General features: G+C 46.5%; 3 protein-coding genes and 1 long non-coding RNA gene across 4 annotated transcripts; 1 reads left to right on the forward strand and 3 right to left on the reverse strand.

Moving 5' to 3' along the window:
- Positions 1-9,044: 9,044 nt before the first annotated feature.
- LOC127334878 (protein EI24 homolog) lies at positions 9,045-14,627 on the forward strand. The gene is made up of 11 exons (XM_051361422.1): positions 9,045-9,230; positions 9,407-9,472; positions 10,009-10,159; positions 10,929-10,981; positions 11,801-11,926; positions 12,005-12,068; positions 12,229-12,314; positions 12,421-12,503; positions 13,020-13,096; positions 13,609-13,721; positions 14,318-14,627. Exons 1-11 carry the CDS (start codon positions 9,055-9,057, stop codon positions 14,361-14,363), a joined length of 1,041 nt encoding a protein of 346 aa, XP_051217382.1. The 5' UTR covers positions 9,045-9,054; the 3' UTR covers positions 14,364-14,627.
- Positions 14,628-16,208: 1,581 nt separating this feature from the next.
- On the reverse strand, positions 16,209-17,267 carry LOC127334879 (uncharacterized). Its single transcript, XR_007872508.2, has 2 exons — positions 16,633-17,267; positions 16,209-16,543 (listed from the first exon to the last, which is right to left on the reverse strand). It is a non-coding gene; the product is annotated as an uncharacterized lncRNA (long non-coding RNA).
- A 299-nt stretch (positions 17,268-17,566) lies between these two features.
- LOC127334880 (G-type lectin S-receptor-like serine/threonine-protein kinase At2g19130) lies at positions 17,567-20,432 on the reverse strand. Its single transcript, XM_051361423.2, has one exon. It carries the CDS (start codon positions 20,305-20,307, stop codon positions 17,773-17,775), a length of 2,535 nt encoding a protein of 844 aa, XP_051217383.1. The 5' UTR covers positions 20,308-20,432; the 3' UTR covers positions 17,567-17,772.
- A 13,900-nt stretch (positions 20,433-34,332) lies between these two features.
- LOC139835731 (uncharacterized) lies at positions 34,333-35,160 on the reverse strand. The gene has a single exon (XM_071825595.1). The coding sequence runs from the start codon at positions 35,158-35,160 to the stop codon at positions 34,333-34,335; it is 828 nt and encodes a 275-aa protein (XP_071681696.1).
- Positions 35,161-72,089: the final 36,929 nt, after the last annotated feature.

Below are 72,089 nucleotides of genomic sequence, written 5' to 3' on the forward strand. Positions count from 1 at the left end.
TAAGGGGTCTGTTAGACATGCTCCTACAGGACCATCTTTCCTACTCAAATCAGCATATTTTGCTTTATATTTAGGAGTTTCGACATAACACCTAGCCGCACGTGCTCATCAACAATGAATTGTAGATGTCGCTGCACCAGACATATAATAACTTATATCTAGTAGAATACTTAGCAAGTTTCTCACTATTTAATGAGCCTTTGTTCATAGGAAAAAATGTTGCTATCAGTATACTGAGCATACTTATTTTCATTGCAGTAGAATTTCTTGTTTTCTAATGTGCTATTTTTCTTCTTCTTTCTCAGATTTTCGGAAAATACCGGTTTATGAAAAAAAAGGTGAGTTATAATGTTGACTTCCTTCAGCTGAAAAGATTACTCCTTTAATCGGTTTGACCACTTTTGGAGGCTCTCGTTGAATTGCGGAAAATTAATACACATGTAGCTTTGTCAATGCCGCGAAATAGTGCAATGGTATTTTTGCTTATTGGCATAAATCTAGGAGGGCAAACTGATATTCATGTGCGGAATTGCTCATCTGCATTGTTGTTTTCTCTCCAATGCGTTGAACTTGCTTTCTTCAGTGAGCAGTTCTGTTTCAGATCCTAACACTAGGCAACCGGTATATGAAATATACCTTAATTTTTGTAAAACCTTATCACTTCCATAAAACTTTATTCAAAAACATCACCAACGCTAACCCATCTTCCAGCCATTATTCCAGCTTTACTAAAAAACAAAACTAAACCTAGACTTGAGTTCTTTGACTACATGTTTGTCTGCTGCCATGCGCGATCTTCAGTTAGGATTCAAGCTAGAAAGATATACACCATATGACTGCAAATAAAAATTTTATATCTTCCAGTTTGCATATTTGAGGGCATCCATAAATGTTGGGACAATGCCTGGGAGGCCTTGACAAGGCCCTTCCTATACCTAGAAATGAAGTGTTCGTGAGTGAGGCCTGGACAAAGCATTTCCCACACCTAGATACAATACCTGCACGTATTTTGGCACCCTGAAGATATATGTCCACGAGAGTGCATTCGCTACCCGCATGGGTAGCTACACACCCATGCAGTATACCAATATGCAAGCCATATTAACTTGTTTTAGCTCGGTTTTCTAGTAGAACGTGGAATTCTAGTGTACAAAAGTGATTTCCGAATTTTGATATGAATATTTTTTGATCAAAGTCAACTCACCAACGTATTTTGCATTGACTTTTTGAATATTGAGTTGACTTTGACAAAAAAAAGTTCAAATCAAAATTCGGAAACCACTTTTATACACTAGAATTCCACGTTCTACTAGGAAACCGAGCTAAAACAAGTTAATATGGCTTGCATATTGGTATACTGCATGGGTGTGTAGCTACCCATGCGGGTAGCAAGCTTCATCCCATATGTCCACTTCGCCACAAACCTTTATTTTATTGGAGATTAATCTACGGCTTCATGCCAGCCTTTGGTGATTATGCTTTTTTCGAACTACACCATTTTAGGAAACATTTTGACAAATAGAGACACACACTCAGTATTTTGCGCATACAGAAACCGTTTACAATTCTTAGGATGTGAGGCCATAAGAGTTATTTAGACAACTGTTTTATTTTGAAAGATCTACTATTTAAGCAAGCTGCATGGTATATTATCTCTGCTTGTATTGTAAATTGGTGAAGAAGTGGGCTTGTATTTTACTTTGATTTTCTAAGAAATCATACAATCTAAAATTATCAAGCATTTCATCTATTTTAGCTTATTTATCAAAACCTTGGAATTCATTTTCTGACCGGTTTGCAGTGTCAACATTGTTTGCTTAGAGTTTGTGGCATTTTATCAAAGGCTTTCTTACTATTATGTTTATGTGCCAAGGAGGCAAGGGTTGTGGATATTTTATTATTTTCATGAATAAACAAGTATATGACCAATGAAGAATACATTTATTTTCTTATGTAGTTCCGGTATATATGTTTTGTAGCATTGGAGCACGATTGATCTGCAGTGTGATATTAGAAGCTTTTGTACAGTTTTTCTTGGTAGTATTTCTGTTTTATTTATCTCTGGAAGTATTTTCAAATATGTTGCTATCTCTTCGTGAGTCGAGGTGCTTGAGAGTACACAAAAATGTACCGCGTCAGTTGTGCTTGAGTTTTAGCAATAAGGTATTTATTTAAACCATGTAAAATTCGAAATAGTTTTTGAAGTTGGAGTCGCATGATCATGGTTAGTTTTAGTTAACCAAACCTAATATGATTGTTACTGGTTCTTGACCGTAGTGCCGATACCCGACAAAATAGCGTCTAATCCTCGTCCTTTCCAGAAACACCTTGCCTGGTTCTCTCCTCCATGTGGCCGGGTCAGACCGGAGCCGCTCTTGCCGGCGATGCTAGCTTGAGTTGGCGAAGGAAGGGTGTCGGAAGTAGTAGTAGGTATAGTTTTTTCTGTAGGATTACCCTCTGTGGAGTATGGGAGTAGGTCGCGGTATCCAATCGGCCGGATCTGGTGCGTCGTGTGCCTCCTCTTCCTCGCGACATGGCTCTGGTGGCAGGAGCTGCGTTGTGGGAGGAGGAAGAAGCTAGGCATCTCCGGTAATAAGGCTGTCTTCCCCATCTTCTGGAGGCGGTCGCCGGTGATGCCAAGCGCTAGGCTTCCGAGGTGGAAGCGGATTGGTGGCCTTCTCTGCTGTTGGAGCTCGCTGGTGCTGCTCTCCCTTCTGGCCAGCGGTGGAGGCAAGTAGAAAGGCGGGCTAGCGGAGGCATTCTACATCGACGGAGAAGGCTGGGGAGTTTGTGATACCGCGCTTGCTCGGAGTTCATGCTCGGTGGCCTGTGCTTGGCCACCGACTCTTGATGCTGGCGGGTAGTAACTCCAGGCCTGACGCCGGCGTTGCGTCAGGTTATCTTCAACCTCCCATGGAGGCCATGTGTAGGACTCGCGGCGGAGCAACCTCTCTCCACTGCACCAAGTGGTCTTGTCCCCAGTGCTGGTGGCGATAATCGTCGCTTGAGGCATAAGTTCATCGGCGGTGATGGAGGACCCGATTGCTTTTCTTATTTCTTTTTAGGGTCTGCTCATAGGTACACCTAAAACTCTAACAACCGACTCAACATTGACTGGGATTTTGCCCCTTTCTCCAAAATCCAGACAACATTTTACAGGATCAAAACAAGCCATTAGGAAGCGGCAGAGCTCTGGTACAAGCTTGGAACACTTCATCTCAACAATGTCAGCAAAATCTGATGTAGAAATCAAATACAGCTGTTTTGGTGTCATGCCCTTACAAACCCGAACAATTTTCATAGGTGATGAACGATTGAACACAGAACTCTAACAAAAACAGCAAAGAAGGAGTGAACCCTATCAGACCTATGACTAAATTACAAATTTTCAATCCAACATATTCAGAGAGAAGCAAAGCATTATGGATGGATCAATACCTGGTTTTTCTTCTTAGTAACGACCATCCCCTCTTGATCATTATCCCCATCAACATGTTTATCATCCACAACAGCATCAACAACTATATCTTCTAGCCCTACTGGACGTCTCCAACAACATCTGTCTTTTGTCTCACCCCTGTTTCATCACCGAGATCACCCTGTACAATTGCTTTTAACTGCAATTTGTTCCTCATCGTGCCATACTTTGACTTCTCACGTTTTGAATTTTTTGGGGTACGTACATGTTTCTACAAAAAAAAGAAAATATAGCTGTTTGGTCATCTGGGTCAATTGTGATAGGAAAAAAATACATCATAGAGTGAAAGCACATATGATATGATAGGAAAAAAGTCATAGCATGATTGGTAAAAATGATTGGAAATGAGAACACCTGCAAAAACATTAAAAAAGTAAGAAAATACACTATATAGTGCCATATACATTTTGAACACACTGGATATAAAAAATACATCATAAGCATCAAAAGATATACAAAAACAATGTATATAGTTATTATTGTTTACATCCTAAAAGTTAAAAAGCAAAGCAATATGTCAAAAAATATACATCCAAAAACATTAGGGAAAAATACTAACTCCATACACGATTAATCCCTAAACCAAACAAACATTATACAACACATTTGCATGGACATGAACATGAACATTGTACAGGATGTATATATCAACAAATTTATACACCCCTGTGACTGCCATCATACTACAAGTTATGGTTTCAAAAAAAGAATACATCATATGGTACAAATGTTACATGCAATTCAAATAATTTGCAATAATTACTACATCCTGTAGAAAATATGAAGAACCAAAAATCATCTATGAGCCCATATATGAGATATCAACCTCAACAAAAATGTCACATGGTGTGTATTGAAAAATACATCCAACAAGCATACATACAGTACTGCTTATACACCCATGATGTATAAACTACCATAGGGAAGCAAAAAACAACTAGATCCACCTCCTCTGTGCCTAAACAGAGGATATCATGGAAAATCGAACTACATCACACCAAAACGCCAACCCTAAACGCAACATTGGAATGTAGAAAACATATGCAGGATCGAAGAACTAACCAGCAACCCTTGGACGACAAGTGAAACTCCAGTGAATCGTCGAATTGGCAGCGATGGCACGTACGCAACTCCGATTGACTCCTAAATGGAGGAGAACAAGGGTAATAGAACTACAAAACGAGCGAACGCCAACCCAAAATCAACATGAGCGCGCAGGAATGGAGGACTCACCAGCAACACGACGGGGATGCTCTCCTTCAACGATATATTCCAGGGACCGGTCGGATTTGCGGCCCCGCACCGCCGCGCCGCCGAACGAAACCTCCAAGCGCCGTGCCGCACCCGAACGCCTCGATCTGCTTCTCCGCGCTGACCAAGATTCTACACGGCTGCTACAACCGACCACAGATGCTCCTACACGAATTCGGTCGGACAGCTCGCCGCCGACGAGCGTGATTCGGCGGTGGAGATCAGGAGCAGATTTGACGGGGGGAGAGACGAGAAACGACGAGAATGGGGAAGAACTCCTCTCTCGCGGTAATGAAATGGCCAAAGCGAAACAAAAATAGAAAAGAAAAAAGAAAAGAAGCTCCAAAATTTTGGCTGTTAGCACCGGTGAATCTGGGACGCACGATTTCGATCCAACGGAGCGGACGAGGGAGCACCGTGGAAGACTACAAAGTGCTCTAGCATCTAAGGGCATCTCTAGCGCTGCGACCCAAATGGACGGGTGATACGCGTACAACACGCGTCCGTTGGGAACCCCAAGAGGAAGGTGTGATGCGTACAGCGGCAAGTTTTCCCTCAGTATGAAACCAAGGTTTATCGAACCAGTAGGAGCCAAGAAGCACGTTGAAGGTTGATGGCGGCGAGATGTAGTGCGGCGCAACACCAGGGATTCGGCGCCAACGTGGAACCTGCACAACACAAACCAAGTACTTTGCCCCAACGAAACAGCGAGGTTGTCAATCTCACCGGCTTGCTGTAACAAAGGATTAGATGTATAGTGTGGATGATGATTGTTTGCAGAAAAACAGTAGAACAATATTGCAGTAGATTGTATTTCAGTAAAGAGAATTGGACCGGGGTCCACAGTTCACTAGAGGTGTCTCTCCCATAAGATAAACAGCATGTTGGGTGAATAAATTACAGTTGGGCAATTGACAAATAAAGAGGGCATGACCATGCACATACATATTATGATGAGTATTGTGAGATTTAATTGGGCATTACGACAAAGTACATAGACCGCTATCCAGCATGCATCTATGCCTAAAAAGTCCACCTTCAGGTTATCATCCGAACCCCCTCCAGTATTAAGTTGATAACAACAGACAATTGCATTAAGTATTGCGCGTAATGTAATCAGTAACTACATCCTCGAACATAGCACCAATGTTTTATCCCTAGTGGCAACAGCACATCCATAATCTTAGAGATTTCTGTCACTTCCCCAGATTCACGGAGACATGAACCCACTATCGAGCATAAATACTCCCTCTTGGAGTTACAAGTATCTACTTGGCCAGAGCATCTACTAGTAACGGAGAGCATGCAAGATCATAAACAACACATAGATATAAATTGATAATCAACATAACATGGTATTCTCTATTCATCGGATCCCAACAAACACAACATATAGAATTACAGATAGATGATCTTGATCATGTTCGGCAGCTCACAAGACCCGACAATTAAGCACAATGGGGAGAAGACAACCATCTAGCTACTACTATGGACCCATAGTCCAGGGGTAGACTACTCACACATCACTCCGGAGGCGACCATGGCGGCGTAGAGTCCTCCGGGAGATGATTCCCCTCTCCGGCAGGGTGCCGGAGGCGATCTCCTGAATCCCCCGAGATGGGATTGGCGGCGGCGGCGTCTCTGGAAGGTTTTCCGTATCGTGGCTCTCGGTACTGGGGGTTTCGCGACGAAGGCTATTTGTAGGCGGAAGGGCAGGTCAAGGGGCGTCACGAGGGGCCCACACCCTAGGTCGGCGCGGCCAGGGCTTGGGCCGCGCCGCCCTATGGTGTCGCCACCTCGTGGCCCCACTTCGTCTCCTCTTCGGTCTTCTGGAAGCTTCGTGGCAAAATAGGACCCTGGGATTTGATTTCGTCCAATTCCGAGAATATTTCCTTACTAGGATTTCTGAAACCAAAAACAGCAGAAAACAGCAACTGACACTTCGGCATCTTGTTAATAGGTTAGTTCCAGAAAATGCACGAATATGACATAAAGTGTGCATAAAACATGTAGATATCATCAATAATGTGGCATGGAACATAAGAAATTATCGATACGTCGGAGACGTATCAACGGGTTGGGCCATCCGTTTTGGGCTATTTGGGTGGCCGCGCGGACACGCGGATAGCGCCCCGCGTCCGCGTATCTGTTTGGGTCGCACGATGCGCCCAACGCGGCCAGATTTGGGTCGCGGCCATAGAAGTTGGTATTTGTCTTTGAATTCAATATAAATGCATAAAAAATCATAAAAATATATATAAATAAGTTTTAAATGCTCAAGATTTATTACATAAGATTATTTTCCACGTATTCAATGACAAAGTATTATTCAAATAAAAATGTAAAATGATACAAATAGCCTAGGCATTGTTTTCTTCGGGATTTTCTTTATTGTTGTTGTTTGCAACATTGTTGCCAACATGCACCCACATGTGCTCAACCAAATCAGCCTGGAGCTGGTTGTGAACAATTTGATCCCGAATTTCATGGTGCACATGGAGGATATCCTGGAATGATGCCGGACCACCTTGAAGAGCAACCAACTCTCCCTGGCCATCCCACTCATTATCAAACAGTGAATCATCCCGCTCTATCTAAAAAATCATGTTATGCATGATTACATAAGCGGTCATCACCTCCCACAAAGTTTGCACACTCCATCCTCTAGAAGGGTGTCTGACGATAGCCCAACGAGCTTGGAGGATGCCAAACGCCCGCTCGCATCTTTCCGGGCTGCCTCTTGCTCTTTGGCAAACCTTGCCTCCTGCTCTGAGTTGGGACGCCGGATTTTCTTCACGAGTGTAGCCCAAGGTGGATAGATACCATCAGCAAGGTAGTACCCCTTGGTGTAGTGGTGGCCATTGATCTCAAAATCCACATCAGGGGACTGACCGTGCGCTAGCCTATCAAACACCGGAGAGTGCTGCAACACATTGATGTCACTGTGCGAGCAGGCATTCCGAAGAATGAGTGCCAAATCCATGTGTTATGTGAAGCAACAGCTTCAAGAATCACTGTGCACCCCTCAGAATGGCCGCTGTACGCCCCTACCAACCAAATGGGCAGTTCTTCCACTCCCAGCGCATGCAGTCTATGCTGCCAAGCATCCCAGGAAACCCGCTAGAAGCGTTAATTGACAACAGACGGACTGCGTCCTCTGCATTAGGTTGCCGCAGATATTGTTCTTCGAACACACCGATCACTGCTCTGCAGAACCTGTACATCGCTTCCAAGCAGCTCGACTCGCTCATGTGCATGTACTCATCTACGAAATCACCGGCAACACCATATGCGAGCATCCTAATCACTACCGTGCATTTCTGATACGAAGAGAGGCCTACCTTGCCAATTGCATCCACTTTGGCGACAAAGTAGTCGTCGTAGATCTTGATGCCTTCCATTATCCGGGTGAACAACGGTCTGGACATCCGAAAACGATGGCGAAACATGACCGGCGTGAACAATGCCTTGCGGTAGAAGTAGTCGTTGAAGAGCATGTCGTGACCGCGTTCTCTTTTACGGTCCAAGGCCGCCGCGTGCCCCTGCAAGGACCCCCGGTACACGGGGATCTGCGCGACATTGTGCTCCTGGATGATCAACGCAGCCTCCATGAGAAAGTCGTCGTCGGACTCCTCGTCTGAGGACGTGTCGATGAAGTTCTTGAAGAAGAACTCGTCGTCGCTATCCGCCATGATCTACAGATGAAATTGGACACATTTTAGTTCGCCCATTTCATCGAACACCTCGCAGGCGGAGGCAATACAATACCTCCGTAGGGACCTACAGGCAATAGCTGTCCCGGCCAACTTGCGGCGTGGAAGCCGGGTGCATGACAACTCACCTCTGGCGCCAACGACGAAGCTGCTGACGGCGGGAGGTCTCGCGACGGTGAGAGGACAACAGCGTCGGCGACGGCGTCCTCCGACGCTGCTACGAGGCTGCGAAAGCACAACACGAAAGCGCGGGGCCGTGTCCTATGCTTCCGCACCGCTTGTCGGCGTCTCGACGTCGGTGGCCGACATCGACAGCGATCGCAAATCTTCGGTCCTGGGGTGGCGGCGCAGCGGGAGGGGGGAGGCCAGCCCCCGGTGTCGCGGCCATGCAAACGAGATCCAAATCTGGGTCGGCTTTGGATCGTCACGGATGGCGCGGCCATCCATTTTAGGGATGAGTCCGCACACTAGGCCGGGTTGTTGTCCGTTTTGACCCACCCAGTCGCAGCTTGGAGATGTCCTAATAGAAATTGGGTAAAATATTTCAGACGAGGGATATTTCTCCCATGCGTAAAGGGAGCAATATTCGGGCCGAAGACGGCTTCTCCCCTGATGAAAGAAACATCCTCTCCAACTCTCCAAGCACAAAAAGGAAAAAGGTCGAAAGAGTCTCTCCCCCGTTCTCTCATGGAGTCGCTTGCCTCGCAAGCGAAGCCGGCCGCCGTTCTCTGGCTCGCCGGGTTCCTCCAAGCCGCGCGCCTCCACCGCGTCATCTCCTTCTGCGCCAGGTCCTCTCGATTACCCCCGCCCCCCTTAACCCCTCTTCCCCAATCCCCTCCCTCCCGATTTCCGGGTGTTATTTTTGTATCGGGGGTGCGATTTCCGCCAGCTTCCTCTAAATCCAGTACGAAGCATCGATTCTTCCCTCCCTTAGTAACCTTGTTGTGCGTTTGGTCGGATGCAGCTCGAGGCCTCTGTCTGTCAGAATCGCACAGTGCTTCCTGCTCAACGGGTTCATCTTCCTGGGAAGGTACAGTACAGTTGTTCGTACTAATTTAGATACTTCTGTCTCGCCCAAATTTGTGCTATTTTGCAAATAGTGCTGCCAGAGGGACGCCCAAATGCACTCGGAGCTGGCGACAAAGCTACAGGGCTAGCAAATTTGCTATTCCCGGGAGGCATTTAGCATGTATTTTAGTAGATTCCCGGATGAAATAGCCTAATGAATTCAACGGGGGCTTGGAATGTAGTGCACAATGGGCATTACCTTTTATTATTTCTCTACTATGTTTTTTTTTTTCACTTTAGTTACTCCAGTTTACTTTGTGTTTGGATATTTGTTCAGTTGTTATTGCAAATTATAGTGGAATCTTGCCACAGGGAGGTGATATGGACTCCTTTTTTACTACTTCGTCTACTTATTCAGTGAATTATATTCTGAAATTCTGATTATGTCAGCATCAGTCTCATGATCTCTTGTTACGAATGTTTCTGCCTTTCTCTTATTGTATTAGTGTATCACATAAGATGAATATCTCTTTTAAAGTAGTTTTTGGTATTTTATAGCTTGCTAACCTTGAAATCGGTGGTCATTCCAATTATTTTGTGGATACTTCCTGAGCAATGCGATCGGTTGTGGAGGCAAAATCTATGTGATCACACAGCAGCACTTGCGATCTATTCATTCTTACGATCGGGGCTTGTCCAGATTTTCTATGTAAGTGCTCTTTGTTGGCATTAGCAATCTTCCGGGTGTTTCCCTCTGTAGAAGCATGTAATAATATTTCAAGCTTCGCTCACCAATTTCGAGCTCTTTCCTTCCAATACAAGTTATTAGAATTTGTTTTGAATACTAGGCACTGCCACACTAGCATTGGAATTATTTGTAGCTGGTAGTTATCTTTTCAGTGATGTACTTAAATTTAATAGAACTTGAAGTACTGGTTGTAAAGTTCGTGATGTTGCAATAGTGGTTTAAATATGAAATGCTACATCTCTTCAAGCCTCTTATACATTTCCCCAGTGACACACTTGTTGTTACTAGCAATGGCACACATGCAAAGGCATGTCTTGAGTAACATAAAAAATAACATTGTTTGGAAATTTTACATGCCACATCTTTTTTTGTTCATAAAGAAGTATTATGCAAAACAAAATATTTAAGAGCTATAATTATAGGAGTGATTAGAGGACAGACACATTGGTTCGCAACCCTTCAATGGAGAATTATTGGATTGGATTAAACATTTTGGCCAACTTAGACAGAAATCATCCCATTTAACTCGTCCATTTTCTATCGTCATAGATAAATTCCGATATGGAAAACGCCAAATTAGTTGTTTGTATGATTCTGTTATTATGTCCTTTAGTACTCTATTTTGTGGAGTACCCTAGAGTATGCTCTCTTATTACATTCTCTTTCTTTTTTCCAAAGTACCGTCCATACTATTATATATTTGTTTCTTATAACTGAAACACTCTTTCAGGTATTTTGGTTTTATCCGCTTTACATCTTCAGCTTCATAATAAGTACACTTTGGTATGCTGAGTCCCTCTCAATACCTGATGGCTTACTTCCCTTATTTGTCATACCACTGGTTTCTTTTCCTTTAGAGAGCACACCCTTGTTCATGTTTATAAGGGAATCATATATCAGTAGCAGTTATTGTGTTATCCATTTGCGCAAGTTAATTCCAAGATAAATGTGTCATAGTACGAGCGTTAGTGTATATATAGTATCTTACCTCAAGATATCGCTGAAATTGTAGTTGAGCTGAAATGGTTCTGGTTCAGTTTTTGGTTTCATATATTGGCAAATTTGATATATGCTCCAGCAATTCTGTTCAAACTCAAATACGTCAGCAAGCTACTCTAGATCCTTTTTACACCCACTTCCAAATTGTTACATTTTAGTGCACCATGCTACGAGTTCTGGAACAAATTATTTTGTCGCCTGATTGATCGTTTTATGGCTAGTTTCATTTGAAAAAACGTTCATAAGTTTGTTATTTGATCTGGGGGTTGTAGCTAAATATTGAGATGGGGTGTGATTTTGCATTAGGCAAGATGGAACTGCTCAATTTAGGCTATTTTTTTAAATCTTCATATTGCATATGATGCACTCAATTTTGGGGTTTCCACACCACAAAGTAAACTGAAAAGAAGTTGAGCTTGCTTTTAGTCGAGGAGGTTTGCTTAGAATTCTAACTATGGAAAATTCAGTTCTCGATTTTTATGCTATCTTTTGTTGTTACAGGTACGAACCCTTGTTTTACTGTCCTCGAGATGAACGTTTTTCAGATACTAAACAAGCGAGCATCCCATTATCCCTTTTGTGATGTTGACCATCTTACGCCAGGTATGGTGACATTGCTAAGCATTCTTTGGCTGTTGTGAAAAGTAAGAAGCTGGATGCAAGTCAAGCATTAGATTCTGAGACTCACAAGACATCTGTATCAGAAGATAGGCCTGAAGGATTTGATGGGTTAGTGTATTTTTCACATTAAAACTTGTTGGTAGCTGGTTGGATTACATGCTCCATGTGCTGACACTTCTTTGTCAGTGTTGCGATTGGCGTTGGAGAACAGGTCTATTCGATACTTCTTTTGACTATTTTCTTTGCTGAGGTATGGGTTCTGTACTCATGTTCGCTTATTCCTCATGTTTTACTGGATAGTTGATTTATTGACCATGTTATTTGCATTTTGTGTCACCTGCATGTTTGAGCATATATGGTGATATTTTTCATACTATCTGCATTTCACTTGCATTCGATATGTCGTGCAGGTTACAATGATTGGTTACATACCTTACCTTGGTAAGGTAATGAACTTCTTGTTACTGTCTTTGATGTATGCCTACTACTGCTTCGAGTATGTACATCTGAGTGCCTTCTAGTATCTTTTCAATCTTTTTCTCAGGTGTTTACATTTGCCTGTTTACTTATATTGCCTCAAAGTTTGCCAACCTTTTTGTCAGGTACAAATGGAACTTCTTTGCAGTGAGTCTGAACCACCGGCTTGATTTCTTTGAGTCAAATTGGGCTTTCTTTGCTGGATTCGGTATGTGCATATTTTTTCATCATATGGCGCAAAATATGTGCTTTCATCTTCTTACTACCGTAGGAAAATCTAGCTGTGTAAAATGGAAGTTATTTTTTTTGCTTTCTTCTTAGTAGCTACTGGTGTGAAAACCATTTTGCATCTGTATCATGGTTAAATTAGCGCATGCTTAACACGATTGGTAAGCATCTCATGCTTCCATACTTCCACGTTCACATACAGAGTTTTGGTAGTCAGGGAATCTTATCCAAACTTAAGATGGTCATGCACATCTTTGATAGACCCCCTGCAATTCACAAGACTCGTAATGTGAACTTCAAGAATTTGCATCCTATGCGAGTTCCACATGAGATGTTTGATGAACACCTCTCATAACTGAGCATTGCTGTTTTGTTTTAGCTTACCTTTTAGATTTCTGTCATGTTGTTTCATTATATTATTTATTAAGAGCTTATATGCTGCTAGCTGGTATTTTCATAACTCTGACATGATCTTTGGTGCTGTACTGCTTCACAGGTAGTCCATGTGTACTTCCGATTTTCTTCTTCTCTCCCCTTACAAGTTATGGTGTGATGGCAATACTTTACCCATTGGTATGGACAAGAACTTTCTCCTAGCAGTCCTTGCTCTTGTCATTTGATGTTCTAAGACTTGCAATACTTGAATATTTTTCCGTTTTAAACAAAAGAATGTTTACACTCTACGTATTTGTTCTTTCTTGGTACAGTGGATATAATAAAAGCTAGGGATGAAATTCAGTGTCATGGTAGCCATTTTCACCTGGCATGAATTAGTGCATGTCTCAATGAAAAATGGTGACACGCTCATATCATTTGCTGTAATTGTACCCCATGTTTTTGGCAGTTCCTATTTTTCGCACATCCCTTGAACATGATTTCTTAGATACATGATTTTTTTTCTTCTTCAATTGTTATATTTTCTCAAGTATTCATATTATGGACTCTATGGATGACCTTGGCACTGCGCTATTCCATTCCTGTCATGACGTTATAACAATTTGTGTGCCTGCTTATTTTGTTTTTCATGATCTAACATCCCCGCAGCAAAATCTGAAGTCCAACTTTACAACATTATTTTTTTACAGTTTGTCATGACAGCTGCTGGTACAGAAGAAGAGCAAGCAATTGATGAACTGGAACCTACACATGGAGGAAAACTGAAAAGAATACCTTTGTTCTTTGTTGCAAAACGACTTACGTAAGCACCAATTTCATACTTGATGGAGAGAAATAGCCGCTGGTGCTACCTTTTTCTTGTGTTTTGCTAATGTTGCTAGTTCTGTAGAATATATGCCTTTAGAAATTCCATGGGCTGGCTAGAAACCAACTATGATATAGTGTAGCAGGAATAGTATTTAAAGATATGTAAGTAACAAGTGTGTCACCTTGCTGGTGATAATGAATACTCCCTCCATTTCCGAATATGTTTTTAGCTTTGCAGTGTCCAATACACAACTTTGACCATTATATCTCCTATGAGTATGTAAGTAGAAGATTACAGAAAAAATATATTCTTCATTGCAAAGGTGATGTTATCATTTGTTTCTGACCAGCGTAAATGTCTTATTTAATTAGTTGCCAAAGATACAAAGGTTTGACAGTCCACTTTATACACTAGGCTTCAATTTGCTTATTGATTTGATGACAATCTTAATCTGAAGTCTGAACTACAATTTGGTACAGTATAGCGGCTATCACGTATTCAGAATCTGAGATCATTTTTTTTTAGGTATCATTGTTATTTCCATTTGTACTTACTAGGTTGTTTCATCGTATTTGAAACATTATATGCAGGACCCAAGTTCTGCAGTTGTTCCCAGAGGCACAAAAGGAACAATGAATGATCCACGTGGCACAAAAAGAAACCAGATAGGTTGCTGTGCTTATGTCAGTGTTGTTCCTGTAGTTGCGTCCAAAGGGTGCATAGTTCGCCGGAAATGCAACTCCTCATCAGGGCACCACCTCAATGTAAATATTCTGTACCACTGCCAGTTTGTACATACAGGGCCAATAACAGAAATATATGGTTCTCCGTGAGAAAAAAAAAACAGTTCATATCAGTGTTCATTGTGAGTGCAAACAAGATGGGTGTTGCTTCTGACCATTTTCTACTGTCTCGAACGTATTACCAGCATTATTTGCTCTCTGTGTTTGTACTACTCCCTCTGTCCCGTAATATAAGATGTTAGCTGTTAGATGCTTGTTTCTTAATGTATTTGAGGCTTAAGTTAAGGAAAGGGAGAAGTGTCTGCGTCATTTATCGCAGGCCACGTTGAAGAATGAAGAGATGGTGATTCCTTATCTGCCTTGTGACTTAAATTCTTCTTTTCATGTTAGCATTTGGTGCTCAATTAAGCTATACTATTGTTTGTACGTAACTACTCTTTGTTTAACGCTAGATGTCTAGGTGATATATGATCCATCTCTATCCTGTGGTCTCAAAATGCTAGCCGCCCTGACGGGTTCCATGATGTCAGTATGGTTTGCCAGAAAAGAATCTTCAATGCAAAGTACTCGAGTCTCTGGCATTAGTTGTGGCCTTGTGGGCCGCATGCATTTTTTTTCTTCCTTACAATCATTTTATCATTATAGCAATATTGATCTACGATTTATTTTTTTGAGAAACACAGTACAAACGCAGACGCTCACATACACGCGCATACACTCACCCCTATGAACGCACACACGCACACCCTACCCCTATGAGCACCTCCGGAAGACTGAGCCGGCGGATTGGATCTTGAAATTGACGAAGTCACCACAGGCGCCTCGCTGTCGACGGATTTATTTTTGAAGATGAAACACGTTGATATTTAGAGGATTAACAGCAACCATTTGCTTACAGAAGAACAAAAATAGTGGCAGCTGGATTCCTATCGATCAGCAGCTGACACAAATAAAATGCATTTGTTCTCCGTTTAGTTAATGAAAGCCTTGACAGAGGATGTCATGTTGAGGAGTCTTTGTTTCCAAGGGGTGTCTGCCGATGGCTGGTCTATTGAAGGGCTAGCGCCCGGAATCAATCAATTGTACCAAATTATTCTCATGTGGGCTGCACAGTTCTCATCTCGCGCATCAACACTGAACTTAAACATAATTGCTTGAAGCTGGTGTCGCCACCTAACCCACTTAGCAAAAAAGAAATCAATCGATGAACAGAAGCTTCGCATTTTTCCACTGCTCTCCAGTTCCTCAATAACGACGGAAGAAGAACCTGTGTGCTCTCCAGTTCCCAATACATGCACCGCAATACAATATGGAGGAAAAAAAAATCCCTGTTGGAGAATGATATGTTTTCAGAAGAATTTGTTTTCCTTTTCCTAGCAAAAAAAGAAGTTTTGCATTATTCTTGATAGTACTGAAGAAGACCCTGTCCCGGCAATACAATATGGATGAACATTACATCAACATCAGTGAGAAAATAAACTTTGGTATGGGAAACTCAATCTGGAAACGGATGAGCAGAACACATCAAACTGATCACCGTGATGTGGAATGAGACCACACGCATTGGAATTAACAGCCCATTGAGCAACAGATGTACCAAGTGCAACACCTCGCGGTCTGCCCAGATTAAATTATTCTCACCTCATCTGAATGTTAACACAGGAGCCTTAGAACCCATAGAATAGAATAGGTTGCCTGTTCTACATTGGCAGACTAAGAAAAATGGCATCAGGCAGAATTTAAATATACCAGGCGATCATATAACTTATGTAGTCACTTGACTAGGGACATTTCGAAAACAATTATTTAATCTATACCTAGCATCTTGCCTGAGCATGCTACCAGTAACCTACCCCTGTACTGTAATTATAAGTTCTGAAGTTACCATCCCACGTCTGAAAACAGCAGCTGAACTATCACCTAGATGTTTATATTGAGGATGAATTGGTGCAGCTTTTTCTCTCAGTAATTTAATATGAACGCATAAGCATTGTGCAATGCAATTCCTTCAAAAGTCCGTGCTTCATGCTCACTGTCAGATGCCTATACTTCCAAAGGCAAACACCTAATGACCTAAACAAAGCACATAAATTCATCAATACATTTTGACACAGCATATAGGAAGAGAATCAGTTTTTTTGTTGATGGTGGAAAGTCTTTACCAAATTTGTAAATTTAGTATGCTTTAGACCCCAGCTGTGGTCTTTACAGGAGGAGGATGCTTATTCGTTGGTTTTTCAGCATGGACCGAAGGAGCCAGAGCACTTGCTGAGTTGCTGTCATCTTTATGTGACACCTTCTCGTCCACGGGTGGCTGCTATCTTCTAGGAGGCGCATATAATAAACTCATGATTACCAGAGTTTCTTTGGAGCAAAATCATTCTGCAGAAAAAATAGTAATACCATCGCGTTCCTTGTTTCACGTAACATGGTGAACATGAGATAAAAATTAAATAATAGCCAAGAGAAGATAGTGATACCAATAAACTCGAAAGGCAATAATATCCTCAAGAGAAGATGGTGATACCAGAAATTTCAATTCATGTCAAGTGAGTTTATGTGTAGCAATAGTCAGTACATTACATACCGTCATGTCATGGTCATCTTCAGACCTGGACTCAATTTCATTTGTACCCACATGTTTCCTTCACAGCCATGCGGGCACTTGAGCCAGCCTAGCATTTCGTCGAGGCCACACCATCAAGTGAACACGAGACACGATCAGGCTATGTGTGATTTTGATGAAGAACCCGTAGTGGCATGTGTATATCAACATCTTCAATTTAAGAATGTATATTGAACTTGTTGTGAAGTGTGTATGTGAATTGTCTAGCCCTTTCCATCAGTTTGGACTTTTGGTTCAAGTGGCTAGTGCATGAAGCTTAACATGGTATCAGAGCCCCAGGTCTCAAGTTCAAATCCTGGCTTTCACATGGTTTTCGCAATTAAGCCTAAAAATTGTTGTTGCCCCCCTCTATAGCCACCGCTGTTTCGGTGTGCTCTTCTTCTTTCACCTGTTGACTTTCTCTTCTCCCGTCACACGCGAGTGGGGGTTTCGGACTTTTGGTTCAAGTGGCTAGTGCATGAAGCTTAACAGAACTATCCCATCAACAAAACATACACATATTTCTAATTCTGCCATATTTTGGTACAATGCTTGTTTACCATAATTGGCACTCAATAAGAAACAATATAATTAGTAGCCGCAAGCTTTGCCTTCCTTTATTCCTTCTGCTCCACATTACTACAATTAAAAAATGTCTGAAATTACAAAGATTAGTAGCATCGACTGCTACTTATTATTACACTGAAGTTGCAGCACCAGAATGTTTCGCTATGGCTGCAAGTAGTCTTGGCATCGGAGGTATATCAATCTCCTGTAAACCCTCGAGAACACGGACCACTTCACCCATCGTCGGGCGATCAAACTCATTATCTTGGATGCACCAGCATGCAACTTTGCAAACCCTTTCAGCCTCTTCCAAATTGAAGTCACCATGTAGTTGTGGATCCACCAAACTCCGCACATCTCCACTATGAAGCTTGCTGATGGCTTGCACAGGAAAATATTCAACATCATAACTGCTGCTGCTGCTAGTATTGTGTGATGTTTCAGGTGAGAAATTCCTCCTTCCCGATATGATCTCCATCAGTACCATGCCGAATCCGTAAACATCAACTTTAGGTGTAATAGCAACTCCACTAAGCCACTCCGGGGCAAGATAACCTGCAGTTCCTCTGAATGTTGTCAGAATTCGGCTAAAATCCCTTCCCACAAAAGCTGCCAACCCAAAGTCTGCAACCTTAGGAACAAATGATGCATCCACAAGTATGTTTTCTGGCTTAACATCACAGTGTATAATGCATTCGCGGCAACTCTGATGCAAGTAGGATAACCCTCTGGCAACTCCTAGTGTTATCTGATATCTCTTGTTCCAGCTTAGCACAGAAGCATTATCTCTCTTCTTAAATAGATGACCATCAAGAGACCCATTTAACATGTGTTCATAAACAAGTAATCTGTGATCACCTTCGCAGCAAAAACCAATCAATTTGACTAGGTTAATATGTTGGATCAGTCCAATTGAGCTCACCTCGGCCCTGAATTGCTTCTCTCCTTGACTGGCACCGTCAAGCTTTTTCACTGCTATAGGAGTCTTCGTATCACTTAACACTCCCTTGTATACAGAACCAAAACCACCTCCTCCCAGCTTTTCTGAGAAGCTTTTAGTAGCACGAACTAAATCAGTGTATCTGAAGGCTATAATCCCACCGGCACTATCTTTAATGTCATATAAAGGAAAACCACAACACTTGAATTTGTTCTTCCAAATAAGTAACAATAGCACGAGCATTAGTAACCCAAAACCAACAATGCTTGCAGCAGTAACAACTCCAACGTTTGGTTTTCTTTTGTTTTTTCTCGAACTTGGCAGCAAATCTTTTGCGGCAAGGTGGAGGTAAAGAACATCTTCTGAAGTATTATCAATGCCATCATTCAGATTTACACCAAGCAATTCCCCTTTCCAGACAGAGCATCTGCTATTGTTAAAGGAATAACCAGTGCAGGAGCAGGAACTGAGACAAGCTTCTTCGCATTTGCTCTGTGTGGTAGCAATGTCTATGATTTGCGGGTTGTATGGCAACATAACTTGAGAAATGGGATGGAACATGTCTGTTGAACTTGACGTGTTTTTGTTAATATTACTAGTGCTGCACTGTAACGGTGTATTTCTGATGCATCCTCCTGTTCGGTCATCGAACTCCCAGTCCTGCGGTGATTTCTGAGAGAAGTTCTCCATACAGTCACAGAATGGCTGCGCATTGCCGTTACAGACCGTGAAAGGTCCGCAGGTAGCAGCCGGAGTGCAGGAATCGGCAGGCTGGGAAAAGATTATTTGCCAAGAATGGCTGGCTTGCGACCAAACATTCAGCTTTATCTGACCAGAGATGTCTAGTGAGACAAATGTGGAAGATGATTCATCCGGTGAAGTGTATGTGTAGTACTCCTCTTGGTTGGTGTCAATATATGCTGGGTTAATCAAACCTTTGGTCCGTGGCTCCATATCTATAATGGACTTGAGTATTGGTATAAGTTTCAATGATGATGACGATGCCCAATGCCAATACACTACAGAGGGGTTTCGGCGCTTGAGGACGACAACCCCGCTGGCATCTAGTTCAACACTGTATGAGCCGAGACCCGGATCAATGAGGCTTTTCTTTGAGATTCCTATGCGACTCAAACCGGTGACCTTGTCCCGGCCAAACTTGGCGCCAGGAAGCACAATATCTATTGGGTAGTCGAAGCTCTGCCACAACAGTTGGTCAGATGATGATGGGCTCTCTGCTACTGTGATGACAAGGTTTCCAGTGTTCAAGAGAACGGCAGCCCAAGTGCTGTTTCTGTTGCTGGCTTTTGTGCTATTGTTGACAATGTGAGTGGACCAAACAACAGACTCGGTGTTGCTGGAATGGTTTACGATGACAAGGTTGCCATCGCTTGATATCTTCAGCAGTGTTTGGTTGAGGTTGGTTTTGGTGATGGGCTGATCCCTATTAGCAACCCACACGGGAGTGAAAACTGGGATCTTATTGAACCATATGCCAAGGTACCACAAGCTGGGAGAGGTGGCGTTGGGGGGCAACTTACTTACGGTGCTTGCTGGTTGAAACTGGAAGAAGCCGAGCGCGAACTTGCCGTTTCTCGACACGAGATTTCGGCCGTTGGCGAGCGGTTGACCTGCCAGGAGAGTATCGTTTGCAGCTGCAGAGGAGCACCAATGAGGAGTGTGCAGGAGAAGCAGCCCGAGCAATAATCTGCAGAGTGGAGGCATGGAGAAGAATGCGAATGTGCTCTGCTCTGATATTCAGAGGAGGAAGAAGAGGATGTATATAGAATGGAAAAGAGACGAGTCTGAACAACAAGCATGAAGGTATGTTCAACTGACTGATGTGGGAAGTGAAGACCCGTGACTAGGAGAGCACTAGATACGTACCCACTTGGGCTGCCACTTGAACTTGGCAGCTATGCACCCATTTTGGTGCTATCTCTGTGCATAATTGCCATAAAAAACATGTGCTAGCTGGAAGGCTTTACGGGCTCCCTAGCACACCGAGGAGGACTCCCAATGAATCTTTTTCCACCAAGTGGCTGCATGGAAGCCATCCATGGACGACCCTGGTCAAGGTCAAGTCAATCACAGGCCAACAGTACAATCGCCTGAATGGTCATGGTATTAATCTAAACTAGAAAAGGCACCTTACTTATTCAAGGGTTGTCTTTTGAATACAATTTGTAAGAAAATCCTTTTAATAGCCAACAAACAAACACAAATGCAAATATTTGCTACAGTAATTAACCTATTACAAATGCAAAATCATCACAAGCCGTACTTTTGGTTAATAAAGCAAGCCGTGTGCATCTATTGATGCAGAGGCTAGGGCGATGCTTCCTTATCTAAAAACAAAATGCAAAATCAACGGAAATCAGCACAAGATGGAGCAATAAAAGCTCCCTAAAATGAGAAAGAGAAGTGTGACAACAAATGTTGCAGGCTAAAGATGGCACACATAAAACACATAACAGAAGCTCGAAAGAGAACAAAAATTAACCAAATGGGACGGTGGCAGTGTGTACAAAATACCAGAGTACCAGAATCACTTCATGAGGATTGAAATTCAACTTGTACCTAGACTCTAAGATATGGCCTACGGGAATGCTCCCATGTAGTCATGTTGATTCCTGTTTAGAGAACTTGTACCTAGACAGACAACCATATATTTTTTCAGAGCAGGAGAAATGGAAACACACAGAACAAGAACCAGTATGGAGGGCCCACCGCTCAAGGCGACGACCACGGCGACGGCGCCCGGCGCCGCTGCCACGGCAAAGTTCACCGACGGTCCGGTAAAACGGACGCGTCCAGATCTCGGAAAGGATTCCCCCCGTACAGGTTTGCTCGAGGGGATCAATTTCCGCCAGCGTATCCACAATATTGCGAAGAAAATCAAGGCCTGCCCATACTCAGTGGGGGCATTGATCGATCGAAAGGAAGAGAATACCAAGCTGAGGCCGGAGATAGCGGATCTGAAGATGGAGGCGATCAGCATTGTGAGCGAGGCATGGAGAAGGAAAGATGCAGTACCAAAGGTAACCCACAATCTCCCCAATCTAGATCCTGATCCGGAAATTAAAAAAATACAAAGTTTTGGTAGCAATCAGAATTCAAAGCCTATTGAGGGTGATGATCAAATCACCGGCATACGATCAGATCTCGTGTCTAGCGGGATTCATAAGGAACTTATGGTAGATCAAACAGAGAAAGTGATACTCAAAATGGATGGAAATCGAGCTATGCTAGGCAACCGGGAATGGAATTCAGAAACTGAATCAATAAAATTAATTTGGGATTCATTAGCTTGTGCTTCATACTCCTGGAGACTCAGAATCATGGCGATCAGCTTTGCAGCCAGCATTAATGGAATTGCTTTGGGGAAAGAAATCTGGACAAATGAATATCACGCTCTGTATGTCGACTGTATTTCAGGATATATACCAGATGAGGGTGGAGGGACGGGCAAACAGCCTCAGCCTTTTCACTGTTACCTCACAACCACCACCACAGCCATGGACAAGAGAACCGAGATCGCAGCAGGGAAGAAAAAACAAGGAGAGGGAGAGCGCAGCGGAGCAGGAGAAAACATTACGCCCATCACTCACCATTATGTCAGGCGTCCTGCTGCACTGCGCAATGGCGCAAGGCAACCTGCTGCAGCAGGCACGGCAGCGCCCGACAAGAAGTTCATGGCTGCTGCAATTGCAGCTGGAGGCGAGAAGAAGAAGCTGACACTGGCAAGAGAAGAGAAGGCACCAGAGGATGAGGACATCCTGGTGGTCGACTTCGCTGAGGCAAAGAAGGAGATGAAGACGCCATGGATCATTGTGGGCAGGTATAACTCAAAGAGAATCTTCAACACAGCTGGTCTGTTTGTTCGTATGCGTCATCTTTGGTAGTTGCATGGAGGCATGGAGGAGAAGGGGATAGGAGAGAAAAGGTTCGTGATTGTGCTGGAGCGTGAAGGGGATTACAACCATATCCTGAAGGGAGGACCATGGACATACATGAACGATGCCTTCCTCGTTGCAAAGTATGATGGTATCTCCTCTGCCATGGAGGTGCCGGTCAATGTGATGCCTATCTGGACTAGAGTCCTTGATCTGCCGATGGCAATGATGACGCAGGAGTGGGCTGAAAAAATAGGAAAGCAATTCCTTGGACCTGTCCGTGAAGTTGGAAAGGATAATCGTGGTCATGTCTGGGCCTCCTTCCTCAGGATCAGAGTGGAACACAATGTTGAGATGCCCATCAAGCGCTGGATTCCGATCGCTGGGAAAGAAGGAAGCAAACCGAGGCGGTTCGAGATGAAGTATGAGGGAGCACCTCATTTCTGCTTTTTCTGTGGAATCTTTGGGCACAATGAGCGTAACTGTCTGCTACCTGAAGAGGAAAAAATCATCAGGTACTGTGAGGAGCAACGTGCCTCCCCATATAGGCATTCAGAAAATCGCAGCTACTATGTGCCAGCCGAAGAAAAGAAAACAAAGCGAAGCCTGTATTTTCCTCCAATAAGCTCGGGATGGAAATTAAGCCCGGAGTCTGGAGATCTTGGTGACATAAGTGCCTGCAACCAGATTGTGGGAGCCCAAGCTGTAGAGGATCAAGTGGAGGAAGAAGGACAGGCCATTCCTGACCCAATACAGGAGGTGCTGGCAACGGCAGTGACAAATCTGAATGTCAATGATGCTCTGGCCCCTACTGATGTGACAACTGAGCAAGTTAGCAAGGCTGCAAAGGCTTTTAAGGCAAAGATGTATGGGTCTGGGAAGTATAAACTGAAAGGAGGAAATAAGATAGCATCCACAAACAGGGCTGGGGGCCAGTTAGCTCAGGAGGCAAGAGGAAATAATGGAGAGACAAGAGACTTCGCTGTTCCAAACATTCTTGATTGTCTTCGTGAAGATGGCAGCCTCTATGAGGAGCTGCGTGGTGGTGCTGTTCATACTGCTTCCGCTTTTCTGAAGAAGAAGAAGAGGGTGCTGGGGAAACGTCAGGCTCCAGAAGACACAAGCACTGAGGAAGGGAGTCAGAGTTTTGTGATTCGCTTTAGGGGAGATGGTGAGAAGAAAAGTAGAGGCTCGGAAGTTATCAGCCAGGAGGTGCTGCAGGATGGTGATGGTGTTGAAGAGGACATGGAGGCTACCAGCCAGGGGGCCGCTGGTCAACTGACAGGCGCGAAGGACCGCGCCTGTCAGGAGCCATGATCGCCATGGCATGGAACTGCCGGACGGTAGGCGACGCCCGGACAGTTCAGGAGCTCGAACGCCTCGTGCACACTCACCGCCCTCAACTTGTCTTCTTATCTGAAACACGACAAAGGAAAGATGTCGTGGAGAGCCTTCGCTGGAGGTTAGGTTTAAAGCATGTCGTCTCTTTTCATGAGGAAGGGAAGGGGGGAGGTCTAGCCCTCTTCTGGCATGAGAATGTAGAAGTCGAGTTGTTTAAAATAAATAGTAGTATTATCGATGTAATCATTCATGATATAAAAAAAGGGAATAAAATGGAGGTGCACGTTTGTGTATGGTGAGCCTCGAACCCATATGAGATATCTTATGTGGGATTTGATAAAAAGAATAAAACCTTTGATGAATTTACCCTGGCTTATGATGGGTGATTTTAATGAAACTATGTGGCAAAGTGAACATTTTTCAAAGAAAAAAAGAAATGAAAAACAAATGATGGACTTTAGAGAAACACTATCCTACTGTGATCTCCATGATCTTGGCTTCAATGGCACACCTTGGACGTATGATAATAAACGTCAAGGAAAAGAAAATGTGAAAGTTCGGTTGGACCGAGTGGTGGCCTCACCATCATGGTCTGACATCTATCCTCAAAGCAATGTAAGTCATCTAACTAGCTCTCGTTCAGACCATTGCCCCATTTTGCTTAAGTTGTTTCAGGATAATGATTCTCCACGGACCAACTGTGCTCTGAGATATGAAGCTTGTTGGGAGAGTGAAGAATCGCTTGCTGAAGAGATTAAAGTGGCTTGGGAAAATCACTCAAAACCGAGAGATCTTGGTCAGGTTGCTGCAAATCTTTCAGGGGTAATGGATTGCTTGCAATCTTGGAGCAAAAAAACGGTAGGCTCTGTGTCTAAAAGGATTGAAAAGCTCAGAAAGAAACTAGAATCTATCAATATGAGAAATCTAGATCATGAGCAACAAAAAAAGAAGAGCGTGGAGAGAGAATTGGATAGCCTTTTAGAACAAGAGGAGACTTACTGGAAACAACGTTCAAGAATTAACTGGCTGAAGGAAGGTGATAGGAACACAAAATTTTTTCACAAAAAAGCTTCCTGGAGAGCGAGAAAGAATAAGATTGAAAAGCTGCAAAAAGTGAATGGAACCATGACAGAAGACAAAGAGGAGATGGAGACGATGACAACATCTTTCTTCAAGGATCTGTACAAGGCTGACCGAGAGGTACAACCAGAAATCATCCTAGATGATGTGATGCCACAGATCTCATATGACATGAATCAGAAGTTGTGTATGGAGTTTTCTGATGAGGAGATTGGCACAGCGTTGTTTCAAATCGGTCCGTTAAAGGCACCCGGAAAAGATGGTTTTCCCGCCAGATTTTTTCAGCGTCACTGGGGTGTTTTCAAAGAGGATATAACAACTTCAGTAAAGGAATTTTTCCGCACTGGTAATTTGCCCGAAGGTATAAATGATACAGTTATTGTTCTTATTCCAAAAAAGAAGAATCCCGTGTGCCTGCGAGACTTCAGACCAATTAGCTTGTGTAATGTCATTTACAAGGTTGTATCAAAATGTATGGTTAACAGATTAAGGCCTATGCTGCAAGATATAATTGCGCCTAATCAGAGCGCTTTCATACCAGGAAGAATGATCACTGATAACGCTCTAATTGCGTTTGAATGTATCCATTCCCTACAGAACAGCAATGATAGAAAAGGAAAATTTTGTGCTTACAAGCTTGACTTAGCCAAAGCATATGACAGAGTGGATTGGACTTTTCTAGAAGGAGTGTTGAACAAACTTGGTTTTGCAAGCCAGTGGATTAAATGGATTATGGCATGTGTAAAAACTGTGACCTATTCAGTCCGCTTTAATGGGGAGCTCCTGGAAAAGTTTACTCCCTCTAGAGGCCTTAGGCAGGGAGATCCGCTTTCTCCTTATCTATTTTTATTTGTGGCTGATGGTCTATCTCATTTACTTCAAAGAGAGATTAATGCAGGTCAAATAAGAGAATTAAAAGTTTGCCGGCGAAGCCCGGGCATTTCTCATCTTCTTTTTGCTGATGATGGTGTTCTCTTCTTTGAAGCCAATACTGATCAAGCAGGTAAAATCAAAACAGTACTAAATAATTATGAAAAGGCAACTGGACAACTGCTCAGCCCAGAGAAATGCTCTGTGCTACTAGGAAATAAATGCAATGAAGAGGACGGACAAGTGGTAGCTACTATTCTTGCTATACAATCGGTTGGCTTTGAAGAGAAGTACCTCGGACTTCCGGTACCTGACGGACGTATGAAAGATGGCAAATTTCAGCCAGTTAAAGAGAAGTTAAAAAAGAAATTCTCTGACTATGCTGGAAAATATGCGTCTAGTGGTGCAAAGGAGACTTTGATAAAGTCTGTAATTCAAGCCATCCCGACTTATCCTATGAGCATTTTTAAGTTCTCTGAAGGGCTCTGTGATGAACTAATGAAGCTAACAAGAGATTTCTGGTGGGGTGATGAAAAGGAGAAAAGAAAAGTGCATTGGATGTGTTGGGAAAAAGTCACAAAGAGAAAAGGGCAGGGTGGTATGGGGTTTCGGGACCTACGCCTTTTCAACCAGGCTCTATTAGCAAGACAAGCCTGGAGATTAATTGCATTCCCTGATAGTCTTTGTGCTAGATTGCTAAAAGCAAAATATTATCCATTTGGGGAGTTAACTGACACTGCATTCGTCCAGAATACCTCTCCAGGGTGGCAAGGAATTATGCACGGCCTTGAGTTATTGAAGAAAGGCTTAATCTGGCGAATTGGTGATGGCAAGAAAATTAGGATATGGAGGGATAACTGGGTTCCGAGAGGAGACATGAAAGTTACAAATAATGTAAACAATTCAAGAATCCGAAGAGTGGCAGAGCTCATAAACCATAATAGCCACACCTGGAAGGAAGATGTAGTCAGATCTGTCTTCCACCCATTTGATGCTGAAGAGATCCTCAAAATCCGTCTCCCAAGTTTTGACACTGAGGATCTTGTATCCTGGACACTTGAAAAACATGGAGTGTTCTCAGTGCGTAGTGCCTATAACCTGGCATTGGATTTGAGAAATCCAAACCCTCCAAGCTCCAGTACAAATTTAAATGGTGACAGAGGCCTTTGGAAAACCATATGGAATTCAAATGTTCCCCCAAAGGTAAAAATATTTACATGGAAGTTAGCTACTAACAGCCTTGCTGTCCAGGTTAACAGGAGTCGCAGGCTGCCAAGGGTGCTCCCTACGTGTTCCATATGTGGAGTTGAAGATGAAACAAGTTATCATGCAACTATGCGGTGCACAAAGGCAAGGGCTCTAAGGCAGGGCTTGGAGCTTGTGTGGAAGCTACCCCCTGAAGAAGAACTTGGCGAAACTGGGCAAGATTGGGTGCTTGTTCTTTTGGACAGCCTAAACCAAGATATGAGAAGTAAAATGATGTTTATTTGGTGGAGGTCTTGGCACCATCGTAACAACATCATTTTTGATAAAGGGGATGCTTCTGTAGATAATTCTATAAGATTCTTACAGAATTATTTAGACAATGTGCAGGGTATTTCTGCTAGAAGACCCATGGTAGACAGGAAAGGCAAAGCTCCTGTATGCCAAACTCAAAAGGATTTAAGCACCAAAGATAGTGAAAGGAAGAAACCCAGTTGGGAAAAACCCCAGGAGGGGTGGATGAAATGTAATGTTGATGCAAGCTTCCTAGAAACCGAGAAGAAAGGTCACTGGGGTGCGGTCTTACGAGACCTTAATGGTGCAGTTATCTGCTCGGCATGGGGTGTCATTCCTCACTGTAGGTCTGCAGCTATGGGAGAAGGAATTGCTTGTCTACAAGGACTGGAGATTTCTCTACAATATTCCTCGGAGAACCTGATCATCGAAACTGATTGTTCTGCTGTGTTGGAAGCCTTTAGCAATGAAAACCTTAACAGGACTGATCTAGGCATTGTTGCAAAGGAATTTAGATTGAAAAAGCCTCCTGATCGCCAAGTCTCTCTAGTGAAGGTTGATAGGAACTGCAATATGGTGGCTCATTCTATATGTCAAATGAGTCGTAGAGAGTTGAGTAGTGGTGTTTTACTAAGTGCGGTCCCGACCTGCGTGTCGAGATCGGCTTGGAAGGATTGTAATCAAAACCCTGTTGATTAATTAATACAATACCACTTTCAAAAAAAAAAGAATCAATCCTTATTCTAGAGAAGTATGTGGAACAGGGCAAAGTGTGACGGAAGAAGAAATACGTCATGTGGTGTGGAAGTTCTAGCTGGACCTGCAATAGTCTTTGTGGAAATACAGTACAATTTGGGGCGTGGGACAGGGGCAGGGAGGACCTGGAGTTTTCTCTCCGCCGCATGCGAGCGGCGTCTCTCTTCGCCTGTCCATTGGTTTCGCCGCCGCTGCCACGGCCCACCGTGGCCCCTCCCCCACCTCCACCTCGCGGCCACTATCGGGGGCCGCCTCCCCCTCCCCTTCTCTCCCCCTGCTGGCTGCTGGCCGTCGAAGCCGCCGGTCTGTGGCCGCCGCGGCAGAACAGAAGGCGAAGTGCTGTCTCCCTTGAGTTTAGAGTGACGACAACGGGATCTCACCGATCGGTTCACAGCCGTTGGATGGGAGGTAGATGTGCTGGATATTTTGGATTAACTAAAATTATGTAATGCTGATGCGCATACGTCCTCTAATGGACGGTCACAAATTTACATACTGCTTAGTATTTCCAAAAAAATACTTCTAAGTAAATACAGGTTCCCTAAAAAACAGTAAATATAGGTTGTCCAAACAGAAACACCGCCTCCTAAACCTAACGCTTTCCATCTCCACTCCTCCATAGATTGTTCCTCCTCCGGCTGGCATCACGGTTGTCAAGAGGACCGAAAAATCAGATCTATGTGTGGATTTTTTTAAAATAGAAGTAGTATTTTCGAGAAATTTAATGGACGTCTTCTTTTTTACCACTCGGCTTAATAAAGATGATATCGTCTATAATAAATTATTTTTTGTTTTTTATAACGATGATATCTTCTCCTCGACGTCAATAATGGTGTTGGAAGATTATAATTTTCTAGGTATGCACATGTTTCGGTAGATTAATTTTAGATATTTTCTTATGGTTGCCACCAAGATAATTACATTTATAATATTTGCCCCGGCTGATGGGCTGCTACGTTCTTGACACTAGTGATTCGTATTTCTTAGCTCCCAGCAACATTGACAAAGTTGTTCGGTTGTTTTTTCTAGCGACTACTTTAATTGATGTGCAGTACAATCTTATCATTGCGGCTTAAATTAAAATTATGGAGAATTATACATTAGTATTTACATGTTTGTGGTTTTATATTTATGTTCAGTTGCCTTCAGAAGATTTTATCATGGAAGGAACAATTTGAGCACCTCAAAACGCTCCGCGATGTCACCAACATGGCATAGTTTTAAACCCAGACCGGTTCGATAGTTTTTTATCGCCATCGAACAAGATGAACCAGTGATCTAACCAGCGGACCAGTGAATCAGCCGTCTCACCGGTTTACTCCCCGATCCAGTTTTTTAAACTATGCTAGAGAGTACTCCGGCATTGTTTCTGGCATTCAGTTTTGTTTTCTCTGCCTAGATTTGTTCTATCCTCATAGCAAGTTAGCAACACTGATGGACGATTTCTCTAAAGACAAAGCAACATTCGTATATATTAGTCGATTAACAACAGTCATTTGCTTACAATCGACCAAAATAGTGGCAGCTGGATTCCTGTCGATCGGCAGCGAACACAAACGAAACGCATTTTCACTAGCTAATGCAGCCCTTGACGGACGATGTCGAGCTGAGGAGTCTTCGTCTCTTTTTTTTTTTTTGAGATAAAGAGCTGTGTTATTAAGCCAAAACCATGTCTGATACAATACACTTCACAATGCAATCAGGCATAATCCTTGACCACATCTTACACAATTTATTCACGCAGCCTTTTTTCGCCATACTATGAGCAGCTTCATTTGTTGACCTCCTCACCGCTCGCACCGAGGATTCATCGAAACCTTGAAGAAGAGATTATATTTCTGACACTAATGGGCCATGCACAGAGCGATCCTGACCCTCCCTTCGAAGCTTCGCTGCTACTTCGACGTTGTCCGTCTCCAAGATAACTCGCTGACTCCCAGCCTCTCTCGCCACCATAAGGCCCCTCTTACACGCCAACAGCTCAGCCCCCTCTACATCCGGCAAGTGCGGGAAAAAATGGCATGCTCCCGCCACGAAGCTACCATGATGATCGCGGACAACCACACCGCCCCCTCCAACACCATCAGCCGAGTGAAAAGCGCCATCGACGTTTACCTTATGCCACCCCTCGTTCAGAGGACTTCAGTGTTCCTTCATCCTCGTAGAGGCCGGGGTAGAATTACAGTGGGTGTTAAACCACTCCACCATATCCAGAGTCTTCTTGACTAAAGTCCTCGGGTCCTCAATCCGCTTGGATTCCCGCGCATCATTCCGAGCTTGCCACAGGTTGTAGATGAGCATCATCGCCGTAGCGGCCACCCTTCCATTCATCTTACCAATCCAGTCTAGGAGCCAACCTTTGAGTTGAGAGTGGCAAACCAGGCGGGCCGGGGGTTTTTCCATTTCCACCTCCATCGTCTCTTCAAGCAGCTGCCAAGACATGGTTGTAGAAGAGTCTTTGTCAAGTGTCTACAGAGGCTCTGGTTTGCTTCTAACTTCTAAGCGGTGGCTGCTGAAGGCTGGTCCTAATAAATACGCAAACTATTGAAGAGCTATCGCCCGGAACTATTAAGACCTGTATCATCTCGCGCATCAGCAGTGTACGTGCACATAATTACTTGATGCTGGCGTCGCCAACGAACTCACTAGCAAACAAATAATTCCATGAACAGCAGCTTCGCATTTTTCAACTATATATGAATATTATACTTTGTACTACATGTGGTGGTGACTGCTGTAGTCTGTACTATCTGTCTCACTGTATCTGTCATGAATGATTTATGGTGACTGCTGGAGGATGTTGGAAATAATCTAAACTATTCAAGTTTGGGTTATTTTCGACGTAGTCTATCACGTTAGGGCATCTCCAGCGGACCGACGCATTTCGGACGTTCGAAATGTCCGTTTATGTCGGCCCGCGGACGCAATGTGGCCCAGGGCGACCGACACATTTTTTAACTGGGGATAGCGTCAAGCTCGCTAATGGCGCTTTACGTCTCGTCGAGGACTGCCGCCGGCGATTAACTGTTCTCGCGCGACGACGATCATTCCCGCGCGTGCCCAATACATTGACAAGTTTCGCCGGCATTTCGCGCGCGCGTGAAACGACCTGCGCGCGAACGCCGTTTCCCACCACGCCGTGGCTACATATGGTGGACACCGGCGGGGGCGACGGACACACCTCAAGCTAATCCATCCATCCATGGCCGGCCACATTAAGTGGGAGCACGTTATTCACATGTGCCGCCAGCTCCACCCGGAGGAGGAGGAGGAGGTAGCCGCCGCCGGCGGTGAGGCCCAGCAGCTGGACCTGGAGGCGGCGACGGTGGAGGCGAAGGTTGCGGAGGCGGCAGAGCGCGCGGAAGGGCGCCTCGCGACGACCAGGGCGGAGATCTCCAACGCCATGGCCGAGCTCGCGGAGGCGCGGGCGGCCATCGCGGCCCCTCCAGCGGACGTCAACATCCACGACATCGCAGACGACGACCCCCCTCCCCCCGTGCCCAGCCGCTTCGAGTGCGCCGGCGACCAGCGGGTTCTGCTCGCGTCCTTCGAGTCCCTGGCTGGGGACGCCCAGCGCCGTCAGGCTTGGGTGGCGGAGGAGGAAGCCCACAGCTATGCGATGGCCATGGCTCGGGGGTTAATGTGCTCCGACCTGGACTCACTCCAACGTAGGGGCCCTTCTGCCGCGCGGGTCGAGCAGGAGAACCAGGAGCTGGAGGCCGCCATCACTGCCAGGGACGGAACGGTGGCGGAGGCGGCTAGGGACAGGGCCCACTTCATCGCCGACGTGGCGGTGATCCAGGCGGCGGCCCAGGCGAACGAGGACGCGGCGGCGGCGATGGTCCAGGCGGCGGCGGAGGAGGAGGAGGCCCAGGCGGTGGCGGAGGAAGCGGTTACCCAGGTGGCGTTGGCCCAGGCGGAGGCACTGTGGGACATCTCCCTGGCCGAGGCCCTCGAACGGCGCAGGCGGTAGGACGAGATGTCCGTTCGCCGGCGTGCACGGCACGCGTGCGCGAAGCGCTCCCGCTTCGATGACGGCGCCAGCCCTTCCGGCGGCTAGTAGTAGGCCGCGCGACTACGAGTTACCGACGCCGGTGTAGGCCGCGTGACGGCGAGTAGGTACAGCCGTTGTAGTTTTAGGTTAACTCGACTAACCATCTCTATAAAGATGGTCCTTTTGGCCAATCAATAGTAATAAAAAAATCTTTTGCTTATCTACTCACTGCCGACCGGGCCCGGATGCACCCAACGTGGACAGTTTCCGTGATCGCCGAGCGTCCGCGGAAACGCAAACCTGACGTATATTTGGGCCAGGTTTATGTCACCGCGGTAGTGGTGTCCGGTTTGGACAAGCAGTATGTGTGCTTTTCCAAGTCATAGTCCTATACGTGTTAGAGTTTAGAATCAGCTAGTTAATTAGGTATGTCTAAGGGTTTTGTCCGTGTAGGTTTAGTACTAGTCTTCTGGGTCGGTTTACAAGTTACCGATTGTGAACATAGTTAGGCTGGCTTGCGTGTATATAAGCAGGCCAAGGTCATGAGTTTGTAGTGCAAGTTGTATTGAGAAAAAACAGAAAAGCAATAAAGAGGAAAATTATAGGGTGCGACACGCACCACTGGCGATAAATTTTGTCTCCACGTTTGTTCGTCTAGTTTGATATGATGTGATCGATCCGTGGGAGAATCCCAACAATTGGTATCAGAGCGAGATTCAAGATTTGAAGCTACGCTTGCCCCGGGGAGGCGACCCTATACTAGCGCTCATTGCGTCCGCGGGCCGATATAAACGGACATTTCGAACGTCCGAAATCAGCAGAGCGATCGGATGGAGATGGTGGCACGCCACCGTGAGCTAGTCGGCGTGCGATCGTTGCTCGATGGAGCGACACGGAAGGGGCGGCAGGGTGTTGTCGTTGGCGAGGCGGTGGAGGTGGATGATCGTTGATGGGAGAGGTGGTGCCGAGGTGTGGTACCGGGAGTCTCGTCAAGATCATCGTCCGCGGGTTTTTGTCAAGGTCATCTTCGGAGGAGTCCGATGAGTCAAGGAGTCATGGTCATGCAAGTCGGCGCGTCGTGTCGGCGTTGTCTGTGTGAGTCGTCATTGTGTCCAGGTGCTCGTTTCTGTGAGGATTCGTTGCAGTTGAAGCGCGTCACGTTCGAGGAGTTGCCCGGGAGCAAGGATCGACGTGAGCGAAGACAAGGTGGCGAGGTGGCCATATGCGTGTCTCGGCGAGGAGATCAAGCTTGGTGTGTAGTGGGACAGTGATCGGTTAAATTGGTTCGACGTGAAGACTGTATGTGTGTCAAGTCTTGCACGTTGCACGCGTAGATGCGACCGTGTGGGCTGGTAGTCCGGATCATTCGTTGGAGTTGAGTCGACAAAGCCGCGAATCTGTAAGGAGTCAAGAATAGAGAAGTACAAGAAGACGACAAGTTTAGATTAGGGAGAGATTGTTGAAAATAATCTAAACTATTCAAGTTTGGGTTAGTTTCGACGTAGTCTATCGCGTTAGTTGAGTTTGTCTAGGACTGTAGGACACTACGTGTGTCCTATTATAGTAGGTTTAGTGGTGTCCGGTTTGGACAAGCAGTATGTGTGCTTTTCCAAGTCATAGTTCTATACGTGTTAGAGTTTAGAATCAGCTAGTTAATTTGGTATGTCTAAGGGTTTTGTCCGTGTAGGTTTAGTACTAGTCTTCTGGGTCGGTTTACAAGTTACCGATCGTGAACATAGTTAGGCTGGCTTGCGTGCATATAAGCAAGCCAAGGTCATGAGTTTGTACTGCAAGTTGTATTGAGAAAAAACAGAAAAGCAATAAAGAGAAAAATTATAGGGTGCGACACATACCATTGGTGATAAATTTTGTCCCCGCATTTGTTCGTCTAGTTTAATATGATCGATCCGTGGGAGAATCCCAACAGAGGAAATCCCTACTGAATGGTATGCTACAACAACCCTCCCGAAACATCACAGTAGAAGTAAGTGGTAACATCATAATTGCATTCTTGATAATTTTTCATATTGGCAGGTAGCTAGTTCGAAGCGGAGATTTCTTATACCTATGACAGCTACAGTACGAATCACAGGGGTACTGTACTGAATTCGTGCGGGGAAATTGATACGTGTGAGACTAACTATCTACTGAATGGTATGCTGCAACAACCCTCCCAAATCCATGCAGTTGCATTGCGAGATGATACCTTTTGATTTGGCGTTTAACGTGGCCGTACTACATGTATTGTCAGTTTCAAACTTTCATCACCATGCATCCATGGTTTTTTTTTTTTTTTGCGGGGGAAAGAGAATTTTATTAACCAAACACAGAATTACAGTCTTTTACAATCACATCAGCGATCTCCGGGGGAGATTCGCCAAACCACATCTCCGTTCTACCTTGAACCCTGCCTAACCTTGCAAGCTCATGGCTGGCAGTATTCGCTTCTCTATTTATTTTTATTAGCCTACTATCTTTTTCCCTAAGTAATTCTCGAATCACATTGATACGAAACGCGTGAGCTGAAATATTTGGGGAGGACTGCTTGATCATTTGGATGGCCTCGGAGCAGTCAGATTCCACGCTGAAAGGCACCTGTGACCACTGCAGCGCTAGTTGCAGTCCGTCCTCGATCGCTTGTATCTCAGCCTCCGTTGCATCCTGGCACTGTTGTATTTTCCTGCACGCAGCAAAAATAACCACACCATTAGAGTCCCGCATTACCATACCAATACCTGCACGACCGTCAGTCGAAAACGCGCCATCCACATTCAGCTTTGCCTCGTTACTCTCTGGTGGCGACCACTTCTGGCGCACCTTCTTCTTTGTAGGTTCCATCTGGTGAACCTTCTTAAAGCTCTGTCGCTGGTCTATCACCATTTTTCCCTTTTTGATGTCAGCCTCTGGGAATTGCTTGATCAGCATGAGGGAATTGAGGTAGCTTACCAGGTACCTACGTGAGCCTTCGATGGTTGGGCATGGTTTGTCATGGGTGATCTCGTTGTGCGCATGCCATATTCGCCATAGCGTCATCAGCATCATCGCCCTCTGGTTCTCTGTGCTAGCATGCATGAGGTGTAATAGCCATCCATGCCCCTCTGGTTGTAAAGCCTCAATGTCTGGTAGATCCCAGACTTCCGCCATAGCCCTCCATAGCGCATGTGCATGTGGGCACCGTAAAAAGGCATGTACGGAATCCTCGTCTTCCCGTCCACAAATTTGGCACAATCCGGTCACTGTCATACGCCGGCGCTTCATGTTTTCCTGAGTCGCGATGGCATTGCGACAGATCTTCGATGCGAGCACTCTTACCTTGGGTGGAACCGGGCAGGTCCAGATCAACTTCCAACTTGGGCTGAAGCCATCCGGTCTTGAGCTCGTAGCCCCTCTATCCTGGTTCATCATGTCTCGGTGAAGTGCAAACTTGTAAGCGCTTCTTACAGTGAACATGCCATTCTTCTCTGGAAACCAAGCCACGAAATCCTCCTCATTCCTTTTTGATGGTTTGATTTGAATGATATCCTGTACATCTTCCTGGGAAAAATACTGCTCCAGGCGTTGCGTGTTCCAAGACCCATCTGGCTGTAAGAAATCTGCAACCCACCTGTACCTGCATCTACCTTGTGGTGATCGTGGTTTATGGTTTGGTCCCCTGGGTATCCATGGGTCTCGCCATGCGCGTATTTGTGCTCCATTGCCCACCCGCCATATGACACCCTGCTTGAGGAGTTCCAGGCCATACTCAATTGCATGCCACGTCGACGAGCCGTTACCTGAAAAAACCGTATCCAACAAGAAGCCGTTAGGGTAATACTTGGCCTTCAATATTTGCGCGCAAAGGGTGTCAGGGTACTGTAACAGCCTCCAGGCCTGCCTTGCTAGCAGCGCTTGATTGAATAGTCTCATGTCGCGGAAGCCCACACCTCCATAGTTTTTTGGTCGCAGCATTATGTCCCAAGATATCCAATGTGTCTTTCTTCGCCCATTTTCTGCTCCCCACCAGTATCTTCTAATCATTTTTGTTAGTTCGTCACATAGACTCAGGGGGAGCTTAAAAACGCTCATCACATAGACGGGTATAGCTTGGCCAATTGATTTGATTAAAACTTCTTTGGCAGCTTGCGATTTATGGTTGTCATCCCATTCCAGTAAGCACTTGGCCAATTTCGCCTGGAGACTTTCAAACTTGTCTCTACTCATTCTACCCTCCGGTGTCGGGAGGCCGAGATATTTTGACTCAAAGGTTTCTTGTTCCAAATGTAGCACTTCTTTGACTTCCACACGGCTTGCTGCTGGGCACCCATTACCAAACATAATAGAGCACTTCCCTGGATTGATGAGTTGTCCCGTGCTTGAGGCATAACAATCAAGTACCTCCTGGATTTTTTGTGCTTGTTCCCCCTGCGCTTTGAAGAAAAGTAAGCTATCATCGGCAAATAAGAGATGGGAGACACCCGGGGCATTACGGCAAACTTTAATAGGGTTGATGACATGTGTTTCAATGGCATGCTGCAGTAGTGTAGATAGACCATCCGCGATAAACAAAAATAGGAATGGCGAAAGAGGATCACCTTGTCGGAGGCCCCGAGAAGGAGAAAATGAATCCAGGAGGTTCCCATTAAATTTTACCTTGTAGCTCACCGAGGTGACACACGACATTATCCAGTCCACCCATCGATGAGAGAAACCCATCCTTTGCATCACTTTCTTCAGAAACTCCCAATCCACCCTATCATAAGCCTTGGATAGATCCAATTTATATGCACAGAAATCCTTATTTGCATTCGTATTGTGCTCTATGAAATGTAGGCATTCAAAGGCAACTAGAGCGTTATCCGTAATTAATCTTCCTGGAACGAAGGCACTCTGGTTGGGTGATACAATGTCTCCCAAAATAGGCCGCATTCGATTCACCATGCATTTTGCTATGACTTTGTAAACAACTGTACAGAGACTAATTGGTCGGAAATCTTTTAAAGTTTCGGGCTGGTCAATCTTCGGTATTAAAACAATTGCAGTCTCATTCACCCCCTCAGGCATGTGCCCTATAACAAAAAATAATTTTACCGCGTTAATTACTTCCTCCTTAATGGTGCCCCAATTCCTCTGGTAAAAGCGCGCAGGAAAGCCATCTACACCAGGTGCCTTCAGAGGGCCTATTTGAAACATGGCATCCCCAATTTCGTCATCAGTAAAATCCCTGCATAGGTCATCATTCATAGCATTAGTTACTTTTTGTTTTGTCATGGCAATTAGATTATCCGAGTTCAGCGACGGGTCGCGGGTAAAGAGTTCTTTAAAGTATGATGTGGCCATTCTCTCCATATCAGTTGGAACATCCTTCCAGACCCCGTCGATGTCCTTTAGCTTTTTAATTTTATTTTTCCTCGCTCGCCACACTGCCTTCTAGTGAAAGAATTTTGTATTCCGATTGCCTTCCTTTAGCCAGGTGATTCGCGAGCGTTGTAACCACAACATCTCTTCTTTGTATAACAGCTCATTCATATGGTCTGTAGCTTGTCGTATTTCGCGTTGATCCGCATTTTGAACCTTCAAGGTTTCCAGTCGCTTCCTTGCTTTGTCCAGCTCCCTCAATATATTCCCAAACCTGTTCTTGCTCCAAGATTGCAACGTGGCCATTACACGATCTAGTCCATGCATGATATCTCCAAGATCAGACTTTTGTCCCGCTTCTCCCCAGGCTGTAGCTACCCTCTCTGCAAGATCTGACTCCCGTTCCCATAAAATTTCATACTGCCGCTTAGCTTGTCTGCATGGTACACGCACCTCTTGCTCCATCTGGATGAGGATCGGACTATGATCTGATACAGGTGAGGTTAAGTGCAATACTCTGGTATCAGCAAAGTGATCTCTCCACGACGGGCACGCCACCGCCCTATCAAGCCGTACCTTGACGTTCGCTCTTCCCGTTCTCTTATTGTCATATGTGTATGGCACACCTGAAAAGCCAAGATCGGTTAGATTGCAATCGTATAAAACCTCACGGAAGGCGTCCATTTGGCTAACCGGCCGGGGTGAGCAAGATAAATGTTCTTCCTGCCAGAGGGCCTCATTAAAATCACCCACTACTAGCCACGGAAGGTTTGATAAGTTTTTTAGATGTCGAAGTTTATCCCACATGGCGTGACGATCTTCTACTCGTGGTTCCCCATAAACACAAGTGAGGCGCCATTGGGGCGCATTTATAGACTCCCGCACATACGCATCAATATATCTTTCATTAATATCTTGGACTTCTACAATTATTTGATCATGCCAAAATAAAGCTAAACCTCCACTTAAGCCATCACTACTAAAGCCAGCAAAACCTTTTAAGCCTAACCTATGGCGCAAACGGCGCATTTTATTCTTATTCTGCCTAGTTTCACAAAGAAAAACTAACTTAGGACTCCAAATTTGGGAAAGTGTGGCTAATTCTCGAACTGTCGGGGCGTTCCCTGCACCCCGACAGTTGAAAGAGAGCGCATTCATTGCTCCTGACGAGCCCAAACATTGGGTCTCGTCAGGTTTGCCTTCTGCGCTGGGTCAGAGGCAGACTTCCTCCTTGTTCTGGCCGCGATGCCGTCCGTCGCCGTGTCCTTCTGGTTCCCTTGTGTATCAGCTGTCTCGCCCTTCTTCCTTCGCTTCTGCTTGGCGCCAGTAGGTACGTTGAGCGTCAGTGCAAGGGAGAGGTCAAGCTTCTGCCCCTGCAACTCCTTCTCCTCCGCAGTACGTTTTCCCAAGCCCGAATCAGCTGCTGGCATCGACACATCCGAGTCGCTCTTCTGGGATAGACCAGTTTGAGACAGACCCTTGAGGGCAGGGATCATATCGCTTGAGTGTGGTGTTGCATCCCTGTCCTGGCTTCCCCCCGAGTGCGCCCTCATGGACTGCAGTAGCTGCGCAGCTCCAGGCGCTAGTTCCATCTGGCCAGCTTTACTCCCTCCTCCTTGCACGAAACACGACATGCCTGGCATATTGTTGCTATCACGTGCAAGTTGGTTACCATGTTCACCATCCAGTACTGGATTCAGTTTGAGGTTCAGGTTATCCACAGTACGTGCAAGCGCCGCCTCTATGCCACCCTCTGTTCTGCATTCTTGCTCCTCAAAACCATCATGGGCGTCTACTGCAGATGGAATGTCAGCTGGCGGGGGCGTTGTTGGAGTAGCACCATTGCGCGATCTCGCTGCATATCATAGTTGAGCGAGGCCAGTCCACGAGCCCTTCGCTCACACTGATCCTCATTATGGCCAATTATTCCACAGTGAAAGCAAAAAAAGGGAACACGTTCATATCGCATCGGATAAATCCTCGGTGCTTGGCCTGAGACTGCGGCTTTAAACCGTGCCAACAGGTTTTGCTTCAATGGCCAGGCAATGCGGACACGCAGGTAATCCTCAAGCTCCATTCCAGTTCTATCCACATCCACCTCTAGAGCTTTCCCCAGTTTTGATCCAATTAACTTACCATAGGCATCTGTTTGCTTATTCCAAGGAACATCATAAAAACGAACCCACATACTGATAGTGTTCATAACAGTTTCAGATGGCTGTGCATTGTTGACAAAAGGTGCAATCAGACAAGCAGTACCTTGATGAATCCAGGGGCCACCTTCAGCTACAAATTTGTAATCTCCTTCCGAGGTGAAAGTAATGATGAAGAAATTGTCTTTCAGAGGTTTGAACACCATCTTTTTACGGATGCGCCATACATCCGAGAAGTGATTGTGGATCAGGGTATAATTGGCAGCCTTGATCGAATAGTACCGAGCTAGTAATCGCCATACCGTGGGTGTAGTCGATGGAGTCTCCTGCTCCTCTTCCTCCTCCATACAGAACTCATCCTCCAAGTCCACCTCGCCAGTCAACCCCGCCTCTGGTCCAGCATTCAGTTCTTCCATCGCCGCTCCATCCCAGTTCCCCTCCCGGCCTTCGATCTGATCCTGCCCTGTAGTCACAATCTGCTGATCCAGCCGTGCCACCACAGGATCAACACCAGCCAGCAGCTTCGGGCGGGTAGGATCCTCACCGGATCCCCCTTTTTCGCCCCCACCGCCGGCCAGCATCGTTCCTTGAGTCGGCGTCGACATTGAAGCAGCACCTGGGTCGTATGTTCTCGTCGGTTCCACAAAGGTCTTGATTAGGTTTGAGACACGGCCGCCTCTGGGCGGCTTTTTATCTCCAAATTCCCCGATCCAATCTGGTATCTTCCCGTGGATGGCATGGATTCTATCTCCTCCCGTGAGAGTAGTAAACGATTTGGACTCCTTTTGATCTTCGTAGGTACCCAGACTTCCCAATTCCGTAGCGCTCCCGTCCATGGCTCGGTGGCGGCGCGCGATCGCCTCGGCGTCGCCTCCCGCACCCCTAACCCTAGACGTAGCGAAGACTTTGCGTGCTAGATACAACGCCTTCTTGACGAAGGTGTTCATTGGCTGGTCCAGCACGTACTTGAAGTTGCTGTAGTCATTTTAGCACATGCCAAACTGGATCATGAGCTTCTTGTTTATGATTCACCCCTACTCTAAACCACTCTTATAATTCTGGATAGTAGTATATTTAATGAAGTGAAACAGACGCTCTTTAATGTGTGCTTCATGGAACATAGGCTGAGGAAGTTAAATGAAGTGAAACAGACGCTTTTTAATGTGTGCTTCATATAAACATGTCAGGTTACAATCTGCAAAATCACATTACGAACATGGAAAGGCATGTACCCATCATCTAATCATCATAAATTCATGCAATTACATTGCGTGATGATCTGCCTTTTGCATTGTTGTATGAAGGTGACTGAACTATATGCATCATCGATCAGGTTCCTCATCGCCCCCGTGGTTAATTCCACAAAAGGTTTGCCAATATTCATTAATTAACGAGAAGAGTCATAACAATAGTTTAAACAAAAAGGCATATACGGCAAACAGAACTTGGCTCTGGTGGTTAGGTCCCTTGTGGTGGAACCATCCCACCCAGGTCCAAGTCCTAGACTTGACATGGGTGTTTGCATTAACCTGGATTTATTCCAGGATTTAACCGGCGCTATGCTTTCAGTGGTAGGTGACGTGCCCGTCAACAGCAAGGCGTCAGTGGTGACTTCGTCAACCTCAAGATATGCTGGCTCAGTCCCTCGGAGGTGCTCATAGGGGTAGGGTGTGCGTGTGTGCGTTCATAGGGTGTTTGTACGTGCGTGTTTGTGAGCGTCTGCGTTGTACTGTGTTCTAAAAAAAAGGCATATACGGATTACTCTCCCATCATTACAAAACTTAAATGCTTCGCCCCGCGGCGACCCAAAGCTTAGCCTCACTTTTAGTGATCTCGAGGAGAATAATTGGTAGTGCGATTTTGTTGTTGAAGATCCTTGCGTTTCGCTCTTTCCAAATAGTCCAACTCACAAGCATGATAAGGGAAGCCATAATTTTCCGGTTAAGAGTTATTATATCAACAAGCGAAGAAACATGTATTCATTATGTCAGTCAGGTTACAAGCTAGAGGGTCACACATACTGATATGCACATCATGATGAGTTAAGAATAGGCTTATCCACAGGCCTAGCTAAAGTTCGCTAAGACTGAACATAGAACTATGGTCTGGATTGGGTCAGGGCCGGGCATTGTGGTGGTGGATGCTGACCAAGAACGCAATATGTAAACCTCTCTGTTCAATAAGTACAACCCTTTTACCTGCAAAAGAATGTTCAGTTAAGATACCTTGACATTTTAAAATTTTAAATTAAAAACTGTGAATGTAGTGCATATGCTGTAACATTTGAATCCACAATATATTTTTTTCTCGAAATGGGGAGCCCTACATACCAAAAGGAAGCTAATTAGTGAAAAGTATTGAAGTTTAGAGCGTTTAACACTTGACTCTCTTTTGTTGCCATCCACAAGTAGTCATATCATGTAGTTTGAAGCCCAACTTTATTATGTTAATAAGAAAAACACGTATCCAACTAGGTCAAAGCATTCGAGGGACGTTTAAAAATATGATCAAGTACACACGCATATATTAATAGGTTTGAAAGGCATCATTGGTGTTAGATTCTGTCTAGCGGAGAATAATTAATCATACAAGTTTATCTGCTCATTGTGACGTACGCTGGCGGAAAATGCTGTCTGCCCAACTAACCTTCCATGTGTTCTTCACCACGAGAGTGGTGTTAGGATGCAAGTCTCCATCCGTATGAAGTAAGAGAATCTCCTAAATGGAGACATGCACAAAGAAGAAAGTTGTCAACGGGTGAATTTATAATTCAAAAAATTGTTGGGGAATTGTATAATTAATTAATTTGCCACAGAAAGAAGAATGCCGATCGAGACTCCTCATGACCTAAGAGGGGAAGCAGAGGTGAAGTCTTCTGAAATAGGGTTCGAATCCCCCATACTAGTCGCTCGAGCTACTCTTGAGTACTCCCTCTGGCCTAAAATATGTTGCATACAAATTTTAGTCTAAGTCAAACATTATGAAGTTCAACCATGTATATTGATAAAAAAACATGAGCATATACGATGCCAAATAATATTACTAGAATTATTGTGAAATATACCTTACAATATATGCATGTGGTATCATAGATTCATATATTTTCGTCTTATTTTCTATATTCTTGGTTAAGCATTGCAAAGCTTGACTTGCGCGACAAATAATGCATTATGGGCAGGATGGGAATAAGTATATCAATACATGGTTAGTTAAGTTGTCGGACGACTAGACACTTACAACTTACGAGCTCGTTGCTAAGAGCATCTCCAACAGCCGCGCTAAATCTTGGCGCTGTAAAAGCGTTTTGTAGCGCGCTCTATCCATGTTTTGCGCGTAAGGACATATTCACCTCCAGCAGAAGCTCTATCTAGCGCTGCATATTGAAGCTGTAAAAATCTGTAGTTGTTTCTGCGCGCGATGTTATACCGCGCGCTCTTTCCGGCACGGTAGATATAGCGCACGATATAGCGCTTTTGCCCCAAGCTGTATTTTACAGCGCCGGATAGAGCGCATGTTGAAGCATTATTTTGCACCCGCGTACTAAACCAGCCACTTTTTGAAATACATCACTGGATAGAAGCGCCTGTTGGAGATGCTCTAAATGGATGCACCTAGCTCTCGATTGACCGAGAACTTTCTTAATTCCCGGTCGATGATGTCCGCATGACAAAGTATCCTCGCCACTCGTTCCATCTCTGCAATGATTCATCGCGCCACGCGCTAGACAGGACCCAATCCCCTCGCTAGCCCTCAGTTTTCTCACACATGGGTTCTGATTAGAAAGCCCGACATCAAAGCTAGAAAATAAATAACTACAATCCACGGTACAGATTAACATGTGTAAAAATCAAATAAAAAAGAGGATATAAATAAATTTCAGAAATTGCACACAAGCACGTAATTACATGTAGATCCGCAATTTGCACGCATATACACAATTACACGCATATGCGCAATTGCATATGAAAAAAATTGTCATCGTGGCGAACGAGCAGATGCCATGGGATGGCTTAAGTTGGGGCCGAATGGGCGCTAGAGGATTCGGGGGAGGGTTTGCGACTAGGTGGGACGAACTTCCGGATGCTTTCCTCAAGAACACAACCAAAGGCCGGTATGCAAGAAGAGAGACAAGAGGAAGAACTCTGATCGCTAACTTCATTGATCTCAACATGGTTACAGGTTCTTGGATACAAGGTCTATCGTCTAATCTCCTCTATCTGCACGCGCCCGTAAGAGGCTATGCCCCCTCTCCTTATATAGGGGAGAGGGTGGCTTACAGAGCAAGAAACCCTAATGGCATCTTTGACTAGACAAACTACTTTACAAAGCTACTTTAATCATGGATGACGCCGGGGTCTTCTTTAATCAGGGACGCTGACGTCCTCCGGCTTCTTTCAGCGTCACCCCTCTCTTTGGCGCCAGGGCTCCGATTAAAGTCACTTTGCTTCGCTCATCCTTGTCTTCTAGCTCTGAAGAGAATCTTTGACCAGTCTTGCCGACAGGCCCTTCTTTCCGGTATCTTCTTTATCCGGTTCCGGTATACCCCTCTTAGGGATACCGGCTTAGCTTCACTTAGCCAAATTCTTATCTTTGTGCTCTGGTAAGAATATTAAACCGGTATCTTGATGGCTCAAACCATCCGGTTTGGCATGCCTTTGGCATACCGGGGGTCATCCCCCCAACATTAGTCCCCGAAGCTGGTATAGTCTGTCGGATTCTATCCTACAGACCATGCCAGGTTCTTATTTTATAGGATACCGGTTTAATCATTCCGGCGCTTAGCTTGGATCCGGCATCTTTGCCCGGACTTACGCTTTCTCTCTCTTTGCAAGGTGTTCCCCGGCATCTTTTTTCTCCGGTATCTTTCGCATTTATTCTCTCCTCGGCGAAGTCGAGAATTTCTCGGGCCCCGCGCCTGTCAGTGACATGCGCACTGTTAACTGGCGCGCCAGTGTCAAATGTCACTTCGCTTCGACTCCCGCACGTGTATTAAATGCTCCTCAGCGGATCCCACTCGCCGCTTCAGATCCGTGTGCGCTTCCGTGTGTCTTTTTATTTTTTCGCGTGTACCATCGTGCCATGTGGCGGCCCGTGGCGCGAACCGTCGCGGCCCGCGGTGCGAACCGCCGCGGCCCAGCGGTTTTCGGCCCATCTCCTCTCTTCTTTAGAAGGTGGAACCGTCGCCTCTTCTTCCTCTTCTCGCATTCCCCACTCTTCGCGCACAGTGTTCCTCGCTCTCCGCGCCTCCGCCGTTCTCCGTTCGCCGCCGTTCGCTCGAGCTCTATCGCCCGGCGAACTCACGCCGCTTCTCCGCCGGACCTCGCCGTGCGGAAATCCTTCGCAGCGCCTCCGTTGCGACCGCTGCATTCTCGCTCTTTCGCGCCCTTCATCGCTTCGCCGTCGACGGTGCTCGCCGGCGGCCGCAGGCCCGCTGCTTCGCCGTTGAACTTCTTCCCCAGTGACCGCTCCGCCTCAGGTTAGTTTCAATCTCACTTTGCTTGCCCTTTGCTTGTTTTCTAGATCTTGGGTCGATAGTGTTTTTATTTCCTCTTTTCCTTTGATTTTCTTCTTATTCGTAGATCTTCGCGCGGGGGCAAACTGTGGGATTTCTGTTTTTCTACCTCTAACCCAATGTCTAGCGAGAAATCTTCCTCTGCTTCCTCTTCTGCTTCCTCTTCCGGTAGCCGGCGTAGGCAACACTCCGATAGATCAACCGATTCTGATCCGATGGATACCAATTCCGGCAGCCAGCAAGAATCCGGCAGCCACCAAGAATCCGGTAGCTCTAGCCAAGCTTCCGGCGTGAATCCTTCCCCCGTCACTCGTGGAGCCTGGATGGGATCCAACGTCACTAAATACGAGATTGACTGGCTTTACCGGTCACGAAGGATTCCGGAAGGGGTAACCTGCCGGCTTCCTGGCGACGAGATCGAACCGGTGCTTGAGCCCGGTGAACACGTTGTTTTCCTCGCTCACTTTGAGCGCGGCTTCGGCCTTCCGGCTTCGCCGTTTTTCCGGAAGTTCTTAGATTTCTATGAACTTCAACCTCATCACCTCCCTGGCAACGCCATCTTTTATCTTTCCTGCTTTGCCACCTTCATGGAGGCTTACATTGGCATTCGTCCCACTCACGAGACATTTGCCCGCTTCTTTGCTCTGCGGATCAATTCCGTGCAGGGCAAGGAAATTCCTAAGCCCAAACCGCCCGTGCAGTGTGGGTCCTGCATCGTCGGCTCCCGCCAAGGGAGCACTTTCTTCAAATTCACCGGCCTCGAATCCTGCCGCGCCTGGCAAGGGACCTTCTTCTACGTGAAGAACAACGGCCCCGCGAACCTCATCGACCTGCCGCCCTTCAACGCGGCGCCTCCCAGCAGAGCCAATTGGAGCTACAATCCGAAAACGGACCACGTCGAAACCAACCGGGTGGTACGCTTCATGGCGAACCTCATGAAGGAGACCAACATCTGCTCGGATGATATTATCCGCACTTTTATCTCGCGCCGGGTGCTTCCTCTCAAGCGCCGGCAGCATAGGATGAGCGAGATGTATGGTCCTGGAGATCCCACCAAGATCACCGGCCTTCCCCTCTCCAAGAAGGACGTCGTCTGCAAGGCTAGGCAGATCTGCCAGACTGCCATGTCGGTTGACTGGGAATGGGGCCTCCTTCCTCTCAGCACTACTAACCCTCCGACCCAAGAAGTAAGAGATTACGCAATTCGGGTCGGTTTACCGGTACTTTTTGCTCTTGTTAACCTTCTTTTTTCTTGTTTCAGGCCAAGGACCGCTTCCCCACCATTCTCGTAGAGCGGCGAGGGATTTGCGTGAAGCGTGCGCTTGATTCCGTCGACCCAGATCCTTACATCCGTTGGAAGGATCTGAAGATGGGCAAGACCCAAGCCTCGCGCCTTGGCCGATCTCCGCCGAAACCAACCGGATCCTCCGATGATCTGACCTTGATCGAGGTACCTTTCTTTTCCGGTTTCTTTTACTTCTTTCATTATTGTTCTTTTGCGGATCTTTTCTCAGCTATCTTGAACTCGTAGATCCACGAGCACGTGCCGCCCTTGCAAGCCGAGGCTGGTCATGAGTTTGTGGACAAGCTCATGGCCCAGGGTCAGAAGAACAAGGCGCCGGCGTCTGATGCCGGTTCCAGCCAGGCCCCTCCCTCTAAGCGCTTCCGGACGGAGCCTCTGGGGGAGAAGGAAGTGGGCATGCGGCGCTACAAGCGCAAGCAGATGCCGACCGCCACTGGGTAAGCTTCTTCCTTTTCTCTTTTCTTGTTTCTTCTTACCAAGTTCTTTTGCCGGTCGCTTTTTCTAACTCTTTTCTTTTTCTCTTGTTTAGCCCTACGCTGAAGCTTGGCTCAAGGCCAGCGGGCTCTGAGGGTTCCGCGAGGACCTCAACCCCTCCTCCTCACTCAAGCCCGGTACCTTCTGGTGCCGGCAACATTTCTGTCTCCCCTCTGGGGGGCACTACAAGTTCGGGGCGTGCGGCCCCTACACCGCCAGAACACCGCACGGAGGAGGACTTCTTCTCCCCTCCAGAGACCCAAGATACCGGCGCCAGCAACATCGGCGCCGAGGAAGAAGCTGCCGGGCGGGCGGAACCTTTGGTTCCTCCCGTCCTCGAAAACAAGAAAACTTCCGCGCCGGGAACTTCCGCGCCGGAAGGTTCCAACCGGGGTGATGCGCCTAGCGCTCCCCCTTCTCCACGAACCGCTCCAACACCACCGCCGGATGCTCCTCACATCAAGCCCTCCGGGGCTGCTCCAACTACGCCGCCGCCCAAGATCTCCAAGCTTATCAAGGGGAAGGCGACGGCCTCCAACGCCCCCTCTGACGGTCAGTAGCCTCTGGTGCTGCACGTCTCCAAGGCCGCCAGCGCTGCCAGCGAGAAGGCCACCGGCTTGCTCGGCCGTATCACTGAGTTCCAGCGCGGGGGCCGGGAGCTGGGGCATCTACTGCCCTATGCCCAGAAGTGGAACGCCGCGGATGTGACCCCGGCGACCCGCGGCGTGGGCAAGGACAGGCAGCCGGTGCCAGATCCTGCTGGGGACCGATCTTCCGAAGAGCATTTCATGCGGCTTCGCCGAGCCGTGAAGGAGCTTGACAATGCGTGGTATGACTCCACGAATAATCTGAGGGTAAGTTTCCAGCAACTCTTTTCAACTTTTGCCGGTTTCCTTACTTCCGGATTTTTTCTATCTTTTCTTTAGTTTCATGCCGGTTTCTCTCTTCTCTATCTTCCCAGTCCCCGAGTTTTGTGTTGAGAGCGTACCTCTTAGCACGAAACTTAACTTAAAAAACTTAGCGCGAAACCGGCATTGCCAGTCCCCGAGTTTTGGGTTAAGAACTTTGTTCTTAGCGCAAAACTCATCTAGAAACGCGCGAAACTAGCACTGCCAGTCCCCGAGTTTCGGGTTAAGAACCTTGTTCTTAGCGCGAAACTTTAACTAAAAACGCGCGAAACTAGCACTGCCAGTCCCCGAGTTTCAGGTTAAGAACCTTGTTCTTAGCACAAAACTTTAACTAATCTCTTTTTCTTGAACAGCTCACGGCTGCCGCTCGGAAGGTCCTCTTTGAGGAGCTTCTATGGGAGCACCGGGATCTTGCTGAGGCACATGATAAGTGCCAAGGTAAGTTTTTTGTACCACCGGCATCTTTTTACCGGAAACCTTTCTTTCTTCTAACACTTATGATTTTTGTTCAACAGTGATCCCGGAAGCTTCCATTGAAGCCCTCAAGGAGCAGCTCGCCGCCGCCCAACGTATGACTTTCCTGTTCTCCGGTTGGCCTGCTTTTCTTTTCATCTTAACAATACAACTTTGTTAACCTCTTATTTTCCGGGTTTCAGGGGAGAAGGAGCAGCTTATCCGGCAGCACCAGGAGGAGCTGTGCGCCCAGAAGACCAGCTATCAGGAGCTCAAGGCTCAGCTCATCCAGCTGGGCCTTGACCATGCCAAGACGCTAAAGTCTGCTGAAGCCGACGCAGCGGCCAAGATGCATGACGCTCTTGAGGATGCCGGCAACTCCAATATGGTGTTGCAGGCCGAGCTGGAGGAGGCCGCCAAAGCGCTGAAAGGTGTGGAGGACAAGGCCGCGCGGCTGGAGGCGGAGCGGAAGGAATATGACCGGCTAATCACGCAGACTGATGCGCATGCCTTCCGTAAGTTCCTTCTTTTTTCCCTTTTCCGATTTCTGCTTATAAGCTTTCTTCCGGCTGCATTTTGTTCCGGCTGCATTTTCTTCCGGCTGCCTTTTCTTAGCTTTTTTCTTTCTTTGCGTAGGCCTCTTCCCAGACTCCCAGACGTTTGCCATAAAGAGGGTTGAGGAGCACCGCGTTGGCCAGGCCCAGGCGAATCTTGGCGTGCCATGGACCCCCTATGACCATCTGGTTGCGCTGAACGCGCGGGTGTTTCACATGCGCGCCATTGATCGGAATCTCTCTGACATTCCTGATGTAGCTACCCAGCTCTTCAGGACTCTCTGGCCTGGCGAAGTGGTGCCTGATACCTTCACCTTGATCAGCGACCGCCTCAAGGGTGCCGGCAGGAGGATCCGCGAATGGCAGTGCTCCGCTGCCCGCGCTGGGGCAGACTCTGCACTCCGCGTCGCCTGCTCTTGGTATCCGAAGCTGAACCTGGACGCCCTCACCGGAGTGCGCGAAGGCGCGGAAACCGATCTGGACCCGATCCTCACCGCTAAGCGGCAAGATCGCGCGTACCACATCGCGGAGTACGCTGATATGCGCACCTTCATCCCTCCCCCTCCTGACGTCAAGGACTATCTCGACGAGGAGGAGGATGAAGCCGATGAGGAGCTTCTGGACGATGCTGATGCTGGCGCTGCTCTTCCGGAAGCCCCTGCTGCCTGATGATCTTCTACTAAATGTTTGCCTGTGATATGTCTGTTGGTCCTGGTTGTCTCAAAACAATGCCCGTTAAATTCTACCCCGGTATGCCGGGGTTTATGATGTAAAACTCTAAGTTTGCTTTTGGTTGCTGCACAACAGTTTATGCCGGTAAGTTATACCGGTAGTTAATTATCTTACGTTTGCCTTAGCATATTTGCTCATGGTTTTGATTTTATCCTGTACCGCAAAGATTTCCAAATTGTTTCCGCATCCAATTCGATGCACACTTGGTTCTTTTGCCTTGGCTCTGCCTGCCTTCTCTGGGCGTTCTTTGGCGTATGAGCACAAGGTTCTTTCACCAAACAAGCATTTTCTTGAACTTAGAAATAACTTCGAAATTTTGCAAAAAACCGGTTTAACCGGGGTTAGTTAAATTTTTCCGGATTGCTTGTTCCCACTCTCTCTTTTCGCAGTTCGCGTGCTTAGTTGCTACCGGTTTATCTTGCTTGCCATGAAGCCGGTTTGCGGACAGCAGCAGAGTCGAAGACTCCGGTAGGTTTAGCACGCTACTAAACCGGAAAGAAAAAATGTTCACTAAGTAACCGGTGAACTGCAAAAATAAACATATTGCATGCAACTTTAGGGGTAGTCCCCGAGATTCATTCGAGGTTCCGACATCTTTTATTCATAGCATATAAGGTACAAAAAGGAACTTCTTACTCCACAACTTCAAGAGTAGAAAGGACGCAACAGAGCTACGTTCCATGGACGCTTGCTCTCCTCTCCGGATTTGTCCGCCTTTCCTTTTTTCCACTCTTGTGCATCGATCAAGTAATAGGAGTCATTGTGAAAAGCTTTGCTCACAATGAAGGGACCTTCCCATGGTGGTGAAAGCTTGTGCCGGCCTTCAGTGCGCTGCACTAGGCGTAGCACCAGATCTCCTTCCCGGAAAACTCTCGGGTTAACCTTCTGGCTATGATAGCGTCTGAGGTTTTGCTGGTAAATGGCTGTTCTTGCCAAAGCCAACTCTCTTGCTTCTTCTAGCAAGTCCACATCATTTTCTCTGGCCTCTTTGACCTCTTGCTCAGTATAGAGTTGTACCCTTGGTGAATCATGGATGATATCGGTTGGTATGACCGCTTCTGCTCCGTATACCATGAAGAATGGAGTGTATCCGGTGGACCGGTTTGGAGTTGTTCTTATGCTCCACAACACTGATGGTAGCTCATCAAGCCAACACCCTGGTGACTTTTCTACCGCTTCGATGAGCCTTGGTTTGATACCGGAAAGTACCAAAGCATTCATTCTTTCCACTTGGCCATTGCCTTGTGGGTGTGCCACCGAGCACAAATCCAACCGGATGTTATTGTCCTCGCAAAACCTCTTGAACTCACCTTCAGCAAAGTTGGTTCCATTGTCACTGATGATGCTGTGCGGGTATCCATACCGCAAAATGACATCTTTCAAGAACTTCACCGCTGTATGCCCATCACACTTTGCGATAGGTTTAACTTCTAGCCACTTGGTGAATTTATCCACCATGACCAAGATATGAGTCATGCTGCTCCTTGCAGTTTTGAATGGGCCAACCATACCGAGGCACCAAACAGCGAATGGCCATGTTAGCGGTATTGTTTTTAAACCGGACGCTGGGGTATGGCTCTGCTTGGTGTACCTCTGGCACCCATTGCATTTTCTTACCAAATCCTCAGCGTTTTCCAAAGCAGTGGGCCAATAGAACCCATGCCGGAACACTTTTGCTACCAGCGCCCTTGATGAAGCGTGGTGCCCACATTCTCCTTGGTGAATCTCCTCAAGCATTTCCTTTCCTTCTTCCGGTTCCACACATCTTTGTAGGACACCGGTAACGCTTCTTTTGTACACCTCGCCATTGATGAATGTGTATGCCGTTGATCAGGAATTCCTTAATAGGTTTAACCCACGACGGTGTCTCTCGAACCAAAAACACCGGCACATCTATCTCCATGCTATCGACTAGCATTGTTTCTTCTGGTGCGGCTGCAGCAGTCCTCGAGTTTACCGGTGCAGTCCCCGAGTTTACCGGAGCAGTCCCCGGGTTCCCTTCATCGATGTCCATGGGTACTATGTGTGATTCCGGTACGAAAATTGATTCCGATTCCGGGCTTGGTTTGATTGATGGTACTCCTAAGTGTTCCAAGGCTATTCCGGGAGGAATTTCCTGCCTAGACGAGCCCAGTTTGGACAAAGCATCCGCGGCTTCGTTTTCCGCTCGCGGTACATGGTGAAACTCACAGCCCTCAAAGAAGTCGGCAATCTTTTGCACGTGAAACCGGTACAAAGCCATGTTAGCCTCCTTTGCGTCCCAATCTCCGGAACATTGCTGCACCACAAGATCTGAATCTCCATAGCAAATGATCCGGTGCACACCGATTTCTTTTGCTACCTTGAGCCCATGGATCAGAGCCTCATACTCAGCGACATTATTCGATGCCCTGAAATGCACTTGCAGAACATACCGGAGATGATCTCCCTTAGGCGAGGTAAGCACCACACCAGCACATAGACCCTCTTTCAGTTTGGATCCGTCGAAGTGCATCTTCCAGTACTCTATTCTTTGATCTGGCGGCTTGTATTGCATTTCCGCCCAGTCAACGAGGAAATCAGCCAAAGCTTGTGATTTTATGGCATCTCTCCTTTCGTATACCAGTACATATGGTGATATCTAGATTGCCCATTTTGCAATCCTACCGCTAGCATCTTTATTGCACATGATATCGGAAATGGGTGCCTCGCTCACCACTTTCATGGGGTGCTCTTCAAAATAATGCTTAAGCTTTGTGGCGGCCATGTACACACCATAGGTCATCTTTTGGAAGTGAGGGTAGTTTTGTTTTGAGAGGGAGAGCACCTCGCTCAGGTAGTATACCGGCCTCTGGACGGTTTTTTCCTTCCTCTTCTCTTTCAACCACAACTACAACACTCACAACCCGGTTTGTTGCTGCTATGTATAATAGCATAGGCTCCCTTTCTAGAGGTGAAGCCAGTATAGGCGCTGTAGCCAACATGGTTTTTAGCTCTTTGAACGCTGCGTCTGCCTGAGGGGTCCAGACGAACGTGTCAGATTTTTTCATGAGAGCATAGAGTGGCAGAGCTTTTTCTCCCAACCTGCTTATGAACCGGCTTAGCGATGCCAAGCTTCCGGTAAACTTTTGCACGTCTTTTAGATCGCGCGGTATAGTCATTCTTTCAATTGCCCAGATTTTTACCGGATTAACCTCAATGCCTCGGCTTGATACGAGAAAGCCAAGCAACCTGCCGGCAGGGACACCAAAGGTACATTTTGCCGGATTGAGTTTCATCCGGAATCTTCTCAAGTTATCAAATGTTTGCCGGAGGTCGTCGATTAAGGTTTCTTTTACCTTAGTTTTTACCACGACATCGTCCACATAGACTTGCACATTTTTTCCGATTTGATCAAACAAGCATTTTTGCATACAGCGCTGGTACGTTGCACCAGCGTTGCGCATACCAAAAGGCATAGTGACATAGCAATAAGCCCCGTGCGGGGTAATGAACGCAGTTTTTATTTGATCTTCCTTTTTCAAGGGGATTTGGTGGAAACCGGAATAAGCATCCAAGAAAGACAACAGCTCACATCCTGCAGTGGAATCAATCACTTGATCGATCCGAGGTAAAGGGAAAGGGGCCTTCGGGCAAGCTTTGTTCAAGTTGGTGTAGTCGATGCACATGCGCCACACCTTTGGAGCTTTTGCTTCCATGTTCTCTTCTTTTTTCTTCTCGACCAGCACCGGATTGGCTAGCCACTCAGTGTGCAGTACTTCCACAATGAAACCGGCAACCAACAACTTTGTCACTTCTTCTCCAATGATCTTTCTCCTGTCTTCAGCAAACCGGCGCAGCGGCTGCCTTACCGGCTTTGCATCTTTCCGGACATTTAATGAGTGCTCAGCCAGCTCCCTCGGAACACCTACCAAGTCATCAGTAGACCAAGCAAAGATATTCCGATTCTCACGGAGGAAGCTGACGAGCGCGCTTTCCTATGCCTCATTCATGCCGGCACCGATACGAACGGTGCACTCAGGGTAAGCCGGGTCCAGCACAATGTCCTTTGTTTCTTTTGTCGGCTTAAATGCCGGTGTGCCCAGGTTTGCACTCATTGCCGCTAAACTCAGCTGTGAGGACTGAGCCAGCGCAACCGCAGTTTGCATCCTCCTCTTTTCTTCAGCGATCACCAGCGACTCTGCCAGGTTTGATCCGGCAGAAGCTGTTTCCAGTGAGACTTTGTAGTTTCCCACCACAGTCATGTAGGATAACGTTGCATAGAAAACAAAAAATTTTCCTACCGCGAACACGCAATCCAAGCCAAGATGCAATCTAGAAGACGGTAGCAACGAGGGGGTATCGAGTCTCACCCTTGAAAAGATTCCAAAGCCTACAAGATGAGGCTCTTGTTGCTGCGGTAGACGATCACTTGCCGCTTGCAAAAGCGCGTAGAAGATCTTGATCACGATCGGTTCCGGCACCACGAACGGGCAGCACCTCCGTACTCGGTCACACGTTCGGTTGTTGATGAAGACGACGTCCACCTCCCCGTTCCAGCGGGCAGCGGAAGTAGTAGCTCCTCTTGAATCCGACAGCACGACGGCGTGGTGTCGGTGGCGGTGTAGAAGTCCGGCGGAGCTTCGCTAAGCTACGCGGGAAATATGAAGTGGAGGAGCAAAGCTAGGGTTTGGGAGGGGGTGGCCGGCCACTCAAGGGGGGCGGCCAAGCTATGGTCTTGGGGTGGCCGGCCCCCTCCCTTGGCCCCTCATTATATAGGTGGATCCCAAGTGTTGGTGTCCAAGTCTTCGAATAAGACCCGAAACCAAAACCTTCCATAGGAGGGGGCAAACCTAGCCCAACTAGGACTCCCACCCAAAGGTGGGATTCCCACCTCCCATGTGGGGGGTGGCCGGCCCCCTATGGTGGAGTCCACTTGGGACTCCACCCCCACTAGGGCTGGCCGGCCATGGAGGTGGAGTCCCTTGTGGACTCCACCTTCCTTGGTGGTTTCTTCCGGACTTTTCTAGAACCTTCTAGAACCTTCCATAGAACCTTCCGCGACATTTTATTTCACATAAAATGACATCCTATATATGAATCTTATTCTCCGGACTATTCCGGAACTCCTCGTGGTGTCCGGGATCTCATCCGGGACTCCGAACAAATATTCGAACTCCATTCCATAATTCAAGAACTACCATTTCAACATCCAACTTTAAGTGTGTCACCCTACGGTTCGAGAACTATGCGGACATGGTTGAGTACTCACTCCGACCAATAACCAATAGCGGGATCTGGAGATCCATAATGGCTCCCACATATTCAACGATGACTTTAGTGATCGAATGAACCATTCACATACATTACCAATTCCCTTTGTCTCGCGATATTTTACTTGTCCGAGGTTTGATCTTCGGTATCACTCTATACCTTGTTCAACCTCGTCTCTGACAAGTACTCTTTACTCGTACCGTGGTATGTGGTCTCTTATGAACTCATTCATATGCTTGCAAGACATTAGACGACATTCCACCGAGAGGGCCCGTAGTATATCTATCCGTCATCGGGATGGACAAATCCCACCGTTGATCCATATGCCTCAACTCATACTTTCCGATACTTAATCCCACCTTTATAGCCACCCATTTACGCGGTGGTGTTTGGTGTAATCAAAGTACCTTTCCGGTATAAGTGATTTACATGATCTCATGGTCATAAGGACTAGGTAACTATGTATCGAAAGCTTATAGCAAATAACTTAATGAGCGAGATCTTATGCTACGCTTAATTGGGTGTGTCCATTATATCATTCACACAATGACATAACCTTGTTATTAATAACATCCAATGTTCATGATTATGAAACTAATCATCCATTAATCAACAAGCTAGTTTAAGAGGCATACTAGGGACTTCTTGTTTGTCTACATATCACACATGTACTAATGTTTCGGTTAATACAATTCTAGCATGATATATAAACATTTATCATAAACATAAAGATATAAATAATAACCACTTTATTATTGCCTCTAGGGCATATCTCCTTCGATCTCCCACTTGCACTAGAGTCAATAATCTAGATTACATTGTAATATACCTAACACCCATGGCATTCCTGGTGTTGGTCATGCTTTGCCCTAGGGAGAGCTTTAGTCAACGGATCTGCTACATTCAGATCAGTGTGTACTTTGCAAATCTTTACTTCTCCATCTTCGATGTACTCTCGAATCGAGTGGTAACGCAGCTTGATATGCTTCAGCCTCTTGTGTGACCTTGGCTCTTGTGCATTGGCGATGGCACCCATGTTATCACAAGAAATGATTAATGGGTCCAATGCACTAGGAACCACACCGAGCTCTACAATGAACCTCTTCATCCATACCGCTTCGATGAAGCCTCCGAAGCCGCTATGTACTCTGATTCTGTTGAAGACTTCGCCACCGTGCCTTTGCTTCGAGCTTGCCCAGCCATCGCAGCACCATTCAATATAAACACGTACCCAGATTGTGACTTAGAGTCATCGGGATCGGTGTTCCAACTTGCATCGGTGTAACCGTTTACAACGAGCTCTTGGTCACCTCCATAACAAAGAAACATATCCTTAGTTCTTTTCAAGTACTTCAGGATATTCTTGACCGCTGTCCGATGTTCCATTCCTGGATCACTTTGATATCTGCTAGTCAAACTAACGGCATGTGCTATATCCGGTCTAGTACATAGCATGGCATACATGATAGATCCTGCCGAGGCATAGGGGATGTTACACATCCTTTCTCTTTCTTCTGCCGTAGCCGGTCCTTGAGTTTTACTCAATACCTTGCACAGTAACATAGGTAAGAACCCTTTCTTACTTTCGTCCATTCTAAACTTCTTTAGAATCTTGTCCAGATATGTACTCTGTGATAGCCCTATTAGGCGTCTTGATCTATCTCTATAAATCTTGATGCCTAATATATACGATGCTTCACCAAGGTCTTTCATTGAAAAACTATTATTCAAATAACCTTTAACACTGCTTAATAGTTCTATATCATTCCCAATCAATAATATGTCATCTACATATAATATCAGGAATGCTACAGAGCTCCCACTCACTTTCTTGTAAATACAGGCCTCTCCATGACACTGTATAAACCCGAAGTCTTTGATCACCTTATCAAAGCGTCGGTTCCAACTTCTTGATGCTTGCTTCAGTCCATAGATTGAACGCTGAAGTTTGCATACTTTGTCAGCATTTTTAGGATCGACAAAACCTTTGGGTTGTACCATATACAACTCTTCCTCAATGTCTCCATTAAGGAACGCCGTTTTGACATCCATCAGCAAAATATCATAATCGAAAAATTCAGCTATTGCTAACAAAATCCTCACAGATTTTAGCTTCGCTACAGGTGAGAAAGTCTCATCGTAGTCAACTCCTTGAATTTGTCGGAAACCCTTTGCGACAAGTCGAGCTTTATAGACAGATAATATTACCATCAGCATCTGTTTTTCTCTTGAAGATCCATTTATTCTCGACAACCTTTCGGCTATCAGGTAAGTCTACCAAAGTCCATACTTTGTTATCATACATGGATCCCATTTCGGATTTCATGGCTTCTTGCCATTTGTTGGAATCTAGGATCATCATCGCTTCTTCATACGTCGCAGGGTCCTCATCATTGTTATCTACAATCATGACATTTAGACAAGGATCATACCAATCAGGAGTGGCACGTTCCCTTGTCGATCTGCGAGGTTCAGTAGTTTCCTCGTTCGAAGTTTCATGATCATTATCATTAGCTTCCTCTGTTGCCGGTGTAGGCGATGCAGTACAACTTCCTCTTTGCGCTACTCTGATCAACGAGTATAGATTCATCAATCTCATCGAGTTCTACTTTTCTTCCAGTCACTTCTTTAGTGAGAAATTCTTTCTCAAGAAAGGTTCCGTTCTTAGCAACAAAGATTTTGCCTTCGGATCTGTGATAGAAAGTGTACCCTATAGTTTCCTTAGGGTATCCTATGAAGACGCATTTCTCCGCTTTGGGTTCTAGCTTGTCCGGTTGTAACTTCTTTACATAGGCTTCGCAACCCCAAACTTTCAGAACGACTGACTTAGGTTTCTTATTAAACCATAATTCATACGGTGTCGTTTCTACGGATTTTGATGGTGCTCTATTTAAAGTGAATGCGTGTCTCTAATGCATAACTCCAAAATGATAACGGCAAATCAGTAAGAGACATCATACTACGAACCATATCTAAGAGAGTTCGATTACGACGTTCGGACACACCGTTTCGTTGAGGTGTTCCCGGCGGTGTCAATTGTGAAAGTATTCCGCATTTCTTTAAATGCATGCCAAACTCATAACTCAGATATTCACCTCCACGATCAGATCGTAGAAATTTGATCTTCTTGTTTCGTTGATTTTCTACTTCACTTTGAAATTCCTTAAACTTCTCGAAAGTTTCGGATTTATGTTTCATGAAATAGATATACCCATATCTACTCAGATCATCTGTGAAGGTTAGAACATAACGATAACCACCGCGCGATGCTACGCTCATTGGTCCACATACATCGGTATGTATGATTTCTAATAAGTCAGTAGCTCGCTCCATCATACCAGAAAATGGAGTCTTTGTCATTTTTCCCATTAGACATGCTTCGCATCTATCAAGTGACTCAAAGTCAAGTGATTCAAGTAATCCATCGGTATGGAGTTTCTTCATGCGTTTCACTCCAATATGACCAAGGCAGCGATGCCACATATAAGTAGAATTATCATTAAGTTTAATTCGCTTAGCATCAATGTTATGTATGTGCGTATCACTACTATCGAGATCTAACGAGAAATAAGCCATTCTTTTGTGGTGCTCGACCATAAAAGATATTATTCATAAAAATAGAACAACCATTATTCTCAGACTTGAATGAATAACCGTCTTGCATTAAACAAGATCCAGATATAATGTTCATGCTCAACGCAGTACATAATAGCAATTATTTAGGCTTAAAACTAATCCCGAAGGTAGATGTAGAGGAAGTGTGCCGACTGCGATCACATTGACCTTGGATCCATTTCCAACGCGCATCGTCACTTCATCTTTCGGTAGTTGTCGTTTATTCTTTAGTTCTGTTTGAGTTACAAATATGAGCAACCGAACCAGTATCAAATACCCAGTACTAGAACGAGAACTAGTGAGATTAACATCTATTACATGTATTTCAGATATAACTTCTTTCTTCTTCTTCATAAGGCCGCTCTTCGGATCAGCCGGATACTTGGAGCAATTACGCTTCCGGTGTCCCTTCTCCTTGCGGTAATAGCACTCGGCATCGGGCTTAGGGCCGTTCTTAGGTTTCATAGGAGGCGTGGCAGCTTTCTTGCCACCCTTCTTGAATTTTCCCTTAGACTTGCCCCTGTTTCTTGAAACCGGTGGTCTTGTTGACCATCAACACTTGGTGCTCTTTCTTGATCTCAATCTCAGCAGCTTTTAGCATGCCAAAAAGTTCAGGTAACTCCTTGTTCATGTTCTGCATATTGTAGTTCATCACAAAGTTCTTGTAACTTGGTGGCGGTGATTGAAGGACACGATTAATCCCGATCTGTTAGGAATCACTATTCCCAAGTCATCGAGTTTCTTCGCATGCCCGGTCATGGCGAGCATGTGCTCACTAACGGAGCTGCCTTCTTCCATCATACAATTGAAGAAATGTTTCGATGCTTCATAGCATTCCACCGCCGCACGAGTCCCGAATATAGCTTTCAGCTCATTCATCAACTCATGAGGATCATGGTGCTCAAAACGTTTTTGAAGATCGGATTCCAGATCGCACGGGATGGCACACCGAACTTGAGAGTACCGAGTTTTCCGAGTCGCGTAAACAGCTTTTACTTCATCGGATTCATCTTCGCAGCGGGTCACCTAGCGGTGCATCAAGCACAAATTGCAGATTTCCGCCAGAGAGGAAGATCCTCACATGACGGAACCGATCGGTGAAGTTGCTACCGTTGCTCTTAAGTTTCTCTTTCTCTAGGAACTGATTAAAATTGATTGGGGACGCCATCTCTACAACATATATTTGCAATAGTTTAGACTAAGTTTATGACATATTGAGTTCAAATTTTAATTCAACATAATTAAAAACCTAAGTGAACTCCCACTCAAAACAATATCCCTCGCATTGTCTTAGTGATCACACGAACCAAATCCACCGCACCTAAACCCGATCATCACGAGAAAAGGTGTGATTTCAATGGCGAACACTCAAAGTGTTCATCATATCAACCATATGATTCATGCTCTACCTTTCGGTATCACGTGTTCCGAGACCATGTCTGTACATGCTAGGCTCGTCAAGGCCACCTTAGTATCCGCATGTGCAAAAGCGTCTTGCACCCGTTGTATGTACTTATCGAATCTATCACATCCGATCATCACGAGATGCTTGAAACGATAAGACTTGATAACGGTGCTACTAAGGATGAACACTTTATTATCTTGAGATTTTAGTGAGGGATCATCTTATAATGCTACCGTCGCGATCTAAGCAAAATAAGATGCATAAAAGGATTAACATCACATGCAGTTCATATGTGATATGATATGGCCCTTTTGTCTTTGCGCCTTTGATCTTCATCTCCAAAGCACGGACATGATCTCCATCATCTTCGGGCATGATCTCCATCATCGTCGGCGAAGCACCAAGGTCAATGGCACCGTCTTCATGATTGTCCTCCATGTAGCAACTATTACAACTACTTTGAAATACTACTCAACATGAAATTTAAAGACAACCATAAGGCTCCTGCCGGTTGCCACAATACAATAATGATCATCTCATACATATTCATCATCACATTATGGCCATATCACATCACCAAACCCTGCAAAAACAAGTTAGACGCTCTCTAATTTGGTTTGCATATTTTACGTGGTTTAGGGTTTTCGATATAGATCTAATCTACCTACGAACATGAACCACAACGTTGATACTAATGTTGTCAATAGAAGAGTAAATTGAATCTTTACTATAGTAGGAGAGACAGACACCCGCAAAGCCTCTTATGCAATACAAGTTGCATGTCGAACGAGGAACAAGTCTCATGAACGCGGTCATGTAAAGTTAGTCCGAGCCGCTTCATCCCACTATGCCATAAAGATGCAAAGTACTCAAACTAAAGATAACAAGAGCATCAACGCCCACAAACCATTGTGTTCTACTCGTGCAACCATCTATGCATAGACACGGCTCTGATACCACTGTAGGATAACGTTGCATAGAAAACAAAAAAATTTCCTACCGCGAACACGTAATCCAAGCCAAGATGCAATCTAGAAGACGGTAGCAACGAGGGGGTATCGAGTCTCACCCTTGAAGAGATTCCAAAGCCTACAAGATGAGGCTCTTGTTGCTGCGGTAGACGATCACTTGCCGCTTGCAAAAGCGCGTAGAAGATCTTGATCATGATCGGTTCCGGCGCCACGAATGGGCAGCACCTCCGTACTCGGTCACACGTTCGGTTGTTGATGAAGACGACGTCCACCTCCCCGTTCCAGCGGGCAGCGGAAGTAGTAGCTCCTCTTGAATCCGACAGCACGACGGCGTGGTGTCGGTGGCGGTGTACAAGTCCGGCGGAGCTTCGCTAAGCTACGCGGGAAATATGAAGTGGAGGAGCAAAGCTAGGGTTTGGGAGGGGGTGGCCGGCCACTCAAGGGGGGCGGCCAAGCTATGGTCTTGGGGTGGCCGGCCCCCTCCCTTGGCCCCTCATTATATAGGTGGATCCCAAGTGTTGGTGTCCAAGTCTTCGAATAAGACCCGAAACCAAAACCTTCCATAGGAGGGGGCAAACCTAGCCCAACTAGGACTCCCACCCAAAGGTGGGATTCCCACCTCCCATGTGGGGGGTGGCCGGCCCCCTATGGTGGAGTCCACTTGGGACTCCACCCCCACTAGGGCTGGCCGGCCATGGAGGTGGAGTCCCTTGTGGACTCCACCTTCCTTGGTGGTTTCTTCCGGACTTTTCTAGAACCTTCTAGAACCTTCCATAGAACCTTCCGCGACATTTTATTTCACATAAAATGACATCCTATATATGAATCTTATTCTCCGGACTATTCCGGAACTCCTCGTGATGTCCGGGATCTCATCCGGGACTCCGAACAAATATTCGAACTCCATTCCATAATTCAAGAACTACCATTTCAACATCCAACTTTAAGTGTGTCACCCTACGGTTCGAGAACTATGCGGACATGGTTGAGTACTCACTCAGACCAATAACCAATAGCGGGATCTGGAGATCCATAATGGCTCCCACATATTCAACGATGACTTTAGTGATCGAATGAACCATTCACATACATTACCAATTCCCTTTGTCTCGCGATATTTTACTTGTCCGAGGTTTGATCTTCGGTATCACTCTATACCTTGTTCAACCTCGTCTCCTGACAAGTACTCTTTACTCGTACCGTGGTATGTGGTCTCTTATGAACTCATTCATATGCTTGCAAGACATTAGACGACATTCCACCGAGAGGGCCCAGAGTATATCTATCCGTCATCGGGATGGACAAATCCCACTGTTGATCCATATGCCTCAACTCATACTTTCCGGATACTTAATCCCACCTTTATAGCCACCCATTTACGCAGTGGTGTTTGGTGTAATCAAAGTACCTTTCCGGTATAAGTGATTTACATGATCTCATGGTCATAAGGACTAGGTAACTATGTATCGAAAGCTTATAGCAAATAACTTAATGACGAGATCTTATGCTACGCTTAATTGGGTGTGTCCATTATATCATTCACACAATGACATAACCTTGTTATTAATAACATCCAATGTTCATGATTATGAAACTAATCATCCATTAATCAACAAGCTAGTTTAAGAGGCATACTAGGGACTTCTTGTTTGTCTACATATCACACATGTACTAATGTTTCGGTTAATACAATTCTAGCATGATATATAAACATTTATCATAAACATAAAGATATAAATAATAACCACTTTATTATTGCCTCTAGGGCATATCTCCTTCAAGTCAAGGGTCCACGAGGTGCCGGCATCTTCATCTTGAGATATGCCGTGTGAGTCGAGGCCATAAAAGCAGCCAATGCCGGTCTTCCCAGCAAAGCATGATAGGGACTATCTAAGTCCACCACTTCAAACTCAAGGTTTTCAACCCGGCAATTGTCACGTCCTCCAAACGACACATCCACCCAGACTTTTCCAACCGGTGCGCAGGACAGTCCCGGAACGATTCCATGGAACGTTGTGCGCGTTGGCTGAAGCATGTTTTCTATTATGCCCAGCATGTTCATGGTGTGCCGGTACATGATGTTTATGCTGCTCCCATTATCTATCAGCACCTTGCTGAATTTGACTCGACCATTTGGCCCTTGCATGATTGGGTCCAAGACGAGAGCATAGCCACCCGGGTTAGGCATGATCTTAGGGTGATCCTTGAATGACCACGAGATCTCTTGATCAGACCACAACATATATTTTGGTACTGCCGGCATCACCGCGTTCACTTCCATAGAACGGCGATATAGGCTCTGTCTGTCGGTTGGCTCAGTTACGAATACAACGCAGCACATATCTGGATCTTTGTAAATATTCCGGCCCAAAGGTGCCGGTGGAGGTGGTTGGCCATTGCCTTCTCCCACTTGGTTAACTTGCTGGTATTGTTGCCGGTTTGGCTGCACCGGTAAGGCGTTTGCCCCGGTAAGCGGTGGTGGTGGTGGTAGCTGTTGTTGCCGCGGCATATCTTGCGGCGGTTGTGCATCTTTTACCGTTCTCTTTTGCATCAAGTACTTGGTCCAGGTACAATCCTTCGTCAGATGGTTCGACGGGTGTGCCGGATTCGGTGTGTGCCACCGGCAAGGTTGGTCCATGGCAGCTTCCATGGTGTACTTCGCGGGTTCTTGCCAGTTCTTTTTCTGAGCCCAAGGCTTCTTTTCTACCCACTGTTTTTTAGGACCCGCCCATGGCTGCGATCCGGTTCTCTGCCTCTGACTGCCGCTGGCCTCAGAGTTTTCTTGCACTGCAGCAACTTGCTGCGGACCGTACCTTCGATCCGGAAAATCTTCCCTTCTTTTGTTGTTCCGGTTATCCCGGTGTTGCTCTTGGCGCTGCAGTTCTGGCTCAGGTTGCACTGCCGGCTGCGTTGGGTCTCCCAACGCATAGCTATCCGCCACACGTATCATCTCTGCCAACGTTGTCGGCATGTTCCTCTGCAGCTTTTGCCACAACGGTGAACCTCTCCTGCACCCACTGCTAAACCAAGCAATGGCTTGTGCTTCGATTACCCCTTCACAGGAGTTCCTTGTAGTGTTCCACCGGGCCAGATAATCCCGGTCTGTTTCATTTTGGCGCTGTATGCATAGAGCGAGCTGCTGCGGCCTGTTTGGCCTCTGATAGGTGCTGCTGAAATTGCTCACGAAAGCTTCCTCAAAATCCAACCAGCCATTTATGCTTCCTGCCGGCAAGTTGTTTAGCCAGATTCTTGCCGGTCCAACCAAAAACGGTGGTATGATTCTCACGGCCCATCGCCGGTTTCCTCCTCCAGCTACGGTTCCTCCGCCGCCTGCGACGTATACCGCGGTCACATAGTCCGCGAGCTAGTCTTCTGGCTTCGTGGTGCCATCATACGTTTTTGTATCACGAGGCAACATAAAGTTGCGAACTGGTGGCTTTTCTTTCATGATCCTTGGACCAAAACACTTTGGGCCCGGGGGACCTTCTTCCTCGATCATTTCTGACACTATCCAGACGGTGCCTTGCATCCCGTTCCGGTAGGTATCTTTCTCCCAAGCGTTCTCCCAACGAGTTCCGGTATGCTGCCGGTCTTGCGGAATCAGCCTCATCATAACACTCCGGTACCGCGGCCCTTGCCTGCCGGTACCTTGGGGGATCTATTTCCTCCTCATCATACGCCGCCCTTGCAGCTCGATAATTTTGCCCGGTTTCTTGTCTACCGGCATGATTGTTTCTGGCATAGCCTTCTCCGGCATAGCCTCTGTTTGCCCCTTGGCCCTTTCTGCCGGCATCATATTGCCCGGCTTGTTGTTTTCCGGCAAGAACCGGATCATACACAGTCATCTGCTGCGCATTCACCTCTTTTTCTCTTCTTCTGTCCGGATGGGGGGACGAAGCCTGCCCATGGGACTTGCTACCGGCATTCCTTGTTGAACGCGCGGATTTTGAAGCCACAGCCTTGTTTAGCTTATCAAGCTGTTCAGCGTTTTGCTGCTCGATAGTTTCAAGAAGCTCCCGGACACGCTCTTGTTGTTTTGCCAGAGCGTCCCCGGAAAGCGAGTCACACAGCGCTACAACAACTTTAGCAGCTTTTATTGTTTTATCCGGGCTACTGTACTTAGGTTTCTCTACAATGCTCACAGATGCAGATGTGCTTTTGCCGGCAGCAATTTCTTTGCGCAGATCCTGATCTAGATTGCGAGCCTTAAGCCGGTTTTCCGGTAGCCTAGCAGCATAAGCGCTAACAGAAGCAAAGCCATGGGCAGCGTTATACTCACGTAGGGTTAGGTTCAGCTCGCGCTGCGCCCTGGCAATGTCCTTGCCGCTCTCGAGCATCTTCTGGCGCTGCGCCTCCAGCTCCGCCTGAGCCGCTGCCGGGTCGATGTTCTGCGCGATGGGGGTGGCGACGACGTTCATCGCCGCTTGGAGTGGAGTTTCCAGCGGTGCGGACGATGCTCCCGCAGCGCCTGCGCCTCGTTCCAGCGGTGGCTTGGCCGCACGGTTCGAAACCGCACGCCCAGCGCCTTCTTCCGCAGCTTCTTTGCCGGCGTCGACAGCGCCTGCCATCATCACCTCCACGCTGCCTGGAGTGCGACCAGCATGCAGCCACCTTGGCGGATCCGGCGCCACCAGCACCGGCGAGAGGCACTGGCGCACAGGGACGGTGCCGAAATAGATGCGGTGGCTGCCGAACTCGATGATGCGGCCGTTCTTGGGGAAGATGCCGCCGTTGGCGAAGCAGCCCGCGTTGTCGTTGATGAAGTCCATGGCGTAGATGCGCTGCACCAACCCGGAGACCGTACGCTGGCCGGCGACGTCGAGGATGCCCGCCCGAATGTGAACTCCAGCAAGCGCCACTTCATGCCCCACGGTGGGCGCCAACTGTCGTCGTGGCGAACGAGCAGATGCCATGGGATGGCTTAAGTTGGGGCCGAATGGGCGCTAGAGGATTCGGGGGAGGGTTTGCGACTAGGTGGAACGAACTTCCGGATGCTTTCCTCAAGAACACAACCAAAGGCCGGTATACAAGAAGAGAGACAAGAGGAAGAACTCTGCTCTAGATCGCTAACTTCATTGATCTCAACATGGTTACAGGTTCTTGGATACAAGGTCTATCGTCTAATCTCCTCTATCTGCACGCGCCCGTAAGAGGCTATGACCCCTCTCCTTATATAGGGGAGAGGGTGGCTTACAGAGCAAGAAACCCTAATAGCATCTTTGACTGGACAAACTACTTTACAAAGCTACTTTAATCATGGATGACGCCGGGGTCTTCTTTAATCAAGGACGCTGACGTCCTCCGGCTTCTTTCAGCGTCACCCCTCTCTTTGGCGCCAGGGCTCCGATTAAAGTCACTTTGCTTCGCTCATCCTTGTCTTCTAGCTCTGAAGAGAATCTTTGACCAGTCTTGCCGACAGGCCCTTCTTTCCGGTATCTTATTTATCCGGTTCCGGTATACCCCTCTTAGGGATACCGGCTTAGCTTCACTTAGCCAAATTCTTATCTTTGTGCTCTGGTAAGAATATTAAACCGGTATCTTGATGGCTCAAACCATCCGGTTTGGCATGCCTTTGGCATACCGGGGTCATCCCCCCAACAAAATTCATAGGCGCAATTACACACATGTGAAATTACATATCTAAGCGCAATTACACACATGTGAAATTACATATCTAAGCGCAATTACACATATATCAACTGCACATATATGTGTAATTGCATATGAAAAAAAATCCGTAGGCTCAATTATGTGCAACTGCACATCTATGTGTAATTGCATATGAATAAATTTTATTGGCGTATTTGCATATGAAAAATTCCACCACCAACCACATCCAAAAAAAAACCGAATCGATGCAAAAAAAAACCAATGTGATCTACCTGGAGAAATTGCGTGATATACAAAAAGAACAATCAGTGTGATTCTTCCTAGAATAGTTGGCATGCTATCAAATGACACAGAATTGACCGGGCACCAAGATAGTATTCAGAAAATAAACATCAAGTAAAAAAAGTTAAAAAACATACGAAATCGAAAAAATATATACTACAATAAGGACTCTCTAGTCCGCAGCCCGTCAAAAAATTTAAATACAAATAGCCCATGTAAAAAATAAAGAGACCAAAACCATATGTAGGCCCGGTAGAAACCAGCAACACGGCGGCTGTGCTTATATCATTCAGAAAGAAAAAAGACGCCCGCTCCCGTCCCCGTGCGGCTGAGCCGAGCTGCACCGGGGCGCCCCAGATCCGGCGAGAGGCCGGCCTCCCCGTCTCCCCCGCCCTCGCCGCCACCGGTGGGCGTCGTCGGGCAAAGCCCTGGCGGCGCGGTGGCGGCGGGCGCCCTCCGGTGCGCGGGATCTAGGCGGCCCGGCTCCGGCGTCCTTCTCCGGCGGTTGCGGCTGGCGGCGGCGGAAGGGGCGGCGTGGCTGCTGCGCGCAGTGGCTGCTGCGCGTGGTGCCTCTTCCGACGGCTTCCTCCGTAGAGGGTGGTGGTGGGTTCCGGGCGGCGGCCCGCGGTGGTTTTTGGCGGTGGCGGCCGGCGTGGCCGCGTCGAGCAGCGCGTCGGGCGGTGTTGGAGGTTCTGCTGCCCTCTATCTTCTCCCAAGCCGGCATGCTTGGAGGATCCCTTGAAGACCAGGCGCGCTCGATCTGGAGCGGCCTGCCTCTCTATGCCGGCATTTTGGAGGGATGTTGTGCGGTGCTCCTGCCAGCATGGTGCTGGGCGGAGCTGTCGTCTCCGTTGTGGTTTGCCTCCACATGGTGTGGTGCTTCCGGTTCGGATCGACGAGTTCTCCAATTCTGGCGGTCCGGTGGTGGCCGGCTTTCGGTTGTCTTGGCGGCAGTATATGCTGGCCACTGCTGGTTGGTGTTGTGGCTGCGAGGGTCGCTTCCTCTTTACTCAGCCATCAACCTTTAGCGGTTCGCCGTTGGGGTTGGCGGGTGCCGTGGTTTCGCAGTGGCGGCCATGGTGGTGACGCGCTCCCCACACGGGGGGTCGTCGTGGCTGGGTGTTGAGCCCCTCTGTCTTGCCATCAGTGGCAGAGGACGCTGCTCCTATCTGTACTGGTGTGCCCCATGGTGATGCAGATGGCGGCCATGGGTGCGGTCTCCTCTCCGATGCGAGGTGAGTCGTGGCAGTGGTGGTGGTGGCTTCTTCTTGCCGGTTGCTGGGCTCCGGTGTCGGGTCCTTGTCAGAGCTCTTTGGCGTGTCAAGGGTGCTCCATGTGCGAGTGCTCACTGGGCGTGTCTCTGCTTTGTGATGCCCTTCGACTCCAGCTGGTGGCACACAGGCGTCGTGGCGTCGTCTCGGCCACGTGCGACCTTTCGGCGACACCCTCGACACAGGTGGTGTCGGTGCGTAGTGTGGTCTCGGATGCGCGTGGCCCTTCGATTACGTCGATGGTGCAGTGTCGTTGCTGGGTCTCGGCGGACCAAAGCCGTTCGATTACTCCAATGGAGCCTCGAGCTGGGTTGTCCCTCTGGTGTGTCCTCAGGACTCTTCCTTGTGATCGCTGTGCTTGGGTCGCGATGAGTATTCTCATCCGCCAACTGCCCCCTAGTTTTGTGGGGTGGCCACTTTTCTCTCCTCGGTCTTGTGTGTTGTCGGTGTGTGTTTTTCTTTTTCTTCTCCTCTCTTGTAACCCCCGTGTACTCTGGTTCATTTGAACCTATCTTGTAGAGGCTGAAAAGCTTCATAGGCAACTTGACTGAATATATGTTCAGGCTGGCTCACGCCCGCCGTAGTTACAGTCAAAAAAAACCAGCAACACGCTGAAAATCACAAACCATCTAACATCAGCCAACGGATGAAACTTGGTAACCAGAGGGGTAGGTGCGCACCCCTTCGTCATATGACACCTGTCCACTTTGGTCAAACCTCATTACCCCCATTCCACCTATTACTGTATCAGGTTTAGCAGTTAATTAGTGATTAAACCGGATAGGGCCTAACCCCCGAACAACCAGACCTCGTCTCCTACCTCCGCTAACTCCTGGCGTGCGTTGTAGAACCGGCAGATGAAGCAATTTAGAGTTCGATTTCCGCCGTCGCCCTTCCTGATTCCCATCGCCTCCACGCGCGAGCAGATCCTAAATCGAGCAGGACCCCAAGTTGGCTACGAGTAGATCCCAAATCGAAAAAATGCCAAATCCAATTGACCGCTCCTGAGCACGAGCTGCCCATCAGGTGGTCCACGACGCCGGCGTTTTTGAGCGACCCCGACATGACGTCCCTGATTGTATTCAGGTACACCACCAGGATCCCGGCGTTGTTGATTATGACGCACATCTGCGCCACGACGCTAGCGGGGCGGCCGAGCGCCCGGTGCACGAGCTCGCCGTAGGAGAGCACGCGGCAACGCGCCGAGAAGCGCACCAGCAGCTCGATGGTGACCTCGGAGAGCACCCCCATGACGAGGATCGAGACGAGCCCGACTGCGACGCCCAGGACCTTCATGGTGGCCGGGAGCGCCATGATGCCCGCACCGATGGGGACACGCGGGGCCGTCGGCGCCGATGAGCGGCAGCTCGTCATGCTCCCCGCCATTGGAGTCGGCGGCGTCGTCTTCCACCTCGCCCAGGAACGAGTCCTGTTTTGTGAGCTTCTTGGCGTGGACGCCATTGGAGGCAGCCGCGTCGGGATGCGGCGGCGGCTGCTGCTAGGGCTGTGATACGCGTACAGCACGCGTCCGTTGGGAACCCCAAGAGGACGGTGTGATGCGTACAGCGGCAAGTTTTCCCTCAGTAAGAAACCAAGGTTTATCGAACCAGTAGGAGCCAAGAAGCACGTTGAAGGTTGATGGCGGCAGAGTGTAGTGCGGCGCAACACCAGGGATTCCGTCGCCAACGTGGAACCTGCACAACACAACCAAATTACTTTGCCCCAACGTGACAGTGAGGTTGTCAATCTCACCGGCTTGCTGTAACAAAGGATTAGATGTATAGTATGGATGATGATGTTTGCAGAAAACAGTAGAATGAGTATTGCAATAGATTGTATTCGATGTAAAAGAATGGACCGGGGTCCACAGTTCACTAGAGGTGTCTCTCCGATAAGAATAAGCATGTTGGGTGAACAAATTACAGTTGGGCAATTGACAAATAAAGAGGCATGACCATGCACATACATGTTATGATGAGTATTGTGAGATTTAATTGGGCATTACGACAAAGTACATAGACCGCTATCCAGCATGCATCTATGCCTAAAAAGTCCACCTTCAGGTTATCATCCGAGCCCCCTCCAGTATTAAGTTGCAAACAACAAACAATTGCATTAAGTATGGTGCGTAATGTAATCAATAAATATATCCTTAGACATAGCATTGATGTGTTATCCCTAGTGGTAACAGCACATCCACAACCTTAGAGGTTGTTGTCACTCCCCCAGATTTAATGGAGGCATGAACCCACTATCGAGCATAAATACTCCCTCTTGGAGTTACAAGCAAAAACTTGGCCAGAGCCTCTACTAGAAACGGAGAGCATGCAAGATCATAAACAACACATAGATGATAGATTGATAATCAACATAACATAGCATTCATTATTCATCGGATCCCAACAAACGCAACATATAGCATTACAGATAGATGATCTTGATCATGTTAGGCAGCTCACAAGATCCAACAATGATAGCACAATTAGGAGAAGACGACCATCTAGCTACTGCTATGGACCCATAGTCCAGGGGTGAACTACTCACACATCACTCCGGAGGCGACCATGGCGGTGAAGAGTCCTCCGGGAAATGATTCCCCTCTCCGGCAGGGTGCCGGAGGCGATCTCCTGAATCCCCCAAGATGGCATTGGCGGCGGCGTCTCTGGAAGGTTTTCCGTATCGTGGCTCTCGGTACTGGAGTTATTCTCGACGAAGGCTTAAGTAGGCGGAAGGGTAGGTCAGGGGGCGCCACGAGGGGCCCACACCACAGGGCCGCGCGGCCAGGGGCTAGGCCACGCCGCCCTAGTGTGGCGTCACCTCGTCACCCCACTTCGTATCTCCCCCGGTATTCTGGAAGCTTCGTGGAAAAATAAGATCCTGGGCGTTGATTTCGTCCAATTCCGAGAATATTTCCTTACTAGGATTTCTGAAACCAAAAACAGCAGAAAAACAAAGAATCGGCTCTTCGGCATCTCGTTAATAGGTTAGTGCCGGAAAATGCATAAATATGACATAAAGTATGTATAAAACATGTGAGCATCATCATAAAAGTAGCATGGAACATAAGAAATTATCGATACGTTGGAGACGTATCAGCATCCCCAAGCTTAGTTCCTACTCGTCCCGAGTAGGTGAACGATAACAAAGATAATTTCTGAAGTGACATGCCATCATAATCTTGATCATACTATTGTAAGCATGCAGCGATTCGAAGCAATGTAGATGCAATGAGTAAACAATTGAATCATATAGCAAAGACTTTTCATGAATAGTACTTTCAAGACAAGCATCAATAAGTCTTGCATAAGAGTTAACTCATAAAGCAATAAATTCATAGTAGAGGCATTGAAGCAACACAAAGGAAGATTAAGTTTCGGCGGTTGCTTTCAACTTGTAACATGTATATCTCATGGATATTGTCAACATAAAGTAATATAATAAGTGCAATATGCAAGTATGTAGGAATCAATGCACAGTTCACACAAGTGTTTTCTTCTTGAGATGGAGAGAAATAGGTGAACTGACTCAACATAAAAGTAGAAGAAAGGCCCTTCGCGGAGGGAAGCATTGATTGCTATGTTTGTGCTAGAGCTTTTATTTTGAAAACAAGAAACAATTTTGTCAACGGTAGTAATAAAGCATATGTATCATGTAAATTATATCCTACAAGTTGCAAGCCTCATGCATAGTATACTAATAATGCCCACACCTTGTCCTAATTAGCTCGGATTACCTGGATTATCACTGCAATACATATGTTTTAACCAAGTATCACAAAGGGGTACCTCTATGCCACCTGTACAAAGGTCTAAGGAGAAAGCTCGCATTGGATTTCTCGCTTTTGATTATTCTCAACTTAGACATCCATACCGGGACAACATAGACAACAGATAATGGACTCCTCTTTAATGCATAAGCATTCAACAACAATTAATTTTCTCATAAGAGATTGAGGATAGTTGTCCAAAACTGAAACTTCCACCATGGATCATGGCTTTAGTTAGCGGCCCAATGCTCTTCTCTAACAATATGCATGCTCAAACCATTCAACTCATGGTAAATCGCCCTTACTTCAGACAAGACAAACATGCATAGCAACTCACATGATATTCAACAAAGAGTAGTTGATGGCGTCCCCAGGAACATGGTTATCGCTCAACAAGCAACTTATAAGAGATAAAATGCATAAGTACATATTCAATACCACAATAGTTTTTAGGCTATTTGTCCCATGAGCTATATATTGCAAAGATGAAGGACAGAA

This window comes from Lolium perenne, chromosome 2, assembly GCF_019359855.2.
Source record: "Lolium perenne isolate Kyuss_39 chromosome 2, Kyuss_2.0, whole genome shotgun sequence".
Taxonomy (NCBI): Eukaryota; Viridiplantae; Streptophyta; class Magnoliopsida; order Poales; family Poaceae; genus Lolium; species Lolium perenne.

What these genes read in the sequence shown, in the direction of transcription:
- LOC127334878 (XM_051361422.1), top strand. Translation starts at nt 9,055, where the DNA reads ATGAAAGAAACATCCTCTCCAACTCTCCAAGCACAAAAAGGAAAAAGG. An exon ending in GGGTTCATCTTCCTGGGAAG is followed by an intron (nt 9,473 to 10,008) that starts GTACAGTACAGT and finishes GGTATTTTATAG; the next exon opens with CTTGCTAACCTTGAAATCGG. An exon ending in TGACTATTTTCTTTGCTGAG is followed by an intron (nt 12,069 to 12,228) that starts GTATGGGTTCTG and finishes TATGTCGTGCAG; the next exon opens with GTTACAATGATTGGTTACAT.
- LOC127334880 (XM_051361423.2), bottom strand. Translation starts at nt 20,307, where the DNA reads ATGCCTCCACTCTGCAGATTATTGCTCGGGCTGCTTCTCCTGCACACT.
- LOC139835731 (XM_071825595.1), bottom strand. Translation starts at nt 35,160, where the DNA reads ATGGCGGAAGTCTGGGATCTACCAGACATTGAGGCTTTACAACCAGAG.